The 72089-nt window shown below is 45.1% G+C and overlaps 2 protein-coding genes across 2 annotated transcripts in view; one reads left to right on the top strand and one right to left on the bottom strand.

The window, feature by feature from the left end:
• The window catches only part of SERPINE3 (serpin family E member 3), a 24612-nt gene extending 17659 nt beyond the window's left edge, over positions 1-6953 (top strand). Inside the window, 2 exon segments of the mRNA XM_054162922.1 lie at positions 2629-2712; positions 6910-6953. Of these exon segments, the coding sequence (XP_054018897.1) occupies positions 2629-2712; positions 6910-6953 (128 nt within the window).
• Positions 6954-10149: 3196 nt separating this feature from the next.
• On the bottom strand, positions 10150-55551 carry INTS6 (integrator complex subunit 6). The gene is made up of 18 exons (XM_054163131.1): positions 55106-55551; positions 54785-54862; positions 53882-54031; positions 35673-35762; positions 29205-29388; positions 27988-28113; positions 26314-26468; positions 22853-23005; positions 22581-22713; positions 21959-22053; positions 21006-21116; positions 19177-19392; positions 18942-19068; positions 17578-17720; positions 16711-16945; positions 15616-15987; positions 14740-14833; positions 10150-10258 (listed from the first exon to the last, which is right to left on the bottom strand). Exons 1-18 carry the CDS (start codon positions 55214-55216, stop codon positions 10165-10167), a joined length of 2667 nt encoding a protein of 888 aa, XP_054019106.1. The 5' UTR covers positions 55217-55551; the 3' UTR covers positions 10150-10164.
• Between the last annotated feature and the right edge of the window lie 16538 nt (positions 55552-72089).

Genomic DNA, 72089 nt, shown 5'->3' on the forward strand with positions numbered 1-72089 from the left:
GACAACTCTCATCTCCACTGGGGTATTAATATTTCCAGTAATCTTTCTGGCAATTCCCATGCAAAATAAGGGTTGAGCTGGCTTCAGTTACATACCAAAGACTAAGTAATAGCAGGCATCAGACCTTTAACCCATTGCAACCAATGCCAAAATCTTCCCTAACTGCAGTCAGACCAAGCTAAGCAGCTGATTTGAAAAGGTATTCCTCTGTTTGTTCACTTCACCTCAGCAAGGCCTTTGACACCGTCCCCCACAGCAAACTCCTGGCCAAGCTGTCAGCCCCTGGCTTGGACAGCAGCTCTCTGAGCCTGGTCAGGAACTGGCTGGAGGCTGAGCCCAGAGAGTGGTGGTGAATGGTGCCACATCCGGCACCAGTGGTGTGCCCCAGGGATCAGTGCTGGGCCCCATGCTCTTTAACATCTTTATTGATGATCTGGATGAGGGCACCGAGTCCATCAGCAGTAAATTTGCAGATGACACCAAGTTGGGGGCAGGAGTTGATCTGCTGGAGGGTAGAGAGGCTCTGCAGAGGGACCTCGACAGGCTGGGCAGATGGGCAGAGGCCAAGGGCAGGAGATTGAACACAGCCAAGTGCCGGGTTCTGCACATTGGCCACAGCAACCCCATGCAGAGCTACAGGCTGGGGTCAGAGTGGCTGAAAGCAGCCAGGCAGAGAGGGACCTGGGGGTGCTGGGTGATGGTAGGCTGAACATGAGCCTGCAGTGTGCCCAGGCAGCCAAGAGGGCCAATGGCATCCTGGCCTGCATGAGGAACAGTGTGGCCAGCAGGAGCAGGGAGGTCATTCTGCCCCTGTACACTGCACTGGTTAGGGCACACCTTGAGTCCTGTGTGCAGTTCTGGGCCCCTCAGTTTAGGAAGGAGGTTGACTTGCTGGAACGAGTCCAGAGAAGAGCAACAAAGTTGGTGAGGGGTTTGGAACATAAGCCCTACGAGGAGAGGCTGAGGGAGCTGGGGTTGCTTAGCCTGGAGAAGAGGAGGCTCAGGGGAGACCTTCTGGCTCTCTCCAACTCCCTGAAGGGAGGTTGTAGCCAGGTGGGGGTTGGTCTCTTCTCCCAGGCAACCAGCACCAGAACAAGAGGACATAGTCTCAAACTGCACCAGGGGAGGTTTAGGCTGGAGGTTGGGAAGAAGTTCTACACAGAGAGAGTGATTGCCCATTGGAATGGGCTGCCTGGGGAGGTGGTGGAGTCACCATCACTGGAGGTGTTGAGGAGGAGACTTGATGGGGTGCTTGGTGCCATGGGTTAGTTGTTTAGGTGGTGTTGGATTGGTTGATGGGTTGGAAGGGATGATCTTGAAGGTCTCTTCCAACCTGGTTTATTCTATTATATCCTATTTTAAAAGCTCTGGGTGTAGTGACATGGTGGCTTGCAAGCTGAAGCAGGCAGCCTTTACTAGGAGCACTGAAAGGCTCACTCAAAGCAGTTTCACTGACTCTTATTGAAATTCTTAATTGAGTTCCATTGTTTCCTTAGAAAAACATAACCCAAACGTGGGAGTTGCAGTATTTGCTTTACAATCTGCTCTTAATGCTGTATAGCCACAGCAAAGAAGATTTAAACAAGATGTGCTTTAATAATAGCTGAAACTTCATGTTTCTTAGAGACTTTCCATCCACAATGAGAGAGGAGACAATCGTACAGACAGGCATAAACTGAGACTGGGAAACTTACCTTTTGTTCAGAGCTCTGAGAGAGAACCTCCAGGATGATGCAGATATTTCTCTGCTGCTTCTCCCCCATTTGAAACAGGGACTTACAGTTGTGCCTAACCAAGGCTTAGCTAACTGGTTAGGCATGAGCATGGTATGGCTTCAGCAGAGTTAGGCCACACCTTGAGTCTTGTGTCCAGTTCTGGGCCCCTCAGTTTAGGAAAGCTGTTGAGGTGCTGGAAGGTGTCCAGAGAAGGGCAACAAAGCTGGGGAGGGGTTTGGAGCACAGCCCTGGGAGGAGAGGCTGAGGGAGCTGGGGTTGCTTAGCCTGGAGAAGAGGAGGCTCAGGGGAGACCTTCTTGCTCTCTCCAACTCCCTGAAGGGAGGCTGTAGACAGGCAGAGGTTGGTCTCTTCTCCCAGGCAACCAGCACCAGAACAAGAGGACACAGTCTCAAGCTGTGCCAGGGGAGGTTTAGGCTGGATGTTAGGAAGAAGTGCTTCCCAACAAGAGAGATTGGCCATTGGGATGTGCTGCCCAGGGAGGTGGTGGAGTCACCATCCCTGGAGGTGTTTAGGAAGAGCCTGGATGAGGCACTTGGTGCCATGGTTTAGTTGATCAGATGGTGTTGGGTGATAGGTTGGACTTGATCTCGAAGGTCTTTTCCAACCTGGTTAATTCTATCCTATTCTAACAAAAACCCAAACCCAAACCAAACCCCCAAAAAATACTTTTGAAATCCAAACCCAGATGGCCTCCAGTAACAGAACAGACACAAAACACCTGCATGGGGTCTCACAACACTTAACCTGCTCCTGCACTCAGGTAAGACTGGTGTTTTATTCACTAAGCAGAGGTGGCAAGCCAAGATGCCAAGCAGCAGGCCTTGAGGACGCTGTGTAAAAGAGGGAGTGGGAAAGGCCTCACTGTACTGATGTTTTCTTTCTTGCATTACAGCAATGGTATTGCTGAAAAGGTCTCGAACACCTCTGTTCAAAGCAGACAGACCCTTCACATTCTTCCTGAGACAAGCTACCACAGGTACACATGTGCTCTCCAGTTCAATAGCAGAATGGGTGTTAGGAAGAAGTTCTTCATAGCAAGAGAGATTGGCCATTGGGATGTGCTGCCCAGGGAGGTGGTGGAGTCACCGTCACTGGGGGTGTTTAGGAAGAGCCTGGATGAGGCACTTGGTGCCATGGCTTAGTTGATCAGATGGTGTTGGGTGATAGGTTGGACTTGATGATCTCAAAGGTCTCTTCCAACCTGGTTAATTCTATCCTATCCTATCCTATCCTATCCTATCCTATCCTATCCTATCCTATCCTATCCTATCCTATCCTATCCTATCCTATCTTATCCTCTCCTCTCCTCTCCTATCCCATCCTATCCTATCCTATCCTCTCGTCTCCTATCCCATCCTATCCTATCCTATCCTCTCCTCTCCTCTCCTATCCCATCCTATCCCATCCCATCCTATCCCTTCCCAAACAGCACTGAAATCAGGGAAATGTTTTGTAAACAATGTGCCATTCTTTAGCTTAGGAAATTCCAACCAGCACAAGCCCAGTGACTTTTGAAGGCACAAAGAAACACAGCTTAATTCCTCTTATAAGGATGTATGATGGTAATAGAAGCCAGGGAAGGCAGATTAGCCTCTTGTAGGTATACACAGTATGTGCTCAAAAGATAATTACAGGCACTAGAAAGATCTTGTAGCTCTGAAGTGCCCCAAGATTAGGGAGTGACCTCTGCAGAGCAATTCAAATTACAAATGGGCTGGATGAGCTCTGTTCATAATTCAGGTAGTTAAAACCTGAATCTTTCTCTATAAATGAACCTTTTTTCATGCCTACACAGGTGGCACCAGGCCTCTGGGGCCTGAGACCCTGTGTATTAACTCCTACATCACCAGTTGCTAGGGGACTAGCTCAGAAATTCTGAAGGCTCACAATCGTTTGCCCAAACACTGTGAGCTGAGAGTCTGCAGGAGCAAGTTTCTCTTCCTTTATATCTTGAATGCAAAGGCTTTAGAATAGAATAGGATAGGATAGGATAAGATAGGATAGGATAGGATAGAATAGAATAGAATAGAATAGAATAGAATAGAATAGAATAGAATAGAATAGAATAGGATAGGATAAGATAGGGTAGGGTAGGGTAGGATAGGATAGGATAGGATAGGATAGGATAGGATAGGATAGGATAGGATAGAATAGAATAGAATAGAATAGAATAAACCAGGTTGGAAGAGACCTTCAAGATCATCGCATCCAACCCATCAACCAATCCAACACCACCTAATCAACTAACCCATGGCACCAAGCACCCCATCAAGTCTCCTCCTAGTTTTACCCATTTGGTTTCCTCACTACTACCATACCCATGTGGACTCCTCATGAGCCATGCAGGCCATTGAAAGCCATGGATATTCACTGTATGCCCTTAGGTAACTTAGCTCTGCTGAAAAGCCTAACTTGCACCTTCCCTCTTGCAAGCCGCTGTCAAAAATGCACGTTCCTTTTCCAGCTGATCTCTCTTTCTTGCAAATGACCTCCCCTGGCCCCACAGGCAAATGAAATTGCATAGCATGGTTGAGAGTGAAGCACTGCAGCACTCCCCTGGCTTCAGAGCTGTGCTGTGTGTATCTCACTTTAGATGTCTAATCCCCTGAGTTACTCAAGACCACCTTACAGCCTGTGGGCAATAAGAACCAAGAATTGCCTCGGCACCATTTAGCTGGTGCTTGCTTCTCTGAAGCATCAGGCCACCCCCAACGACTTAGAATTCTTAGCAGAACCATAAATCTGTACCTTAAGTACTTTCTTAGAAGTCCTTCAGACCAGCAGGCTTCTCTCATGACCAGGGTCACATCTCTTCAGATTTCCTGGGCACATGCAGCCATTTACAGGGTCCAGTAAAACACTGAGGCCTGGCAAGACAACCAAAACCCACCAAGTCTTCCTTATCTGCTGCCAACCAACACACACTGACTGCTGCTTAGTGAACTCCTGCCTGTGTAACACTCTCCTTCATAAAGCTCTGCCTTATGCTTTGAACAAAAAGCAAACACACCTTTAAGAGAGAAGCACTGCCTTTGGGCTTGTGTTTGAAATGTGTGTTGGCCACCATTGGCATTCAGTCAGTAGAAGTATCTTTAGTTGTTAAATGAAGTTTTACCATCTACAACTCCCTGAAGGGAGGCTGTAGCCAGGTGGGGGTTGGTCTCTTCTCCCAGGCAACCAGCACCAGAACAAGAGGACACAGTCTCAAGCTGTGCCAGGGGCTGGATGTTAGGAAGAAGTTCTTCCCAGCAAGAGAGATTGGCCATTGGAATGTGCTGCCCAGGGAGGTGGTGGAGTCACCATCCCTGGGGGTGTTTAGGAGTAGAGTGGTGTTTGGTGCCATGGTTTAGTTGATTAGATATTGTTGGATAATAGGTTGGATTCAATGATCTCAAAGGTTTTTTCCAACCTGGTTAATTCTATCCTATTCTAACTAAAAATGGGGGTGGGGGAAGGCACTAACAGCTGACCTATGAAACCTGAGAATAGAATGGAATAGGATAGGATAGGATAGGATAGGATAGGATAGGATAGGATAGAATAGAATAGAATAGAATAGAATAGAATAGAATAGAATAGAATAGAATAGAATAGAATAGAATAGAATAAGGTAGGGTAGGGTAGGGTAGGGTAGGGTAGGGTAGGGTAGGGTAGGGTAGGGTAGGGTAGGGTAGGGTAGGGTAGGGTAGGGTAGGGTAGGATAGAATTAACCAGGTTGGAAGAGACCTTTGAGATCATGGAGTCCAACCTATCACCCAACACCTTCTAATCAACTAAACCATGGCACCAAGTGCCTCATCCAGGCTCTTCCTAAACACCAATTTCAGTGAATCAAACTGCTGTTTACAGGATATGAGAAATGCTATGAATAGGAAGGAAGTCAGGCTGCAAAGCAGGACATTTATGTGAAGCATAAAATACATACCTTCAACAAGCAGCTTAGATCCAGAAGTACCCTTCTGTAATGAAGGCTTTCTAATGCAAAACCTGAAACCATTCAGTCATTTTGGTTGCTCACCATTCAGTGAACAAAGTTATTCAGGTATGAAAAGGGTAAACAAGACCTACTTTTAATGCCCTTTGTTAACCTAACCAAAGGTACTTAAAACATACTATCCACAGAGCTCATAAGGAATCTTTATGCAAAGCAAGAAGTCTTCCTTGCATCAGGCTCCTAGGAATAGCAGGAATTGCATTTTCCATGTGTTACAACAGCAAGGTTCTGCCTGACATAGCTGAGAAAGCTTGTGGGTTTACAATCTGAACCTCAGCTTGAACACATTCCCCCTGAAGGACAGGCAAGGCAACAGCAGTACAAACAGCTGAACCACAAACTCCATCGACCCAAGGCAGGGATTTGATTCAAGGGGTTGGAAATGCTCTTTTCTGCTACCACCACCAACACAAGGGAGTGCACTTTGGCTCCACTTTGCTCAGTTTAAAAGAGATTCTTTAGCCAATGGCTTGGGCAAGTTCCAGGTTTTGGCAAACTTCTGGTTTGGTCAACCAAACATTTGGAAAGCTCTTTCTGTTCTTGAAGTCTTCAAGGCAAGCATGAAATTGTGTTTGATTTTTTCCACACAAGCAATGATCACTAATCTCCTGTCCCAGCTGCTGGAAGGTGGCCAGAGAAGGGCAGCAAAGCTGGGGAGGGGTCTGGAGCACAGCCCTGGGAGGAGAGGCTGAGGGAGCTGGGGTTGCTTAGCCTGCAGAAGAGGAGGCTCAGGGGAGACCTTCTTGCTCTCTACAACTCCCTGAAGGGAGGTTGTAGCCAGGTGGGGGTTGGTCTCTTCGCCCAGGCAACTAGCAGCAGAACAAGAGGACACAGTCTCAAGCTGTGCCAGGGGAGGTTTAGGCTGGATGTTAGGAGGAAGGTCTTCCAAGCAAGAGAGATTGGCCATGGGAATGTGCTGCCCAGGGAGGTGGTGGAGTCACCATCCCTGGAGGTGTTTAGGAAGAGCCTGGATGAGGCACTTGGTGCCATGGTTTAGTTGATCAGATGGTCTTGAGTGATAGGTTGGACTCATTGATCTCAAAGTCTCTTCCAACCTGGTTAATTCTATTCTATTCTATTCTATTCTATTCTATTCTATTCTATTCTATTCTATTCATGAATTTAAACTGTACCACTCTTTGAACACTGAAATAATGTTAATATTGTTCTCCTTTGCAGGTTCAGTGCTCTTTATAGGGAGAGTTACAAATCCTTCACAGTAAACATCAGCCAGCTACAGAGTCTTCAGCTTTCCTTCAGTGAAAGGCTACGTTGTGTGCATTCATTGAAACACTTCTGCAAGAGAGAGTCCACCACACCCTTCTTACTCATTTTCCATACTGTTGGAAACCTAGCAGCTGTCAAGGAATTATTCCCAGCACAACCACAGCAAGGATAACAAACATGTGAGGAAAAACTCAATAGATTTTGCCACCTAACTGTTGAAGAACCCGGGCCAGCAGCTCCAGATGAACAACATCATGGCTAAAGTCAGCCTGACTGCTGCCAAGCCTGGAGGTCATCTACAAAAAGGCACCCCACAAGAAAGTTTGTCATGTCATTTTTCCAGCACAACTTCATTGCCCTGTCCTGGAGTCTAAAACTTAAGAATGAACCCCAGATGGAATCTGGTGCCAGGGTTAGATCTGATCCACCCGAGAGAGCAGGGTAATGAGCAAATAGCAAGGTGCTATGGAAATGAAATCATTGGGAGGCTGTTTCAGAGCTGACAGAACACACAACAAGCAGAAATAGCCACTCAGTGACCATGCAAAGGTTGACACCAAAGCAGGCAGCAGTACCACCTTTACCAATTTTCAGGTGAATAAAACATATGATGGACACTCCTGCAGAACACTGAATGAGTCTAAAAACAGCCAGGAAAAAACCTTCTTGCAGCATCCTGACAGCAGCTGGGATACAGAGAGGATACTGGTACAGGATTCAGCAACTGCTGGCACAAACATTCCAGGCCTATGAAGAGTTTGGGTGAAGATTACCACCCACTGAATCCTAAGAAAAGCATCAGAGGGGAGCTGCTCCCCCTGGATCAAACAAAGTGTTTCAGAAGCTAGCAACATCACAGTCTGAAGCTGCACCAGGGGAGGCTGGATGTTAGGAAGTTCTTCCCAGAGATTGGCCATTGGGATGTGCTGCCCAGGGAGGTGGTGGAGTCACCATCCCTGGAGGTGTTTAAGAGGAGACTGGCTGAGGCACTTGGTGCCATGGTTTAGTTGATCAGATGGTGTGGGGTGGTAGGTTGGACTCGATGATCACAGAGGTCTTTTCCAACCTGGTTAATCCTATTCTACCTGGCACAGATGAAAGATGTGACCAATAAAGCATGTGATATTTGGTGTTCAAGCAGCATCAGCATCTTGAGTCTGTTTCCTGCGTTTGTAAACATGTGAAAACTTCTGACAAAACCTCTGTGCACTGCCCCTCAAAGGCTGCTGACCCCTGCTTTACTGCCTTGCATCCTCACAAACCTGGGGGCGTTGTCCTTGCTGGGGATGTGCAAACAGGACGTGGGTCTGCTAGGCTGGTCACCAAACAATGAAGTGCAAAGTGTACAAGGCCCCAGGGCATCGTCCTACCACAGCTGTGATTCAGCATTAGCTTCGCTTCCCTCCTCCTCTGGTATGAAAAACATCCAGTGATATAAAATGTGGGGCAGGCTGTGGATGGAGTCTACCTGGACCTCAGCAAGGCCCTTTGACACCGTCCCCCACAGCAAACTCCTGGCCAAGCTGTCAGCCCCTGGCTTGGACAGCAGCACTCTGAGCTGGGTTAGGAACTGGCTGGAGGCTGAGCCCAGAGAGTGGTGGTGAATGGTGCCACAGCCAGTGGGCAGCCAGGCACTGGTGTTGTGCCCCAAGGATCAGTGCTGGGCCCCATCCTGTTCCATACCTTTATTGATGATCTGGAGGAGAGGATTTGAGTCCATCACCAGTAAATTTGCAGATGAGACCAAGCTGGGGGCAGGAGTTGATCTGCTGGAGGGTAGAGAGGCTCTGCAGAGGGACCTGGACAGGCTGGGCAGATGGGCAGAGTCCAAGGGCAGGAGATTGAACACATCCAAGTGCCAGGAGCTGCACACTGGCCACAACAACCCCATGCAGAGCTACAGGCTGGGGGCAGAGTGGCTGAGAACAGTCAGGCAGAGAGGGACCTGGGGGTGCTGGTCGATGGTAGGTTGAACATGAGCCTGCAGAGTGCCCAGGAGGCCAAGAAGGCCAAGGGCATCCTGGCCTGCATCAGGAACAGTGTGGCCAGCAGGAGCAGGGAGGTCATTGTGCCCTGTGCTCAGCACTGGTTAGGCCACACCTTGAGTCCTGTGTCCAGTTCTGGGCCCCTCAGGTTAGGAAAGATGCTGAGGTGCTGGAAGGTGTCCAGAGAAGGGCAACAAAGCTGGGGAGGGGTCTGGAGCACAGCCCTGGGAGGAGAGGCTGAGGGAGCTGGGGTTGCATAGCCTGGAGGAGGCTCAGGGGAGACCTTCTTGCTCTCTACAACTCCCTGAAGGGACATTGTAGCCAGGTGGGGGTTGGTCTCTTCTGCCAGGCAACCAGCACCAGCACCAGTCTCAAGCTGTGCCAGGGGAGGTTTAGGCTGGAGGTTAGGAAGAAGTTCTTCCCAGAGAGAGTGATTGGCCATTGGAATGTGTTGCCCAGGGAGGTGGTGGAATCACCATCACTGGAGGTGTTCAGGAGACTTGATGGGGTGCTTGGTGCCATGGGTTAGTTGATCAGATGGTGTTGGGTGACAGGTTGGACTTGATGATCTCAAAGGCCTGGTTTATTCTATTCTAAAAACTGCTCCTGATTCTCTGGCACTGATCCTACAACACAGCAGCTGTGGAGAGGGAAGGCAGGGGGAAGCCCTCCCAATGAAAACTGCAGGCCATGCTACACAAAGATTAAAATAGAGCTTTTATTGATGGAATAACAAAAGTGCTTTTCTTAAATATTCTTCAAAATACATTTATACAACTTACAATAATATATCCAAAATAACTGTATATACAAAACATTGCCTTGTCTCAGCTATGTGCTTCTGCTTTTGGGTTGGGTTTGGATTCATCTGAAAACTACAAAGCAACTTTTTGGCAAAGTTCAACCTTAAGAGGTGAGAGTTTTGAAGGTTGGATCAGGAGAAATAGAACCTGAGGGCAAGTGGCACCGCAGTCCATGACAAGCAAGGGGTTCTCCATTGAGTTAAATAAAGATGGGTTGGTTGTATTCTTTTTTCACATTATAAAAATAACAGAAGGGAGGGGAAAAAAAAAAACCCAAAGCTGATGGATGCTTCCTCATCATTTGACAGAGCAGCTTCTCATTCCTTCAGGTACTTGATCTTGAGATAAGAGTGCATGTCCAAAACGAATGCAAGGGCGGGCGGCAGAGCCCTGCTGGGGCTCTCTGTGTGCAGGGCTCCTTAGCTGCTGTTGATGTGGTTGACCTGATTGGATCTGCGATGGATTTCCTCCAGGAAGCTCTCGAGCTGCTCTATCAGCATGCGCTTCTTGAACCTGCACGGGAGGGAAGGCACAGGGAGGGGGGCATTCAGTCATCATGCATCAGCCACAGCGCTGCCACTGGACCCTCGCACTTCCAGTACTGCTTAGAGGTCTAGTGCATGAGGATGTTACACATACACCTCCTGTGTATACATGTGGTCTACTAAAATCCTGCTAAACTACCAGGCTGTCCCAGTTGAGATGCTGGAAGGTGAGCAGAGAAGGGCAACAAAGCTGGGGAGGGGTCTGGAGCACAGCCCTGTGGGGAGAGGCTGAGGGAGCTGGGGTTGCTTAGCCTGCAGAAGAGGAGGCTCAGGGGAGACCTTCTTGCTCTCTCCAACTGCCTGAAAGGGAGGTTGTAGCCAGGTGGGGGTTGGTCTCTTCTGCCAGGCAACCAGCAGCAGAACAAGAGGACACAGTCTCAAGCTGTGCCAGGTGAGGTTTAGGCTGGAGGTGAGGAGAAAGTTCTTCCCAGCAAGAGAGATTGGCCGTTGGAATGTGCTGCCCAGGGAGGTGGAGTCACCATCCCTGGAGGTGTTTAAAAAGAGACTGGATGGGGTGCTTGGTGCCATGGTTGAGTTGATTAGATGGTGCTGGGTGACATATTGGACTTGACCTCGAAGGTCTCTTCCAACCTGGTTAATTCTATTCTATTCTAATACAGAACTATCCTTAGCATAGTCTGTTCTAGACTATTGCTAAAGATCACTCCTCCCTCACAAAGCCAGGAAGAAGGGAGTTGTTTGCCATTTCCAAAAGTAAAGGTCTGCAGTGCAAAAATAAAGTGTATGCCAGGAAAGCTGCAAGCCTAAAGCTGGAAATAGCTTTTGGGGATTATTTGGGTGGTGAAATCATAGGAGTGAAGTTTGTACTGGTGAAGGAATAACCACCACACAGTGCACATTTCCTGGCAAGCAAATGCAGATTAAAAAGCTTGAGACATTTAAGGAAGCATAGAGGTAATCCATACCTGGAGTCTCTGCAGTTCTATTCCATAGCAATTACAAATGTGAGCAGCAGACCACTTTGCTTACACTCCTGCCTCAAGACACACAGCTGCTCGCTGCTTCCACTCATCCCTGCTCCTCCTCACGACATTCATGCATCTGAGAAGCCACTTCTGACTGACGCTTCTGCAGCCATATGCATACTCAAAGGTAAGCAGCAGTGAAAAGATGACACTTTCTCAGCTCAGTACTACTCTGAACTCCACACTGAGATCAGTCATATCACCTCACTAACCCCCAGCAAGAGCCCCCAGCCACAGGCCTCCCAGTTGATGGTTTTGGGGCCCACAAAGACACGGCACGTGTCCCCGTTCCCAGAACACTGACCTTTGCACAATCATGGCTTGATTATGGGGAAACAAAGTCCCCTTCCCAACCATTAATTATCTTGTGACATACTGGTGCTGGAGGCCCTTACCCATGGACTTCCCAAAGTACTCCTCAGTAACCCCACAAAAGCCCCACGCTTCAAGTAGTGCTTCCCCTCCTCTCCTCCTCACTGCTTTCACAGCTGTTCCCTGCTTGTTGAAAACTTCCAGTCTGGGAAGCAAGTCATTATTCATTCTCATTCCCCCTGTTAAAAGTCAAATTACTTAAGCTAATAGCAATGTGCTTTACTATACACCATCCTCATGAAAATGTAACAGGTACATACTGTGTGTGCAAGTAACTGGGCACTGCTGCTTTCCAGAATACCTTCGAGCCCTTCTGAAGCAGCTGTACAAGTTAATAGCAGATGTTTCCTAGAAACTTAAAACCTGGTGGAAGGTGGAGAGAAAAACCACACTAACTATGCTCACATTACTGCTGGCACAAGAATGCAGGCTTACAGTGGACTATGTCAAGCCTTTCAGGACATCTCTCTGAAAGGCCTTTTTCAAGGCAACAGAAAGAGTTCACACGAACTCAGCTAATACTGTAATTAACAGAACTACACATCGACTTCAGTTCAACTGAGCTCTCTGCTGGGTATCAGTACCCTCAATAATGTAACTTCCTTGAGTAGTTCTAGCAGCTGAGCATAAAATGTCACTGTTTTGAAGCTGATTGCATTAATTGTTGCCAACACTTAGCCCACAAGTGCACACTGCTCAGCGTTGTGTCCAGGAACACGCTTTAACCCTTGCTATATGCATTAGTAGCTCAAAGCTCTTCCTTTAGAGATACAGTAGAAGGGAATTCTCCTCCTGAGAGGTTGGTTGATTGGGAGAATGTTGGTCTGTGGGGTTTTTCAGCTTTTGCTCTAGACTGTTTAGCTGAGAATAACAAAATAAATTGCCTAGTCTTAAAACCATCAATAGGTTGCTCTGCCCAGTCCAGAAGTGCTGAAGACACCCCACACACACACACTACATCTGCTCATTTCTTTTAGCTATTCCCTAAGGAACTTTTCCTTTTGTGGACCCCAAATTATAGCCATCTATTGGGAAGTCATGCCTCATGTTCAGTAAGAACCCATTATAAGCACTAATGCTGTCCACCCAGGCCAAGCCAAATGCATTTCACTAACTCTGAGTCTTTGACAGACTGGAAATAGCTAAGGGGTTCAGAGGTTGGTATGTGGTAGCTTCTCATCCTTAATATTTTCATGACTGACTGGAAAAGAAAAATCCATTATCTACCTCATCTTGATTTCTGCCTCTGAATAGTGATAGCTTCTCTGCTATCAGAAGATGAACTGTGGGGCAGTTGGTTTCCAAAGGAAGCTAAAGTCTGTGGACTGCAAGAAACTTCCTCTCCCCTCATGATCCTCTAGTGCATTAACCTCCAGAACTGAATGGGGACTGCCTTCAAATACACACTTCTGAAGTCTGTGTTCAGGGTCCCTGGAGCAGGAAAAGACAGCTGGCATCCCAAATCTGAATTACCTTCTATGTCACTTCAAAGGTCACCCATTAGTTAACAGAACCAGACTGTCTTGACAGCTCTGGAGAGCCTGGAGATGTTTCCTGCAGGGAGCAGGGGACTTTGGTTAGATGCAAGAGCTTGCCTGTGAAAGGCAAGAACAGGGACTCTGCACAGCTCAACAAAATGACCACACTATAAAACTCTAACCTATGTGAGGAGGGAGAGAGATTAAGATGTCCTGATACTCAAACCAATAAAAATGGAAGTTTAAGAATGGAAACAGAATTGCCAACCTTTTCCACCAGTGGCTACAGGAAACTGTTGACAAAGGTGGGGAACAACATTTGAGTCTGATGCATCCAGCAGCAATACTCAACCACTACTGAACTGCACAGGGAAAGGATCAACTCCAGATAAATGAAATGGGCTGTGCAACAGAAATGAGGATTACAGATGACCTGAAGAGCACTACTTTAGAGGCACAAATACTTCCATCCCAGTAAGGGCTGCCCCAGAGTTCAGGAGCAACAGTATTGTCTTCCTGTGCTGAGACAGAGAGGAAGGATGTACCATCTCTAGGCTATGGAACAACTCTAACCAGTAGCATAAAGACAGATGATGCAAAAGAGTAACAAACTAATCAGTGCTATAGGAAGAGCATTGTCTGTATGACTCTACATGCTCTGCTGACAGCAGAAGGCTAGAAGGGCTGTATGATACCCAGTGTTCAGTATACCCTCAAGGCTGAGCATGGCTTGATCCAAAAATTACTTTTTATGTAGTCATGAAGTGTGTTTAATAAAAGCCACAGCAGAAAAGCTGACTCCTGTAAACACAGATTCAAGAGCAAAAGCAACAACTATTCTTTGAGGCTTCTGAAGCAAGTCTTAGATGTTTATGATCCAAGTAGGAATTATTAGTGCAACACAAACACTACTGCTTCCAATCATAATTACATGATTCTCTCTTTCCTCTTAATAAAGATGTAGAGGGCTAAGCAAGAAGGCTCAGTCTAAGGCTTCTGTAAAGAACATTTTCTACCTAGACTACCAACATGGGGTTTAAATCCTAAGCAGACCCCCACTCTGGTGATAAATCAGCTCCCAGTTCCACAGCCTCAGACTGGACTGCAATACATCTGAAGGAAGTAACTCTGAAAAGCAGACATAGCTTTATGGAGCATACCTGGATCTTCAATTTTATGCCAAGATTTTGAGCTGATGTAGAGTAACAAATTTCAGCTTTTTCTGAAGGCTTCATGCACAGCAATGAATGTCAATTCAAACTTGCAGTGCATTCCACACCTCAACTGTGAAACCCCAATCATCTTCTAACATTACCTTCTTTCTCCACCCTTCTCCATCTGCATTTGTGGTGAGATGGCAGTCACAGCAGCTGACATTAGACAATCTCAGACAAAAAGGGAAGCTTGTGCAGATAACACCCTGAGGTTTATGGCTTTGTGTTTCTTCTAGGGAGGTGTTTGTTCTAGCTCTCTGTAATATTTACTATAAACATTGTGTGGCAGCTTCAAGAAAAGAACAAAAGCAACAAAACACAACCTGCATGAGTGCCAAGCAGTGAGGCACGGCAGCACATGCTGAAGCTTTCCAAGGTTAACTCATTGCAGTTACCAACCTTGTAGCTTCTTTAATGACGTTCTGCAGAAACATCAGCCGGGTTTGGAAGCTTCCTTGCACATGCTTCAGCAAAAAGAAGATTCTTTCATATTCTTGAAGATAAAGAGAAGAGCAAAGTCAGTTATTTCAGAAATGCCTACACAGATGCCTGTTGAATAGGTCTGAGGGAAATCCAGGTGAAATGCCATAGATCTCGTTCAGCATCTGTACAGAGCTGTAGCAATGACACACTGGTAATAAACACCAACATCCAAAACCCCACAGGGTAATACTGGAACACCTGACAAGTTAATTCAACTGGAGAACAGGAGGCTCAGGGGAGACCTTCTTGCTCTCTACAACTCCCTGAAGGGAGGTTGGAGCCAGGTGGGGGTTGGTCTCTTCACCCAGGAAGCCATGAACAGAACCAGAGCACACAGTCTCAAGCTGTGCCAGGGGAAGTTTAGGCTTGAGGTGAGGAGAAAGTTCTTCCCAGAAAGAGTAATTGGCCATTGGGATGTGCTGCCCAGGGAGGTGGTGGAGTCACCATCGCTGGAGGTGTTCAAGAGGGGACAGGATGTGGCACTTGAAACCATGGTTTAGCTGTCAGGATGTGGTGGGTGCTAGGGTGGACTTGATGATCTCAAAGGTCTTTTCCAACCTTATTGATTCCATGATAACAAAACCCATGACTGCCATGAACTTTGACAGGTATAACAATGTTTTAAGCCCTCATCCAGTATGCTTTTAGCAGAGCTTTTAAAACATCTTCTCAGCTTTAAATTCATTTTGCTTCAGTCTCATGGTTCAGTGTGTTTCTAACATAGTGATCCAATAACAACTTTTTACCCAGCTCTCACACCAACCACCTGAAAGAGAGGCTTGCTGTACTTACTCCTTCCTGGTTTCCGGATCTCCTTCATAATTTGTGCTCTCAGCTCTGTATTGATCTCTCTGGAACTTCTGCAGTGCACAGGTTTTTTCCTTTTGCTGGGTGAAGACACTGGCAAGTTCTCCTCAGTACTTTGTTCTTTGCTACCTGATTCCTCATGATTTTCTAGAAACCCATCAACATTCAGGTTGTTCCCTAAATGTTCATGGCCTGCACTGTCTGCGTGGGCTGCTGGCCGATCCAGTGAATTGAAAGGAGAAGAGAGCATGGAAAACTCTGAATCCACAGCATTTGGGAAACCATCTGCTGAAAGGGAGTCTGTAACATGATTCTCCACCACATCATCCCCTGGAACCTCATTATTTGTTTCTGATGCTGAAAAACACAGATTACACTTGCCAGTTCCACATTCATCAACTTCCAGAGGATAAGAGTCAGGTCAGGACTGACTTCAGTAAAAGCTGTGCTCCAGCTTGTACAGTCAGGTACAAGCCAGGCTTAAGAGAACATGTTCATGGATTGCAACACTGAGCACATTACTGTATCTGCTGGCAATGAATGGCTTAAAAAAAGTCACAGATATATTCCTTATATGAACAGGGAAACCACTGTATGGATTATCAACAAAAGAAAAGGCACCTGTAAAACATGCTTTTATGACATGCTTGTCTTTCCTCATTAAATTGAGCTGGCAGAGTTTCCTGCAGTGGTGAACAGGCTGTCACACAGCACTTGGGATCCTTGCTAAGGGAAGGGAATTCACTGCACTACAGCAAAATTCAAATCAACTTCATGTTGTGATACTTCTGGAGCATCTGAATGCCCAAAGGAAGAGCATCCTCCTAACTTTTTACAGGTCTCCTCATTTAATACAGGAAATACATGGTTTGTATTGGGGAATTCCTATGAAACATTTCTGTCTGATGGACTCCATTTAACTCTTTCCATAACTCACCTCAGATGCACACTACAATACTTCCCTTTCAAAAGTGAGATGTAAAACTGCTGCATTGGACAGCCAGTGGGACTGCTACATGAAGAAGCTTTTTTGGGCACAAATTAAAAAGCAAACTCTCTGAAGATGAAGATGCCACTTACTTTTGTGAATGGGAATAGGTTTAACAAGGTCAGGCTGTGCTTGTGTGGTTGGTGTGGGTGGCCCTTTCCCTCCAATGTGGTTATTCACGATGGGAGGAGTTTGAGGTCGGCCTCTGAGCAGGGGGGACATACAGCGGCGTCTCTTGGGAATCCCTTGCATATTTGGTTCTCCTGGTCTTTTGTGTTTATTTTGAGGTCCTGATACAAATTCATCTGCTTCATCTATCATCATTCCCTGTAATGAATGGGGAGAAAGCAAAAATTTCACCCCAACCACATAATATAAAATACCATGAATGCTTTGATGCTATGATGATGTTTACCACGTAGAAGGCAGCCATGCACCACATGCCATTGTGCACTGAATTCCCAAACATCAATCCTGCCTGGACTAAATCAACATGCTTAAGGCCCTTATCCTACAGGCTGCCAAGCAGGACAACTGAGTGTGCTGTCAAACTTCTTTTTCAGTTAAGCAACTCAACACCTTTCAAAGAAGAGCTCTAAAGGATATCGGTAGTTTGGTCAACTCCAAGACACATTTGGACAAAAGGGAGGGTACATAATGTGACAGGAAACCTTTTATAGGAGAAGTCAGGTAAAGGAAAGAGGACCAGGTATTAGCTGTACTACAGCAACAAAAGCATTTCATCTGTAATGCAACTCAGGGACATACTACTGGTTTTCTGCTAAAGAATACCCTTCATAGGATGCTAGTGACGGAAAACCAGCCCAGGTGCCTTTTTGTAAGCAATACTTTGCCAAATACTTGAAAGCTTCCCCAGCACATTGCTCTCTGAATGGTCTGATTAGCAGCACACACACTCTCAACATCACATTCTCCAAGGAGCTTTACAGGCAAGTCACCTTTTTGTCCAGTTTGAACGGATTGCCAAAAGTATGAAGCCTTCGGGGTTGATCAGGATCAAGCTCTCGGAGGGGAGAAGGGATTTGTTTAAGATACTCCTGGTAGTTTCCCATTTGTGCTATAGGTACACTGTGAACTTGATCTGCCATAACAGAAGGGTTTATTAATAAACAGTACTGCTCACTCTGAGCATTTAGTCACCAGCCACTTCACACCTTCAGTTTTCAGTCTTATCAAGGGCATTAACAAAACAGATGCACAAGACTCACCGTCACTGTTGCCTAACTGGTATTTATAACATCATGCATTGAGTACAGGAAACCTGCTTAAATGAATCAGTACATGGGTTTGTGTGCATTAGAAAAGGGAAATAAGCAGTAATTGTCATGCATGGATATTAGCTTTCAAATGTGGTCCATAACCTTTCAACAGGGCAGATGGGTGAAAAAAAACTGAGACTGGGGAAAAAAAGTAACTAAAACATAACTACAAACAAAAGATATTTCAATGAAAAGCTGTAATGCCACACTGCATACAGCTGTGACATCACCAGTCAGGATTTTAGCCACCCACACCTCAGTTCTTGAGACAAGCCTTTTCCCAGAGCAATGGTGATTTTTCATCACCAGAATCAACAAAATCTTAAAATTGGTAAGTCCTGGCTCTAAAGTCATTACTGATTTAGTTGAAGTTGCCAAGCCTTTGATCAAGCAAAATACACCTAGCAGAAATACAATAATCTAACATCTAGTTCCTATGAAGTTTAGCCCCCTCCCCAAAGAGCAACTTCTCTGCATTTTGGATTATATGGTCACTTGGTCACAGATGTTAACCTGACCTAAGTAGCAGGACTAATGCAACAGGAACGTTCACATCCATTGCCATTCTCATTTTCTCCACTTCATCATCATCTGATAAATGCCAAAAAGCAGTGCCAGAAGACACAGTAGCAAGCTACTTCTTGTTGACCTGAAGGGCAAAGGAATGACACTGCCAGCACCCAGTGAGTAAGCTTCATTCCCCACTGCTCACAACCCACTTCTATGGAGGCACATCACAGCATTCCGAGCTGCCCTGCGGTTTTCCCCAGACACATCGTGAAAAGGACCCAGTGAGCAAAGACTCTTATGTAAAATCCCAAGTCTCCTGCCAGAGGCTAAAGGCCAGAGCAGTCACCTGCAATCTCCTCTGCCCCCATCTCTTTTTTCTTCCAACACAATATTGAATTGAACAACAAAAATAAGCAACTTGAAAAGCACGTGGTCGAGCGGCAGCATCAGCCAGCCTCTACGGCTCACAGAGCTACAGCAGTCGCAGCATCAAACGCATGACGGGGGGTGGGAAAGACAAACGGTTCTCTAACCTTCATCTTGTCCTTTGAGGAACTTGCGAGTGCTCTTCAGCAAATTAGATCTCATTCGTGTTAACTGATCCAGAAGGTTTCTCCTGGGTATGTCATAAGCATTTCTAAAAGCCTGGGGTTTCAGATCCTGCGGTTGCAGTAAACAAAGCCCCGGTGAGCACCGTGCATGAAACACTATCCGGCGTTTCAATGGAGGTATATTGAAAATAACAACATTACACACAATGGTGCTTACCTTATTCAGCAAAGCTATTTGGAACCCAGCATACTCCTTCATATTGAGGTCTAGAGGTCTATGAGGAATTTCCCCAGTAATCCCCTGTAGCAGATGTTGAAAATCGTTCCTATGTGCCATAGACAGGTTGTGTGATCTGCTTCTGACCTTAATTCCAGTCTCTTGCGCTACCTTTTTGCCTACAGAGCCAATGACTCTATCGGACTCTATTTTGGCCTTAATTTGAAATAAATAAATAAATAAAATTGACAATATGCTCTTAAAAGGATTAGTCAGACTTATTCATTTTAAATTCCTAGCTAGAAGATTCAACAATGTGCTAATACACTATGACGACCATAACCAGGATGAGTAGTGCTTAAGGAGTGCTTAATACATAACCGCTTAACGCTTACTACAGTTTGCAATATAGCGAACAGTTTGTGCCCAGGTCTTCTGCATATTTCTCCTCTGCTGCCCATGATGGTATCTAAGCACCAATATGCATGCAATGCTTTTATTTTCATCAAATGCCATAATTTGACTAGCAAATCTCCAGTCTGGCTGTATTCACACAGACTGTTTTCTACAGTAACGACTAAACACTGCGACTCTCAACAGACTGATGCTCCCACAACTCTAGTTGGGATCAGTCACACAATAGCAGCAACTTCTTTTTTTTCTCCTCTAAAGCTCTATACAAATATTCATAACATGACTAAATATGAAGTACATAATAATATCCAATTCTGTTTGGCTAGACAGACCTAACCCCTGCTATTATGTTAGATTTGTACCGAAATTGAACACGTTCACAAGTGACAGCCCTTTGGCAGAATACCCTGGAACAGAGAGCCAAAAGCAATTTAGGAAATACACCTGCCAAGGCTGCTTTTGCAGTCTCACATAAATTTAGAGACTACTGAAAATTTGAAGATGTACTGAGAATACCAAGCCTTTACTGGCAGTGCCTTTCAGAACAGCTTTAAGTACAATTTGCAGTGTGTATCATTACATTTTAGAGGTCTAAGACATCTTAAGGTTGAGTGGCCAGTTCAGCACACCGAGCAATCTGACTGTGATTGAATAGGATCTACTGGAAACTTCAAGAGCTTTGCCTCCTCAAATAATAATTTACATTAATGTTTGTAGAAAAAGCTGGTCCATAAGAACTCATTAGCCAAGTTACAAGTATTTGTACTACTGTTTCTTGAAGTTTCAAGCCTACTTCATGATCTTAAGCATTACTTTATGATCTTATCAGGAAAGCTTAACATGCACAGTTCAACAAAATGAAGTGGAGGAGCAGGGTAGAAATGCTTTTAGCTGGTGCAGGAGACTAGTCAAAGACACAGGCACTATTCCAAACAGTCAATGAATTCAGGAAGTCCCTTGCCACATCTGTATCCTTATTAGAGATTCTGAGTTATGCTAGTTTATGTTAACTGAACTCTTTCATTCCTTTTCACAAGCCAAATAAAGGACACTCCCTGATTCAAAGGCACAAATCTCTGTTTTCTGAAACTATGCTACAACATCTTTAATACTGAAGGTAAGACAACATGTTTTCTTTTGGACAAAAGTATGTTACTGGCTGTACAAGTTAAAATGCTTCTTAAAAAACACCACCTCCATTTGTATCTCTGTATCTATCTTTATAGCACAGTCTATAAACTCTATATTTCAATGTTAAATTTTCTTTCAATTCAGAAAACCAAAATGCCTCTTTTGCTAATTGCATATGGGAAGGTATTAATTTGACCTTCCTGCTCTCTTTTTCTTCAAAGCTATTCAACTTGATCATCCTGATATTAGAATTAGTTTTTACTGCTCTTTTGCTTCAACATTACCTGCTGACTCAACTTTTTGAGATAGGAAATGACACTGTAACTAAGTCCATATTCCACATTGTCAGCTATAAGGTTTGGTGCTCCCATCATTCTCACAGCTTTCTTCAAAGGCTGAAACAAATTACAGTGTATAGTCAGAAGTGTTGTATACATACTTCAGCTAACTGTATCCATTTCAGATAGAACCCAAGGCCCTCAAAGTCAGAAAAGAAGAAAAACAAAGACTTTCAGGGCAACAGTTTTTTGTTCTTGCTTTAAAGCATTGTTCCATGCATACAGCATCAATTGTTAGCAGAGACAGCATTTCTACACACGTCACAGCTGATGAGATTTTCATACCATTTAGGTCTCAAGTCTCCCACAGCACTCCAGCAAAACCAGTAGGTATCATCATGCATGTACTTTAGCTATTCTTTCTCTAACTAATACATATTCCACTTGAAATGGGGAACAAACTATAATGGTTTAAATTGGAACAAAACTGGTCAAATTGGGTTAACCTGCCTATTTTCCCAACACAGATGTGAGGGAAAAGTAACACACAAAAGCCCTGGATTGACACACACACAAAGAGTGAGATAAGAATAGACTAGACAAACATAGTACAAAATGCATCATTGCCTTAGCCTTTTTCAGAAGCAGCACAGCACCAAGCAGCAGCAAGCAAGCCAAAAGCCCAAGCCAGAAAACTACCCCCCGATCCCAGCAGAAAAGACAACACCCAAAGAACCAGGCCCCCAGAAGCAGCAACCAGCACAGGAAGCCTCCCATGTTACAATCTGAACTGCAAGCCCCATGATAGTTTAGTGGATCCAGCCAGCGCTGTCATTTTTGAAGCTGGCATGACTGCAGCACAGTATGAATAGCAGCAGCACATTCAACCCATGACACACACCCACAGTGGAGAGATAACTAGTTAAACCAGAAATTTTAACACAGTTAAGTCATCTTACCCCAAGATAATAGGGAGGCATTGTCTTCAAATAGCTTTCAAACGATTGCCGCCATTTCAATGTAGGCTTTGCCTTGTGTACTTTAAACAAATCATCTGAGGGTTACAAAGAGATGCAACAAAACAAGAGGCATTACATCATTTTCCCTAATAGCAGACACTCTCAAAGAAATTCCTCAATGCTTACATTAATGTATGTATGTTAACATGCACATGACTGAACTAAATGCATGCACACGAGACCAATGGCGCAGCCTAGTGATGGAACCCAACCAATGATTTAGCAAACTAAATCAACAATTAAGACAACAGAGTAGGGAAAAATGGCTCCTACAATAATGAAAGTAAGACCAAAGCATATCTGAAAGAATTATGTTTAAGCCATCTTAAATGGTTAAGAGTGAGTTGTGAAGGTCAGTAAAGCAAGTTACAAGTAGACAAGTAAAGCAAGTTACAAGTAGACAAGTAAAGCAAGTTACAAGTAGACAAGCAAGTTACAAGTAGACAAGTAAAGCAAGTTACAGATGACAAATACCTCAGCATTCTACAGGTGTGATAACACTGGCATTAAGTGCAGTCATCTATTTAGGTGAGATCAGGTAATATTGACAAATAGTATTTACCTAGCAGTGGAAGGAGGACTGGATAATTGTAAGGCATCACAAATAAATTCACACAATTGAGCGCTGTACTCGCTTTCAAGTAACCAAAAGGATGACCAAGCTCACTGTATTTTGCACTATTGCTCACATACACCTGCAATAAAAGACATCACACTGTATGCAAAGCCCAAACACCCTGTGCTGACACCGTACATCCTGTTCTGGCGAGAGCGCCGAGTCTCGGGAAAGCAGCGCTCTATAAATAACCCCAGCGCAGCATGCGCTGTACTTGCCTGCCAGCAGGTCTGAGGGGATTTCCTTTCCAGGATAAACTGGGTCAGTGGTGAGGGCTCTAACTCGTATTTATCAAAGGGCAGTTTGTCAATGACCATCGGCTCACAGTCAGTACAGGAAAACTTCACCACGGGATGAGATGTGCGGGGTGGCTAAACAGAAGCAGTCCACCGTTAGTAACCTTGCACAGCAACCACAACTCAGTTGTGCTATAACAAATGAAAGTAACATAGGTTCTTTGAAAGCAGATATATTTAAAGGAGACTATTCAATACAGCTTCGATACTTATTGCTAAGGTGTCCTAAGCAATGAATGTTGTTAGAACCTGAAGTGTCTTGTTTCCTAAGTAAGTGTCAATTGTTTTACATAGCAAGTCTGAAACAGGGTGAAAGCAAAACTCTTTGCATACACACAAAATGCTCTGCAAATGGAAGTAAATCCCAGCAGAATAGAACAGAATTAACCAGGTTGGAAAAGACAGAGATCAAGTCCAACCTATCACCCAACAATAGCTAATCAACTAAACCATGGCACCAAGTGCCTCATCCAGGCTCTTCTTAAATACTTCAAGTGATGGTGACTCTACCACCTCCCTGGGCAGCACATTCCAAGGGCCAACTCAGCCTAAACCTCCCCTGGCACAGCTTGAGACTGTGTCCTCTTGTTCTGGTGCTGCTTGCCTGGGAGAAGAGACCAAGCCCCACCTGGCTACAACCTCCCTTCAGACAGTTGTTAATGTTGTTAGCACAGTCTTAAAACCTTCCTAAATAAGTGTCAATTGTTTTACCTAGTAAGTCTGGAACAGTATGAAAGTAAAGCTCTTTGCATATACACAAAACACTTTGCAAGTGGAAGTAAATCCCAGTAGGGGGGAAAAAAACAAACAACAAACTCTTCCATGCTGCTCTGGGGCCTGCCCATTTGAATTCCCCACAGGAGCAGGGACTGTAATTTTCCATTTGACTTCCCTCAGCACTTTTCCTTCGTGGCAAATTTCACAGTTGGAAAAGGCAAACTGAGTTGTGACCAAGAGCAGCATGAATTCAGAAAGCCCCCAAGCTTTAAAAGAACACACATGTTACCCAGGCCCATCTAAGATTATTTCAATTCAAGCAATTCAGATGTTCAGATTTTAATTTTCCAAGCACAGGGAAAAGGCCTTGAGTTTCAAACAAGTTAAAAACACCTGTGAACTCTGCTGAAAGGCAAGGCTGGTGGTGACAGTTGGACCTGCATTTCAGGAGAGGAATATAAACTTTTATACTTACCCTGAGCCTTCTCCGAGGCCACTAAAATATGGGAAAGAGCTCCAAAGGGAAGCTTCCCTTCATTTACTCTCTTTAGAAGAAGGTAAGTAACAAATGCATCATCTGAACTAGAGAAACACAGGGTCTCTTGGACTTGCCTACAGCTTCACCTTCAAAGTAATTTTTCTACTTATATAAGCTCCAGCTTCTTCCTTTTAGGATGAACCACCCACATGTTATCTGTCCATAGAGCTGGTCTTGCCTCAAGTGTCTCCACTCTGAGGAAGGCATACTGCCCAAGTGCACCCAAAACAGGAGGCCCAACCAATTGAAGGAAGCATGATTCTCTTCCAGGATGCCTCCAATCAGGAGCTGTGGTGGCATTTTTTAACACTTCCTACAGCAGTTATACTGGGGGGGGGGGGGAAGGCTGCAAAAGAAATTGGATGTTAAGTCTTGCAAAGTCAAACAACCCTTGGCTGGACAGCAGAACTATTTTTACCTCAGTGCAGTGGGAGCAGCCATTTACATGTTGAAATGCCAACATAATTAGCAGAATTTCATATGCACTTCAAGCCTTGATTACCTACCATTACCTACAGCACACTAAAAAGTTGCTGGGATAGGACCATCTGAGGCACTGCCACTATGGATCAGGTAACAGGGAGAAAGACAAAACAATCTAACTATGAACTCTCCAGTACAAGAGGGTTACAACAAATGCCAAGTTCTGACACTATTTTCAGAAGGAATACAAAACCTTGACACACTATCAGCAAGCTTAGCTCCCCAACATTGCACAGGAAGGCTCAGTGTGTGACAGGAATTTAGCTGCACAGGCAATAATCCAGAGCTTCATGCACTCATCAGAGCTATAAATGCTCCTGAGAGGAATTGTTTCTTCGTGCCATTTGGGCAAGTCAGCCTCATGTTTTTAGCAGATTTAGTTCAACAGCTCTACTTGGCATGAGCTGTTTCAGCAATCTCAATCAAGATCTGCAGGAGCAGACAAGCTGTACCCACTCCATACAGTGAATGAAAGCAGATATGCCACGGGCAGTTGTTAGAAGCAGCTTTGTAATATCCAGCACACAATAACATGTTGGGTATTAAATGGCTTTAGAACATCTACTTCTATCCATGTCCTTCAATGAATGGGATACCAGCAATATCAAGCTTGTAAATACAACTGAACTTTCATGCTTGTGCCACTCCTCAGCAACCTGTATTTCAAAGGACTTCACAGAGTTTGCAAAGGAGATAAAACTTATGAGAAGTGCAATAAGTTTGCCAGTCGGCACACTAGCAATAAAAACCATCATGAAATGCAGGGCAGTCATGTAACTGTCTTATTTCCTCTTTAATAATCTTTAAAGACTAGCAAAACTTAAAAACCATTTTATTATACTATGAATTAGCTCTCACACCAAAAAGGCAATGTCACATCCCAGTCACAGAATCACTCTGGGTGAAGACCTTTAGGATTGAGCCCAAACATTCTCTAACTCTACTGGTGGCTGAACCACATCTCTTAGCACCACACCTCTGCATCTTTGAAACACCTCCAGGGAAGGGGATTCAACCACCTCTGTGCAGAGCCTTTTCCAGTGCTTGAGAACCCTTTCAGTGAAGAGGTTTCTTCCAGTATCCTATCTTTTTCTCCAGGCTAAACAACAAAATGAATTCTGTGTGTAGCATTTAAAACAAGGTGAATCCCTCTGTGCCTGAGAAAGTGTGAAGGCATAGCTAAACTGAACAAGAACAGATGAAGTTACTTCCAGCTGCTAGAATGAAGACAGAACCATCACAAGAATTCAAACTTGGGATAATTATACTATCTTCTATTAGTACCATCTGCAAGGCAATAATGTTTACTAGTCTGTTATCCCAGTGTTACCTTATATCTGGTTTGATATTTTAGCAGCTCAAAAAGAACCACCACATGCATGGATTCAGACAACAAATAAACCTGTTACAGGCAGTGCTTCCAAGTTGCTGAAAAGCAAAACCCCTTAGTATTATTTGCTTATCAGTAATTTATGTGAGGTAACTGCAACCTGGGTTTATATATGTCACTCCTGCCTGAATCCCACTGCTTTTACAGCAGCTACAATGAGCATGTACCTGATGATATATATAAACCAGTGAATAGGAAACCCTGGAATATTCCCTCATGAACAAAACCTTTGCTTTATCAAATTCCAGTACATACCAGTGTGGGAGAATTTTGATCTGGCCAGAAGGACTCAGGAACAGGCCAATGACCTATAGGAACCCCAGTTTTAGGGTTTGGTCTGACATAAATAAGTTTGTGACAGCTGTGCCAAGGTTGGGGTCCAAAGGGTCTAGATATTTCCACCTGTCCATCTAGGGAAGAAAAAGGCTTTGAGTCAAAACAGGGTTGTAAGTCAAAAAAGTATTACACAGCTACTGTAAAGAGTTTAAGAACTACACCCCTAGGGAAGCTCTTCCTGCACTTCTTATTTCTAAGAATAGCAGATAGTTGTCAGTAAGCATTCCTGCAAAACCCCAGAAACTATGAGAAACTAACCAAGCACCGAGCATTCACAGGAGCAGAGCTGAGAAAGCCAACTATTGGGGGCTCTTAATCAGTTTTTCTCCTTCCATCCTTACTACCAAACAACCTTCAATTCTCCTTGCATTAAGAAGTAACAATAAGATTGATACAAACAGAACTAATGGAATGTGCTGCCCAGGGAGGTGCTGGAGTCCCCATCCCTGGAGGTGTTCAAGAGGGGACTGGATGTGGCACTTGGTGCCATGGTCTAGTCATGAGGTCTGTGGTTGGACTCGAACTTTGAGGTCTCTTCCAACCTTGGTGATACTGTGATACTGCTGGACTAACTTTTTGTTGTAGCAAAGCAGGATTAAAATCCCACCAATACCTCCCAGTAGCATCCTAAGAGGGGCCTGGTTAAGCCATGGAGAACAAGAAGTTAATGCTGCACAGCCGTATTTGCTGTCTGAGCACAGCCATTCTACTACCTTAAGCAGAAAGGGCTAAGAGTATAAACCCACAGTGTTTCCACACCAAGCTGTTAACATCTCCAGCTGGCTGAAAACTACTGCTTAAAACACATGAACACATTTAACTGTGCTCAACACCAGTAACTGCATTGCAGACTACCTGAGCAATGCAACCAAATGCAGAGGTTTTACACATCTTCTAGCAGCTACAGCCAGCATTTTGAAGTACAACAGCACTGCACACACAGCAGGTCCTTTAGGTGATAATGTCTTTTAAACTGAGGTGGCTTTCCTTGGGTTTTGGCAACTATTACATTATCGCAGAATCAAGAAGGTTGGAAAAGACCTCAGAGATCATCAAGTCCAACCTATCACCCAACACCTCATGACTTACTAAACCATAGCACCAAGTGCCACATCCAATCCCCTCTTGAATCCCTCCAGTGATGGGGACTCCACCACCTCCCTGGGCAGCACATTCCAAAGGCCAATCTCTCTTGCTGGGAGGAACTTCTTCCTAACATCCAGCCTAAACCTCCCCTGGCACAGCTTGAGACTGTGTCCTTTTGTTCTGGTGCTGGTTGCCTGGGAGAAGAGACCAACCCCCACCTGGCTACAACCTCCCTTCAGGGAGTTGTAGAGAGCAAGAAGGTCAATCCTGAGCCTCCTCTTCTGCAGGCTAAGCAACCCCAGCTCCCTCAGCCTCTCCTCACAGGGCTTGTGCTCAGGACCTCTCCCCAGCCTCGCTGCCCTTCTCTGGACACATTCAAGTGTCTCAATGTCCTTCTTAAGCTGAGGGGCCCAGCACTGGACACAGTACTCAAGGTGTGGCCTAACTTCATGGTATTGCTACTCCCATGCCTGTCATGATAGCAAGGTGAGAAGAACTCTCAAGTACCATCAATTGGTGAGGGATCTGGGCCGGCTTTTTCAAAATTGATGACCACTCCACTCTGCACTTTTTGCACCAATGACTCCAGACACTGATTCAGCATTCTTGGAGAGCACACACAGTATGATCGACCTAGAATGAAACGGTCAAGGTTAAGGGCGTTCCATGGTTATTTCAACTGGCATCATTCACAACTGTTCACCTGCCACAGGTCGATCTATGCCCAGAGCACTGCTTTAAAGCTTCCACAGAACACTTCCTCTCTGTTTCAGCAGCAACAGTTACACACACCCCTCATTGGAAACGTTTGGCTTTTAGCCCCTTCATCACTTTAACGCAAATTCTTCCTTGCATTCATGGAAAATGGGCTCCCCCTTGTGACAGACATCAACACTTAGCTGTCCACAAATTGCACTCCAAACCCTGTTGGTATAGCCTACACCAGTCAGAAAGCAGTGGAATCAAATCCTTTCAGATTTCTCAATCCCTTTGCTTGCTAGCACATCCCCTCCAAGGCTTCAGAATAATCTTTGAGTATGTGATGTAATCCAAAACTTTCACAAATGAATCACACAATCAGCTCCTGAGTTTGATCTGGAACAGATTTTCTAAGAGATTAGGAGTAGCAATTTTGATGGAGGGAAAAGTATCAGTGTTGCCAAACTCAGCATTCCCCACTGCAGAAATTCTGCATTGCCTTCTGCATGCTCTGGAGAGAAAAAGAGAAGAAAAACACACACACACCCCCCCACAAAACAAAACCAAACCCAAACCAAAACAACAGAAAACCAGAAACAAAATGAAAACAAAACACCACAACATAACCAAAAAAAACCCAACCAAACCAACCACCAAACCTCCACAACCCAACACATTTCCTTCAGTTTCAGCATCTCCTGCTCAGAGTCTGTCAGGTATGTAGCAAAACTGAACTGCAGAATAGATTTAGTTCTGAACATTTCTAACTGCAACACCAAGGTGCACAGAAGAAAGCTCTCTTCTAACAAACTGCTGGAGAAGGCAGACTCATACTCTCCCACAACTTGTCTGGAGTGGTAATGCCATAAGTGTCTACCAGCCAATTCCCCTGGCATTCTGAGCGACTGCAGATCATCTCAGAGCTCAGAAATACTCATGTAACCACATACCTGATTAATGGAGCTAAACTGAGTTAATTCTCACTTTCACATGTAGTGACCAATGCAGGCAAGCAGGGCACTCACCTCCTGTGACTTCACACATGGGTGTGATTGCAGAGTCATCCACCGGGACCCCCGTCATCTGCTCCGACTCCGGCGCTGTAATGCCAGGCAACCGCAGAACCAGAGCAAACAACCTCTGATCCCATCGAAAGGGCTCCTTGGTCAACTCACTTCCAGGGAGAGGGGAATTCAGGGGCAAATGGAGCTGAAAAGGAATTTCAGCCTGTGAATATGCATCTTTTTAAAGCAATAAAAGTCAGGTTACATAGTGGTGACAATTCACTCTATGTAAGCACTCTCTATAGATACTTAGGACTCAGTTCAGGTAGATTGCAAGCAAGACACCAATCTTTTAACCAAGCCTGCCAACATTTCAAGGCAACACAATGCAGGAGGTTGAGTTGCAAAGCCAAGTGGGAACAGCCAATTCTTAAAACTGAGCTAACCTTCAGAATCAATACAATATTTTTAGAACTTCAGCAGTAAAAACTGTTTCAGTGCAGCTGTGCTCCTTTGTTCAGGCAATGTTCTGCAGAGCAGGCCCACTTTCAGCTCACCCTGTTCCTTGCTTCTCCAGGAGAAAAAGCACAAGTGACTAAAAAAGTAATATTAATGTAAGACTCATACAAAAAAATCCATGGGTATACTTACAGAATAGAATAGACCAGGCTGGAAGAGACCTTCAAGATCATTGAGTCCAACCTAGCACCCAACACCACCTGATCAACCAAACCATGCAACCAAGCACCCCATCAAGTCTCCTCCTGAACACCTCCAGTGATGGTGACTCCACCACCTCCCTGGGCAGCCCATTCCAATGGGCAATCACTCTCTCTGTATAGAACTTCTTCAGTCCTGGGACCAGGCTTCTTTTAACATCTCTGTGGGTGCCATGGACAGTGGCACTGAGTGCACCCTCAGCAGGTTTGCTGATGACACCAAGCTGTGTGGTGCAGCAGACAGCTGGAGGGAAGGGATCCATCCAGAGGGACCTGGACAGGCTGCAGAGCTGAGCCCATGACAACCTCATGAGGTTCAACAAGACCAAGTGCAAGGTCCTGCAGCTGGGTCAGGGAAATCCCAGGCACTGATATAGGCTGGGCAGGGACTGGCTGGAGAGCAGCCCTGAGGAAAAGGCCTTGGGTGTGCTGGTGGATGAGAAGCTCCACAGGAGCCAGCAGTGAGCACTTGCAGCCCAGAAAGCCAATCACATCCTGGGCTGCATCAAGAGACGCATAGCCAGCAGGTCAAGGGAGGTGATTCTCCTCCTCTACTCTGCTGAGACCTCACCTGGAGTATTGCATCCAGTTCTGGAGCCCCTATTACAGGAAAGATCTGGAGGTGCTGGAACACCCCTTTGGATCCACTAAAATGTTCAGGAACTGAGGGGTGTCAAAGAACAACCTTTTACTGAAGGGATCTTTAAGCAGCCTGTTATTGGTGAGCCAGTCTTTTGTTTCATTCTGGGGCCTTTGTTCTACATCCATTCATGCAAATCAACAGCAGGAAGTCTTGAAAAGAACACAAACCCAAACAAAAGTCCCCAGAGGATCCTAGAGACCCTAGATAAACACTGGGGAACTCTGCAGTGGCACAGTAGCTGCTGAAAGAGTGATGCTCTTCTGGCAATGACTGCACATAGGTTACAATGGACAGCACTGGCAATGCTGAAGTTTCAGTGTCCAGGTAATTACAGGCAGCTTCATCTGGGGAAATCTCACAAAAGGTTGTTAAATGATTAAGTACCCTAAAGTATCTCTACAGAGAGAGTTAATTTCTCTTTCTTTGTGTATCTCAAACCTCCAACCAGCCTTCCTTGTAGGCTTTTCTGATACCTATGAAAAGCCAAGATATATCTAACACTCCAAACAAATGCAGCACCTCACTCTTAGAGGAGTGAAGGATGAAGTATGGGCAACAACATTCAAGCCCAGCTAGGAAAACAAACCCTTGACAGACTGAAATAAAAATCTATAGAGTTAACCACAGTGTTTCCCCAGCTTCCAACCAAGTCCAGGCAGTCACAGCAGAGATGGAAAGCCACAATTTTTCCCTCCATAGGAAATAACTTCAGATCATGGAAAGACACTAGGCCAACTGACACACCATGTCAGCAACATGACATACTTGGCCAGGTGGGGTCTGGTGAGAGGTGGAGGAGGTGGAGGTGCTGGAAGGTGTCCAGAGAAGGGCCACAAGGATGAGCAGAGGGCTGGAGCACCTCTCCTATGAGGACAGACTGAAGGAGTTGGGGCTGTTCAGTCTGCAGAAGAGAAGGCTCCCAGGTGACCTCATTGTGGCCTTCCAGGATCTGAAGGGGGCTACAAGAAGGCTGGGGAGGGACTGCTCAGGATCTCAGGGAGTGATAGGACTAGGGGGAATGGAATGAAGCTGGAGGTGGGGAGATTCAGGCTGGAGGTGAGGAGGAAGTTCTTCCCCAGGAGAGTGGTGAAGCCCTGGAATGGGTTGTCCAGGGAGGTGGTTGAGGCCCCGTCCCTGGAGGTGTTTAAGCCCAGGCTGGATGAGGCTCTGGCCAGGCTGATCTAGTGTGGGGTGTCCCTGCCCATGGCAGGGGAGTTGGAACTAGATGATCCTTGTGGTCCCTTCCAACCCTGACTGTTCTATGATTTTTGACACCAGCATTAACCATAAAGAAGTGCACACTAAGCTGACAGAGAATTCACATGTCAAGAGCTGTAGGGCTCAGTGCTGAATGCCAACATGAAAGACATGGATGAGAAAGGCTGGCAACATACATTTAATGAGATCTGCCTTATTTCTTACTGAGTTTGTTTTACAAATGAAGAATTTTAGCTCAAGCAACCAAATTCTCCATGGGTTTTTTTTAATCATACAGTTCCTGTTTGCTTTTTAAAGTAAGCAGGACCTTGCCACTTGTTACAGTTATTAGAGCAGGGATGTGTGATGATCAGCCATGGGAAAGATCAGTGTGATGACATCAAACAGTTCTGGGAATAGGAGTCAAGAACATCACTGGTAAGAGTCTCTCACAGGAGGAACAACTGAAAGATCAGAAGAATGGCAACACCCAGAAGCCAAGCAGCTCATTCCTTTTGTTTGCATGATCATTCATTAGGATGTATCAATAGGTCAATAACCAAATTTCAGTCTTGCAAACAGGATCTTAATGCTTCCTCTTGAAACGGAGGGCGAGTAAAAGGCAGACAAGGGAATGTAACTCAGCAGCTGCAGATCTGGAGAAGCAGGACATTATTTTTGAATAGGAAGAGGAACAGGATAAATCCCTTCAAGCAATTAAACACTTGATAAAGGAAAGAGGAAAAAAAGGCTGAGACCAAACATGAGGGATCAGGCCAGAAATGAAAACCCCTCCATGAGGAATCCATAGCACAAGAGCAATAATTAACAATGGTATTTCAACCCTACAAGCCCATCCCTCCCTTAGGCTATGACTGGGACAAGCAAATAGAATAGAATAAACCAGGTTGGAAGAGACCTTCAAGATCATCACATCCAACCTATCAACCAATCCAACACCACCTAAACAACTAACCCATGGCACCAAGCACCCCATCAAGTCTCTTCCTGAACACCTCCAATGATGGTGACTCCACCACCTCCCCAGGCAGGCCATTCCAATGGGCAATCACTCTTTCTGTATAGAACTTCTTCCTAACATCCAGCCTAAACCTCCCCTGGCACAGCTTCAGACTGTGTCTTCTTGTTCTGGTGCTGGCTGCCTGGGAGAAGAGACCAACCTCTGCCTGTCTACAGCCTCCCTTCAGGGAGTTGCAGAGAGCAAGAAGGTCTCTCCTGAGCCTCCTCTTCTGCAGGCTAAGCAACCCCAGCTCCCTCAGCCTCTCCTCACAGGGCTGTGCTCCAAACCTCTCCCCAGCTTTGTTGCCCTTCTCTGGACACCTTCCAGCAAGTCAACCTCCTTCCTAAACTGAGGGGCCCAGAACTGGACACAGGACTCGAGGTGTGGCCTAACCAGTGCAGTGTACAGGGGCAGATCCAGGGAAGAATCTGGTCTACATGCCATGTTGATCATAGAACTGATGCTGACACTCTTCAGTACACCAGCACTGGGGCAGGACTGAAAATCCTCCTAACTTGTCCTGGTGGAGATGATAATTGTGTACACTGCATCATTTCTGCCTTTAGTCTGAAGAACCACAGCTAGCAGAGACTGAATTACAGAAGTATTCCTGAATGGGTAAGGCTCTTTATCTGCAAAATGCATATGAAATTCCACAAAGAAAGAGGACAGCTGAAGAATTCAGCAAGAGCTCTGAAACAAGATTTAAGCTTGACTGCTTCACACTAGGGCAAATGACAGTGTTCCCATAGTGATAAAGCTGATTTCATTGGTAAGAATGCAAATGTTCATCTGAATGACAAAGCTTTAAGGAAACTTGCCTCCAGGTTCCATGCTGGCTTCACAAAAACCCGTAGTTCTGTCAGCTCTCCTCTACATAAGTTTTAAAAGAACTAAAAATATATTGCCTTAGTCCATAAAAACTTCACACAGGAAGTAAACCACTGTGGTCATAGCCAGTGGGATATGATCACTTCCAACACTAACTCTTAAAAGCCTCTCCAAAATCAAACCCAAAGAGTAAGAGGCATTTGAAAGTGACCAAAAAGTTTTCTTATTGAAAAGCAGCAACAGGCTCTTGCATCTCCAGGGCTGTGTTACTGTGTGAGCTCTCATTTTCACATGATAAAACTGTGAAGGGTGCTCCAGCTACACCAATTAAAAGTCCAAATAGGGGACATATTGACAAAAGCAAAAGATCACTCCTGAAACACAGAAGAACCCTTGGAAATGAAGGATGGAAGTAAAAACTGCTCCTTCCAGTACAGCTATAACAAAACACCTACAAAAATTGTTGCTGGGTATGAAATATATTACCCTGTAGATGCACATGGAAGAGCAGCTCAAGAAAGCTGCTTTTTGTCCTGCAGGAAGGAAGAGCAGTGGTCACTTTCAGTGCCTTCAGAAGGCAACACCTTCACAATGCCTTGATAAATGAGCAAGTACTGTAAGAATGCAATATAATAACAGAGTACTGGGGGCAATTCAAGGAACTAATGAACACTGATGCATGTCAACTTAACCTGTAGAGTCAAAGGCCATGTGCATGGAGAAGTCTGAATCCTCCCCATGAGCTCTAGGAGAGGCCTTTGGATAATAACCTTCTCCCTGAAAAGGGCATGAGCTTCAGGCCTTCTTCTTGGTATTGTTTGGAGTTTTATTACTACTACTGTGTGGAATGGGCACTGAGCTGGTTAGATCAATCCTACTTAGTGACCTCTTCCATCTTTTTAAGGGAAGAAATCCAAATGGCCAGCAAGTTAAAACAGTTCAGTACCTCAGCACTTGCTACAGCCCTAAGTGTGACAGATGTCTACTCCCCTCTACTCAGCTCTGGTGAGACCCCACCTGGAGTATCGCCTCCAGTTCTGGAGCCCCTATTCCAAGAGGGATCTGGAGGTGCTGGAAGGTGTCCAGAGAAGGGCCACAAGGATGAGCAGAGGGCTGGAGCACCTCTCCTGTGAGGACAGACTGAAGGAGTTGGGGCTGTTCAGTCTGCAGAAGAGAAGGCTCCCAGGTGACCTCATTGTGGCCTTCCAGGATCTGAAGGGGGCTACAAGAAGGCTGGGGAGGGACTACTCAGGATCTCAGGGAGTGATAGGACTAGGGGGAATGGAATGAAGCTGGAGGTGGGGAGATTGAGGCTGGAGGTGAGGAGGAAGTTCTTGCCCAGGAGAGTGGTGAAGCCCTGGAATGGGTTGTCCAGGGAGGTGGTTTGGGCCCCATCCCTGGAGGTGTTTAAGCCCAGGCTGGATGAGGCTCTGGCCAGGCTGATCTAGTGTGGGGTGTCCCTGCCCATGGCAGGGGGGTTGGAACTAGCTGATCCTTGTGGTCCCTTCCAACCCTGACTGATACCATGATACTATGTCTGTGCAAGTACTCCAGTCTATTAAGATCTGATGCTTTAAACTGCTCTACAGATTAGATTTGAAATACATTTCTTCAGCTCTTATCCTGCCTATAAGGACATTACTGATCTGGTTATAATTGACTTCAGAGCCCAGTGTGAAAGTAGGTACATCCTCCACATACTCCCCAGTAGCTATGGCCTTAGGGAAATCACTATAGTAATTTGGGTCTATAACATGAAACTTATATTGGGACCAGTTAAAGGCATAGAGACTTTACAACAATGAATTTCTTCATATTTGAAAAGCCATGAACCCTCTGGATAGAAACAGCAAAGTGACCAACAGTTGGAGTGCATGCTTCTGTCATCAGTGATATGCAAAAAGCAATCTGGACTTCTGTAGTACCAGTGCATAAAATCACTGCAAATTGAAAGGCAAACCATGCAAGTCTAAGCTATTAATGAACATTCTTCTGAGGAGTCATTTATGCTCCTACTGTAGGCAGTATCCTGACACAACATGTAGTGCAGATCAGTGTAAACAGAGGTCAGAGCTTACCTCTTCCTGTATCCCACTGGTAGTAGTTAATTTACTTCCATCAGTAACTGTGATGATTATTGCTGGCTCCAGGAAGAAAGGGTTTCGACCCTAAGGGGGGGAAAGCAATTGCATTTACAGTGTTGTCATAAATTTGTAAGCTTCTGTTCAGTCATTAAACTGATACTTACACCCACCAACAAAACACTGAGACTCAAGGTTCTCCTGTAGTGTACAGTACAGTGCTGGGGCTTTATGAGTCTTTTTGCAGGTAACCCATGTAAAGCCAGGCACTCAGCAGATCTCTATTCAGTAAATGTACACAGCAACGTGGCAGAAAGTTACTGTAGGACTTGGAGAATCATATACACTGCAAAAATAGCAGCTGTTCAGAGGAGCAACTGACTTGAAACCAGAGATACTGCCAATTCCCCCTCTCCCAAGGTTGGTGTTATGCATGATTTAACTACTGTGTGACCAACTAAAGCATTTGCATAGTTCTTTACCATGAGGGTGGTGGAACACTGGAATAGGTTGCCCAGGGAGGTGGTTGAGGCTCCATCCCTGGAAAGGTTCAAAGTGAGGCACGACAGGGCTCTGGGCAACCTGATCTAGTGGAGGGTGTCATTGGGGGTTGGACTAACTAGATGACCTTTGGAGGGCCCTTCCAATCCAAACCATCCTATGATTCTACCTTGTGACCACAAGCCCTGGGTTAAGAACTAACACTATGCATTAAGGAAAACTGACCTGAGCAGTACCAGTTACAGCCTAAGCAAAGCAGCTCAACCACACATGCAAGATTTCAGAAGCAAACAATTACAAGCTGAACTTTTTGATACAAACCATTTAAGACAGAAACACATGCAAGGCAAGACATTCTGTGATCCCACCTAGATAGTCAACTAGCCTCACTGTAACAAAAAAGCCCCTGGTTTCCTATTGGCAGTATGCTAGAAGCTTCTGCTCCTGAAAGAAAGGATCCAAAAGTAAGTCCATGAACCTGTCAAATCCAAATCCAGGAAGCACTAGCTGGGGTTCAAGATGGACTCAATATGCCAGCAGAAGATTTTGTTTAGTGGGTCCTGCTGTCCAACTGCCAAACTTAAGGCCTCCTTTTTCAACTTCAGGAAACAAAGTACTAGCCCTACAGCCCAGTTCTTTTAAAGGCAAGCTATCTCACAAAGGCTTACAATTGGCTCTAAGAACAAGGAGAGCTAAAGAGGTTTCAAACCCATTTTTAGAAGCCATTTAGTACAAAGGATCACCTCCTGATTGTGTGCTTTTCACAGAAACACCACCTAACAATTCAAAATGCTTGGGGAGGCTTGTCTAGTTTGAGGTGGCAACAGCACATTTACAGAGATCCATTTACTACAGAACAACAGAAAAACTGAAGTTACTTGCTCACTATTTTCCTCAAAAGACAGTGAAAACCCTAAAGCTTTCTTTTTTAAAAGCATGCCACTACTACAGACAAAAAAAATGCAAAAGCCAATTTAACAGTGGAACTCAAGCTGTCCCACAAAAGCAAAGCAAGCTTACCATCCAGTTCAAACTGTTACTCAAAAGAATTTCAGGACTCCTGAAATACACTTAAAATTGGAATTAAAAGCATTGCCTGAGACTCTTTAGCCTTATTTAATCTTGAAGGACAGTTACAGCATGCTGTTTTACCAGCTCATAGTTCCCAACAACTGCAAAAAAACCCAACCACTGGAAAATAATCAGGATGCACTAAAGTAACACTGAAAGCAGAGTTTCTAAGTAGAGGAAAAGGATATTGTTCTTATGAATCCTGAACATAAAAATAATCTCATCTTACTGCTAACAAATGATTCAGGAAAAAAATGATAACTGATAACAAGATTTTAGACTTACAATGTCAAAAGCAAAGCTCTTTAGGTCCAAATTGAAATGTAAGTATTAAAAGTATAGTCTGTTAACTCCTATTGTCCAGATATCTTCATTATTTTAAGCCCTTTTGTGTACCTCAACTATTCTCTTCCTCAGTTTTACCCCTCTAGAATGTAAGCCTTAAATGTAAACACCTGGGGCTCAGAGTGATTACAAAACAACAAGGAAGTAAACTAGAGATTCTAAGCTTGAGTTTCCACCTCCCCCCCCCAAGAAAAACGTCTGAGGGAGAAATTCATCCTCAGTTTATATGCTGTCATTTCACAAGCATTTTACTTGTACAATGGATGATCACCAACATGAGGCAAGTCATACAGCAACACAGTAAAGCAGGAATATCCTTTCATCAGAACAACATTCCTTTTCAAGCAGAGTAACAACTGATTTGAGACTCTCTGACCCCAAAGCCACATTTCCACCTATCTGCTATGGGGTAGCTGTGGAAACACCAGCAATGCACTGCTGCAGAAGACTTCACATCTAATAAGGGAAAGCTTTCCCTTCATACCCTTTTTCACTAGCTCAATGTGAAAATAAAACAGACTTAAATTCAGCTCATCAATACAGCTATAAACATTATCCTTGCCAGAAAGAATTATGAAATCAAGTCAGAGAGTATACAATTCACCACTCTATTTAAAGACAGGAGAACAGAGCTGAGTTCACTCAACTGCACTGAGGTTCACAGCTCTGTGCAATGTAGAAACTTGAATTGAGGATCTACAGTCCACCTACAGGAGCAGAGACAATTAGAATGTATCAAGGAAGAATGTCAGATACTATTACTAAGGTTCACTATTTGTACCTACCAATTTCCATGTCATTAACTCTTACAGAGCACCACTGACCCTCATTCCACTCCTCACTACATGAAGATATCCTGAACCAGTATTAAGCCAGGTATGGCTTTGAAAAAAATCCTTATTTATATAAGGCCTCAAAACTCAAGAGATGTTTTAGTCAGTTCAGCAACATTAAATTCCAGAAGACCTACACATATTGATTTTTAAACTAAACTACAGTTTTGTCAGTCACTGGTTTGGAACTTTATTTCCATCTAATGAATCTAAACCGAGGCTAATCCAATTATTGTCTCTTGCTATTCCTTTAGCAATATGCTACTCAAATAAACCACTGTGAATTTACACAGCTCAAAAATAGCCCATTCTTCAAAACACACAGCAACATCATTGTCTGTGAATGGCTAGGAAACCATTTCAGCACAGCCCAAAGATTTTAGTCATGCAGTGAACCAGTGAGGGACAGAGCACATGCCACGAGCTCTCTGGCAGCTTACAGGTATGTGCTGAAACGCACTGGAAATCAGCACAGCATGCCAAGGTGTAAAGAAAGAAGTCTGTTTACAACATACTCTGGCAACTAACTAATCACTGTGAGGTTTTGTTCCCTGCAAAAGCAAAAATAATCCAGCAGCTAATTTTAGTATCAGCTTACAGTCCCACAGGGGAAAGTGAAAGATAGAAAGTGTGAAATCCCAAGTTCTTAAAAGTAAGTAGGGAAAAGATCAACTTGGCCTCACCAACACCACCTTGGGAAACATACAGGCACTGCTCACAATTTAAGCTAGCATTATACAAGCCTAGTCTAACAAGCACACAATGATACTTCTGTTACCTGCTACAGAGAGTATTGAATAAACATGTTGGAGGCTAGTAACTCGACTGCTATATTTAAACTGTGGCAGTTTGTGTCCCAGTTTGCCAACCAGGCTACAGCACACTGAGAAGTAGCTTCAAATTTTCAAGTCTGATTGTCCAAAAGGTTTGCTTATGAAGTATTCTGGACAAACTACATACTACTTATTTTTATAGCTGGAAATTCAGTGGCAACTAGCTCCCATGAGGAGCTCAGCTAATTGCCTTATGTAGGCAAAGGGGCTCATTGGGTATCTCTTTTACTCTAAATAGCTGCTAGAGTAATTTGACTGTAAATTCTTTGCAATAACAGACTTTTCCCTCTGAAGGTTCCTAGCAGTGGTGAAAAAAGTACTAAGGAAGCAGCATCTAAGTTTTTAATAACTGATCATCCTGCTTGACTGCTAAGTATTATGACATGGTACAAGAGGGGTTTTTCATTCACCCCCAATTTGCAGTTCCAAGGATATATATGCACCAAGAAGGAAAAAAAGAGTCCCACATAACTATTTAGAAGATAATTAAAAATCAGCATTGATACCAGGGCAAGCTTGCAAGCTTGCTTGTCCCTCCTTTAGCTTAGCAAGAGATTCAAAGCCTTAAAACCAACTTAACTGTGACACAACATGCATTCTTTTTAATGCTTTGACAGCTTCATGACCATTTGTTCCAAGTCACAAAGCAACTCAGTTACAGTGGTTGCCATTTCTTGTCTCCAGCTGAAGTCCTTCTGTGCTCAGATAACACAAAACAAGCACGCTGTGAGCACCGCTGAGCTCTGCACTGCTCACACCAGGTCCCAGCAAGAGGCACAGCCGGTCCACCCCAGTTTGCATGATGCTCTCAGAGGCAGCCTGAGCTCAAGCCAGAAGACCATCCAATTAGCAAGACAAAGTGCTGCCTTTTTAAGGCTATCAAAACTAATGATTCACTTTTGTAAGAAACTAAGTTTAATAACGTTTCAGCATGATTGATCAATACACTCACACACCTTTTCCTTCTAAGTATAGAGGCAAAGCAATTTAAGAGCAACTGTGATCTTTAGAAGTGCAAGCACTCAGCATTACACATGCAGTAAGAGAAAATTGATTTAAAACTGCTGTTATCTCCACAGACATTTAAATATTGGTTCCAGGGGCAGAAGTCCTGAAAAATCAAGAAACAGCTGAGGCAAAAAAAGACCCCAAAAATTTGCCAAGTCAGAGACTAACAATGACAGCTTCAACGAGCAACCACTATAAGAAGTATTTGGTAGCACCAAAGCTTTGTACCCAAGAAAACCTAGGGATTAAGAATAAATGTCAACTGAAATAAAGTGTGTGTTTTTAACAGGACACATTACTAAGCATTGGGGCAAAAACCAATCACAATGAAGAGCCTCCAAGGTATGGAGTTGAGTAAACCATAACGTTTTAGCAGTTGCATTGCACATCCACCGTACATTATGTTAGCTCAGCAGAGCCTTTGCATTTTCAGAAGCATCAAACCTAACTGCCAGTAAATTTAGTCACCTGACCAAGTAATACAGAGGGGCACTACCACTTACTTTCATTTGGTCAGGGCTTTTTGGACTTTACAAGGTCAAGATTTTCACCAAGGGTCATGAGAATCTGTGAGGAACCATTGTTCAAAAACAATAGTTCAAAAGGAAATCTAAGCATCAGAATGATGGCAAAAATATTAGCTTTAAAGCTATTTCTTCAATAAACTGGTAACAGCTTAAATACCAGAACACTGAGCTGGAATTTCAACAAACTAAAACAGATAGTCCAAATCCATCAGAGTTTTCACTTACTTAGGAACATCAGTTATGCCTTAATAAAACCATTAAACGCCTGAAACATTAATTTAACATTTATAGGAGTCTTTCCCCTTCATTGCTCAAGGCAGAACAAGATCAGTCAAGTACACAGAGGTATTTAAGAGCTGCTCTGACAGCCAGCTACATCAGCGGAGCAACTTCTTGCTTGTCCCACTCGCCTTTCCAGCAACTGACTGTTTCCTATGACCCCTGCAGAAGGAATCAAGACAGCTGTGAAGACCTGCAGAATCAGTTGTATTTTATGCCTTTACACAATTGTTTGCTAGGTCAGAGAGCTGACTCTGCTGGCATCACAGTGGTATTTTAGTGAATTCATAATTGGCAATGTAACTCCTCACAAGAAGTACTTTACTTTGTAGACCCAGATAATCACGCAGGTATTACGTCCTCAGGAAGGAGCACTCAGGAATGAATATACTTTCCACTTCAGTAGAGTACTAAATTCTTCCCTCCTGCCTGATAAGAAGCAAAATGTCTTTGAGCAGGAACTCTCCCAGATGAAGCTATGCTGCATACATATCACCTAATTAATATTTTGCACAAGCATACTCTGAAACTCTGTGATCTACCAGAACACAGTGGGGGGGAGGAGGGGGGAAATAGCAAGAATGGCAATTGGACTCTGCCAGAACATTTGTTTTGCTAAGTCTGACTTCTCACAGGAGATGGTACACAAGAGCTCCATGATTCTGTGGCCAGACTATCAAGTATGGCACCTTCAAACTAATTCATGGTGTTATCCAAGAGATTGGACATACAGGATAAGAACTGCTCTGAAATGTTGCTTATTTGTTATGGTTGTTTTGGAATAGAAATGGACCCCACGAACAGGAACCACTTCAGTGGCAGAGAGGCTTCTATAATTTCAGCTTGAGGAAGAACTGAAGAACATACTGGAATTGTGTATGGGATTAAGATCTCTGACAAGTCAGGCTCCATGCACAAAGAAGGTTGCTAATGTGCCTGTTCTGCCGTCCCTGGGATATCGATGCATTCCCTCAGTGCTGTTGATTATTCAATAAGCAACACAGTTTTGCAGTGGTAGCAAATCTGTCTTAGCAGCAGATGATCAGATACATGTACAGCAGATACGTTTCAAGATCACTTTCAGAAGCCTCAGAAGACAGTTCAATGAAAGCTCTACTAACCAGTTTGAATTTTAAACAGGATGTAAGTGTTTTGAAGTCTGTTATGAAGATTAAGTCATAAAAGACATTTTAATATAAACCAGAACTCTCCCTTGATGCCAGATTAATGGCAAAGCCACATGCCAGATCGGTCACAGACTGGAATCTTATGGAACAAACAAAACACTACTCCAGAAATCACACTACCAGCAAACATTCTGAAAGGGCTGCAGGACAGTGGGAGGAATCTTGCTATTAACTCTAGTCCACAAACATCTGCAGTACAGACATACATTCTTTATCAAAACACTGAAAGCTTTTAGCTCTCCCTGCAGCATCCAAGATGGGAGGATTTATGCTCCACCTTCCCTTCCTTCATGCTAGGCAGCTAGGAATAGTACCTCAGTCACAGACAGGTTTCAGGGACAACACAGGTAAATTAATCACCTGTTAAAGGCAATTTGAGAGAGCCCCTTACTGCATCCAAAAGAAAGGAGTTCTACATCTTAAGGGGAAAACTACTGCTATCAGAAGTGTGGAGAATAAGAGCAGGTTTTTAGAAGCTCCAAGTCCATAGTCCCAGGTTCCACAAAGATCTGTATGTGAAACAATGCATACAAGCAGTGGGTAAAAGCAACAAAGCTCCTCAGCTGAGGTATGAGGGAAAGAAACAGGTTTGGCAAATTCTGAGCCCATAACCATGCACTATGAAAATGCTAATTCTTAACACCACCGGTGACTCTTGCAAAATGAGGACTCACCTATGTTCAGCTGGTTTTACCTGCATAAAGGAGGCTTATTTTGGATGCTTGGCCAAGAGAGGGTTGTCAGAGCACCTCACCCCCCGTAAACGTGCATCTTCATTTTGTAACGGGCAAAGCAGCCAGCAGAGGGGGCACAAGTTAGTAAAATCTATCCTTGTAGGAGGCGATTGAGTAACCAGGAGACAAAAGGCATGCTGCTTGAATGCTACCTCAGCTAGGTACAAACAGGTAAATGCTTTTCTAGAACTGTGTCTATCTAAAAGACCCTTAAATGATTGTATAAGTACAAATATGATCACGGAGCCTTAGGCCCTAGACCCAATTCTGTTCAATCCAACTGTTAGTTCATGGTTTCTGACACCAGGGACAGCACACACTGTCACTGCACTTTGCCCTTTGTTGCAGATTGCTCATCTTTTGGGAGGCTCCAGCCACAAGCATGCAGCTGTACTGCACACACTCCCTTTTGAAGCTACAGAACAGTATTCTCTCTCAAAATAGTTTGTCTTTTGGGAAAACGAAAGTCTTAAAACAGAGTTTGAAGAAAGTTTGTTAGAAATTATCAAGGTCTGAACCCATGCTTCCATTTCCACCACACTTTCTCCCAGGGAAATGGAAAATGCTGTTGAAGTGGTCATTATCTCCCCTGCACTCATTCACACTCTGAAAGTCAGAGTGTCAATAGCAGTGATTTTGCACTAAGGACAGCTACCAAAAAAAGACATTTCCTCCATGAGCTGACATTTCAAAGCCTATACTCAGCTAGGTACAGCTCTTCTTCCCTATAGGTTACAGCAAAGCAATTTCTCATATCCTGGACAATTCTTTAGATAAGCACATTACAAATGCCTGAGAGTTACCACAACATCCAAGACAAGCACCAATCACAGCTTCTTGTTTGAAATATCAATGGAGGGTTATAAAGTTAGGTAGGTTTTGCTTCATCCTTTACCAGCACTACAGAAGAGCAGTAGATGGAAATAGTTTTGCACATGTAGGTAGGACATGGACTTGGGGGTACAAGTGAAGCTTCCTGCATTACAGGTGACTAGGACAAGTGAGTTATGGATTTGAACAAAGCACACACAATGAAAGCAGCAGTCAGCAGAAGGGTTTCAAAATAGAACGGGGGCAACAGCAGTCTGTTTCTAAAGCTGAGTCAGAAATTAAACTGCTCAGCAAACCAACAACTCCTAAGAATGAAGGGAGCAAACAGTTGTTGTCTCCATAATATAGGCTACCTATGTTCCATTTCAGGAAAGGCAATGTGAAGTTTTTAGGAAAATGAATGGGATTTTAGAAGGCACTTGCTCCTCCTGAGCACTTTTTAAAGCAATCTTTTTAAAAAATAACCATTTGTGGCCTCAATTAACTATTTGAAGCCCCAAATATGTCATCTGACACTTGGCCTGCCCAGTCTGAAAGCCCTGCAGCAAAACTCAAAGATCCACTCGGATATTGCTTCGGTAATCAAGAATACTACAGAGACACAGCAGCTGAACTGTGCAAGGAAAGAGAAACTGCAACCTTTTCCCCCAAAATTCAGTAATAAAAATGCTAACTGGAGAGATACATTTAAGCATAGCTGTTGCTTGCTTTGCCTGAGCTTGCAACTGTGCATTCTGTAGGCAATGATTTCATTGCACGTGGAACATGCAACAAAAAAGTTCCCTGTGCCTCATACTGTTCTTACAGGTGCTCATAAATATACACATTCCATGCTTCCATGTCTTACACTGAATGCAGTGACTAAAGACTATTCAACTGCACAACTTCAGACATTTTGGAATTGTACTCAGGAAGTCTGTGCTAAGAACAAAACTAACAAAGAAAACTAAAAAAAAGTAACCCAAAGCAGGCTGGAAAAAAGCTTCAGTGCAAGAAATTACAACTTTGGAATACAAAAACCTCCTTATTGAATAGTGCACATGGGAAAAACAAAGGTAAGTTCATAATGCACAATAAAGGAATGATGAATACATGCTGTGATTTACTGAGATATCAAATTCAAAATCTCAGGATGCCACTGATGTCTGAATAGAATAGACCAGGCTGGAAAAGACCTTTGAGATCGAGTCCAACCTATCACCCAACACCATCTAATCAACTACACCATGGCCTCCAACATTACCAACTCAAGAGATTCCAAAATACCAGTTTAGTATAAATGTTTGTCCTGTTTCTTTCATCTAAGAACAGATTTAATTGAGTTCTAAATAACACATTATATAAGTGATAACTTCTTGATTAAATTTTAAGTGCTCCACTTTAGAATAGGTCCTTGGTAAGTAAGTTCTTGAATCTTGCACAATTCCATGGTTCTCTTGAGAGGGGAAAAAAAAACCCACAACCACAACACAAACAAGAAACTCCACACCAAAACAAACCAACCAAAAGCAATCCAAACACTGAGCCAGAAAACCCCTCCCTCTTCCCCAGATAATAAGAAGAGTGAAGATGCACCTTATCAGTTTGTTACAGATTAGTAAAACAATCACCACTGGAATCATATGAAATTGGATATCAAGCAACAAATCCTGGTTTCCAAAGTTAATTAACTGAATATAGTAACTGTAAGCTGCTAAAAATAGCTTATGTTTGAGCTTTTATACACTTAAAAGAACAAAGAAAAGCCAGGCAAACACTAAAATATGCAGTCACACCAAACCTGACTTCAAAGAGTCAGCCCCTAAGAACTTGGGTTTAAAGATGGTTTTGGTCATGTTTCCTAAAATTATTTCTGAACGTTTTATGCCAAAAATAAGTGACCTTGTCAAGCTTTGAGCAAGCTGGTAATTACTGCAGCCTTTCTGCTTCACAGCAATGACTTTACGTAGCTGGTCCTGGCTCAGACAGTGCAACTGACAGTGCTAAGCCAGGCCTCTGTTCTCCGTATACTGGAGAAGAGTAGAGAGTCTCACAGTTGCCAGGACCCTGAGTAGGGAAAACACACCAAAAAACAACCCCAGACAAACAAACACACTCCTACAATGGGAAAAGTCAAAGAGGGCTGTATACAAAATTATTCCCATCTTTTTTGGGGGGGGTATGAACCCAGAGTACTGACAAACTGACTGCAAGCAGCTGACTGACTGATGAACATAGGGCAATCCTTAACAACTGCCCCCAAACTCCCCCACAACTCCCTCCTGAGCTTTATCACCGGAACAGCAGCAACTTGGCTGTTTTAAAACAGATTCTTAACGATGTGGTCCACAGTCCAGCTTGCTAAGGATGTGAATCAAACATTCCTTGTACTACATTAAGTCATACTGACAACTTGAAGCAAGTTTGGCACAACTATGAGCACACGAGCAGCTGTAGATTCAGGAGGGCAAGCAGCTACACGGGGTATGTCTTGCATAGAGATGTATACAATGAAGTCAGCATTATCAGATTTAAAGCCCAAGGGGAGGGACAGAGGTGGAAGATGGCCACTGCTCACTCATATGATGAGTTCTGAGCACCACAAAAGAATGTCAGTACTCTAAATTGACCCCAATGACAAACATTCCAGGTTTGTTCAATGTAGCCTTTTGACTGAAGGAGACATGGACAAAATGCACAGGGTATTCAAGCAATGGATCTTCAAACAGCATTACTGGACAAAATCAGATGAACACCCTGCTCTCCACAAGCAGGAGCAGTTAGATATAGAAAAACAAAATATTCTATGTTAAAGGCAATGGGAATGGTTACACTGAGCAGGTAACAGATGTCATTATTGGGGTAAATGTTTCCTGGCTAAATCAACAAGACACTAAACATTATCTGCAAATCACTGTCAAAATTCCATACTGCAGACCTCACCTGCAGCACAGATCCTGCTAGACAGGGCTTCTAAAAGACTCCAAATGTTAAAGCAATGGAAGTATGTTAGACATCATCAACACTTATTTATCTTCTAGTTACCTACCATCACAGTGATGCAAGATCCACACTCACCACACACAGAGTAATTACAGTAGGATCATATTTTGACAAATCCTCTTGTCCTCTCATAAAGACCAGAAGTCTTTTCTATCCAGTGTCCTAACCACAGTCATTCAAGGCTCCTGACTACAGCAATTTCTTACCTATTTTAATTCAGCTGTAGGCACTAACCTAGTTTCCCCACTGAAAAAAAAAAATTCAGGCTTAAACCTATAGTGGACTGTAAATTCATGTAAGGTAGGGCAAATCAATTAAGTGAGCCAGAGACACTCTCTCTATAATGAAAACAACAGGTGCTTAGGTACCAGGCACTCCACTGCTCATTAATGTAAAACTGAAATTGCCTCAACAATATATTTTTGGGAAATCTAGTCCATTATAGGTCAGCTTTATGGTACTAGAGTGATTAAATACATCATAACAAATAGGAAATTCTATTTGCTGTCAATACTTAGAATTCCAACTAAAAAGTATGCTGATGCATAGCAAACACCTCATGAACACATTACATCCTTTGCAGACATCACAGCAATATACTACAGGATCATCAGAAAGGTGTTATGGCTCACAGGCTAGCCCACTTACAAAAAGAATCAAATAGATTTTTATCACAGAGGAAGTTTTTTTGTGCACAGTGCAAAGTGGACATTTCATAGGAGTCGTGCATTAGCTAGGTACTAACTCACATAAATGAGATGAAATACCAACCCGCTGCACGTACAGGTGAGAACACCCTCAAAGAAGGGCCAGATAAACCAGTGCTAAAAGGGGGGCACACTTAAGTTCTTGAAGTGGGAGATGCAGATAAATGAATATTCTACATTGTTAAAGGTACAGAATGGACAGGAAAAAGGCACCAGCAATTGCAATGCAACCACGATGAACTGAAATTCAGACATACACAAATAACAGATCTTCCAAGCTTCAGATGTGTCTACGAGAGACATTCAGTAAGAGAAGTAAAAACAAGCTTAAAGAAAATAGATGTTCACAGAGACACTGAGAAAAACCAAACCCACAACAATTTGTTCTTCACACCTAACTAAATTCCTGGTGCTTTATCCATACTTATTTGCTCTGCCTCCCAATTGGCTGTAAAGAAGTGCAAGTACTTTTCCAAAACACAGGAGTACTTCAACTATGGCACAGGCACCCTGAAGCACCCAAATAAGAAAGCTACTCCAAGGAGCCAATGATGACTTGAGGCAGTTTCAGATAGAAAGTCAAGCCAAGAGACAAAATTTGGATACTCCTAGCTCTCCTCAGACATTCTCCAATAACCTTTTAGTAAGTCCAAGAATACCAGCCAGAGACAAACATCTCTACTATCTGCTTAAGCTTTGGAACATGAATGTACTCACCTGACCCTTAAAAATCAAAGCCACAATGAACACACCCTGGCACTGCTCCCTCCACATCAAATGTGCTGAGATACTGAGCATTTAAGGATTCCAAGTGGTCAATGCATATTTGCTATTCAGAACATAAGGAAGTATCTCGCTTCTGCCAGTGAAACAGATTGACGAGATCATTTTCATCAGAACAAATCAAGTACTTGGTGTAAGCCTGTTTCAGCTTATAAACTCTCTAAAAATAAAGTGGATTAGAACTAGACACAGAATTTTAAGAACACTTAAGTTTGGTGTGAATACTGGGACTGGCAGTGAACTCTGGGAACACTGAAAACGGTGGATTTCCACCTCACAACACCTATACCCACTTGCAACAGTATCTGCTGTAGCTCTCATTAAAGGATACTACAAAACAAACTGGAAAGTTAGAAACATTATGAGCAGGCAAGAAGGCATGTTTAAAGATTACAGCCTAAAGTATAAATTAGAAGCAATATGCTTAATTTCATCATGTAGGAGGTGAGAAAGATTGACTTTCACAAGCACTGCACATACAGATCTTTGACATTAATAGGCACATAGGTTCAGATTAAAACCATTTCTATTCCACAGAAAAGAGGCAACTATAAATCCTTTCATACATTCACTTCTGTGATTACCATGCCTCAGCCTGCTATGCTGTTTTCTGCTGCCTGAAACTGTCCCATTTGGGGTTTTTTTGGGAAGTGGTAAAAAGACAGACTGGGAGAGCTGCTCCGGAGGTGCAAACCTCTGCTTTCTCCAAGAGGAGAAGAAAATGGCCTGTGCAACTGTGCCAGCATGACAAAGCAGGAAATGCTAACCCAAGCTTTGGTTCCAGATTTGGATAGACTCTCAACACTGGTCATTTCAGTACAGTGTTTATAACCTCAGAAAGCCAAGACAGAAGTCATGCTCAAAGGACTACAGTTTATGCAAGCAAGGAAATCCAGCGAGGCTCCTCAGAAAACCACTGGGAAACAAAGCTGCTCGACAACTTAAAAGCAAAACCAGAATGCCAAAAGCATATTAAACACAAGGTTAAGGGGCAGTAGTTCATGTGATTGTTGGGCTGTCTCTTTTTTTAAGCAGATCCCTGACACAGATAAGCAAGAAGTCAGTCTACAACATGTGACTTAAAATCAATACTGTTGTGTGCCTACAAGCACAATTAGACTTCTCTCTCAAGCATGCCTTTTACATGTATTGGGAATACTATAGTTATTTAAGCCATTATGGCCAAACATCATGATCTCTACAGATCAGTACTGAGTTTTACCATGTGAACACATCAGAGATACTGCTGTTGTACTTACAAATGGGTCTACCCATATATTCAGAGAGAGCTACAAAGCAGCAGTTAACTCCAGATGATCACACATGGGATGAATAAAACCCTTGGGGGGAAAAAAAATAACCTGTGGAGTTTAAAAACTATGTGGCACAACTTTCAACTTCCAGGTGAGGAATAGGTCCTTCCAGCCATCAGCATATTTGTGAATTCACAAAATATTCTTAATCAGCTGAATTGCATTTGGATTCTAGTTTGTCTCCAAAGTTCTGTTATGCCTGTGTACATGTGAAATGCACTGCAGAAAAAAAAGGCTTTTACCAAGGCCACACGCAGCACTGCAAGTCGTCAAAAGAGTTCCAGGTTTAGTACTTGTCTCAATGCAGAGAGCACCTCATTCATTGCTGTGAATGAAAAACACCAAGTCCACTTGGATTAGAGCAACATTACAGCTGACTTTGTTTCAAAACAACTCAGCGTGTGTTTTTGTTGCATCAAATTTGTTTGAAAGTCCAGCTCCTCTCTAATCCACTTTTACCATGTCAGTAATAATTACGATGCTGAACAACACATGCAAGATACTCTAGTGAGATAAAAAAGCTCATAAAAAGCTTCTGTTATTGCCAAGAATTGTTTCTAGCTGCAATATTAAAATACAATTTCACCCTGAAAAAAATACCTTGATATATCAGATCAATCACTTTGAAATTCCCTCAGATAAGGACATTTTATCCTCTCAAACCTCATCCTATGCAATACTGCTGAAAAAAAACAGTAGAGAGACTTTCATTACTCAAATAACAATAGGCAGGGGGAAACACAAGGTACGAGAGAATCGGAGCTCCAGCAATTTCAAACATCCATCAGATGCAGGTTTTGGCAGTGCTGTGTTGCTCCTTTGCACATGAAGTATCAAAACACCACTGATACATATTATACCTACCTTAGAGTCAGGGCTCAGTCCTAGAAACTTCACTACAAATAACTGAAGTACCTAGATTGTTCAACCATTTGTTTTCATTTTACACTCTTCTAACAGCAGCTACATTTCTCATGTTTTGGGTTTCTGCACAAACATCTATTAGTATTTAACCCTTCAATCAACTCCAAAAATCTGGACATCTACCTCACTTGAAACTACTCCATTAAACTGTGACTACACATGTACTGCTGGATTAGCCTTAGCCATAATATTTAAGAGAGTACTACAAGAGGCCATAAAAGCTGCTAGTAAAAGGCTTGGGATTTCAGACTACCTGAAACAACAGAGAAGCTGAATTGGGGGAAACATTACCAAGAGAATGAGCTAAGCACGAACTGGGCTAACGAAGCCTGGTTTGTGTGGTATGACATTGAGCCATTACTGAACTTCTCGAGTTCAAATCACTTTCTTCCTGAAGACATCCAAGTCCTGCATTTTTCCCTAAGCTTTTTATAAAAATGCAAGAGGTGAAGAGGACAACTATTTTTAGTGAAAGCAAAAAGCTGACACCCTATTTGAAGGCTCATTCGTCTGCTATCATGACCAGTACAAAGCACAAGGCAGCAGGGAAAAATACAACTATTGTTGGACTGAAGCAATGTAATACAGGATCTATCAACCTGAAAGTGATATAAAAATTAAAGGAATAGTCACCTTAAAAGGTGTACTTTTCAAACTCTTTTGTGGTTGACAACCTTCACAAAAATGTGACTCTAGCCACCCTAGGTAAGGCAAAGGGTTTACACAAAGCCATACAACAGTACTAACAACAACTTTCCAGGATCTCGACAATCTAAATGAACTGACAGAGACCCTTTGAGCCCTGAATGTGTGCAACTGTGGTCAGCTGATGCAGCTGTACACTTGGTAACTCAATCTTCATGCACAACTGAGTCAGTACTTCTCCACTGGAAAGGTAATATGAATAACACTCATATTAAAAACCCCAACATTGACACTGCAAGAAAATAGGAAGCAGGACATTCTCCTCCATTTCAGAATCACTCTTGTTTTGGAGGTCAGCTGATGGAGAACTCTGGTCTACTTTGAAAGAAATCAAGTACAGTGAGTCAGACTGCCATTTAAATACACAGTTCATACTCAGCAGAGGGACAAGACAGCATGCCTTTGGATGACACCACCAGACAAGCCCATCAAGCTTGTATGACGTGTTGCTGTTTGCACATCCCATAAAAACCTGTTTTACAGTTTGTACAGTTTGATCTTGGAAACTATCTTAGAAGCTTATCAATACACCAAAACAGCAAGTGTGATAGTCAAAAGATGTCAGGCCAGAGAGATTTTTTTCCCAGCAAAAAGCTCAGTAAGAGTTTAGATTTATTATCTGAAGTGTGGTGTTGCATGAAGTAATCTACAGGCTGCAGTTTAGTACAATTATCTTTTTCTCCCACTCTAGGATAATCACTCTTCAAACATGTGTCTGTTATAGTTTAGTTAGGTATTCCAATATTTGATGATCTCAATATCTGCAACTGCTTTTAAGAAGTGAATCAGCACTTTATGTCCTGAGTGAAAACTATGTCAAATGCAACTGAGCATCACAATGACTTTTATTATCCTGGTTTTGTACATTCCTCACACCATGTACATTTAAATACCCATTTGTCTTGAGAGTAGCCACGAATGACAGGAATCTGACAGGATATGACAGAGTACTGAAAGGCCAGTGTGTAGGTGAAGAAAGTTAACTGCCCTGGATCTCATCCTGGGAGTGCTGAAAGACCATTTAAGTGCTCCAGAATTTGATCTAATTTATGAAAAACCACTGCTTTGATTAGTAGAGCCCAAATGGGAACTTGTGACTTCAGCAGCAGATGACCTGGCACTTGAAATACATTAATCTATTTTTGCAGACACTAAAAAGAGTAAGAATTTGTCTTTAGTCACCTGACTGCATATGTGAGCACCTCTTCAGTAACCAGCTCCACATGTGGAACCAAGCAAACAATGTGCCAAAGCAAGGTGAGTTCAAGCCCAGACAGACTTGTAACCAGGTAAGATCGGAGCAAAAGTAATTGCTTCCTGGATAACAGAGCAACTATTTACAGTTATGCACAAAACTCTGATTCAAAACAGCCATGACAACTCAGCTGCCTGCTTGATTGAGTAGTTGAGCACCACTGGTTTACTTAGAGCAAAGTTTTTGACACAGGTTTCAGTGGAGTGCTAGAACTATCAGCAGCAATGGGAAAGAGCAAGTACTTCACATGTGCACCTAAGCCAGGAAGTGTTCAAAAGAGCTTCATAGAGCTCACGTAACTAAACATCAGAAAATGAGAGAGATCAGCACACAGATGTGTAAGAAGACAGCAGATGGTAACGGGGGGGGGGGCGGAAATTACCGTGTGCAAAACCAGCACTTTTTTTTCACCAAAAAGTTTCATCACTAAACTGGCATTTTCAAAATGTTTAGCCCCACTTGGTCACCTAGTGGCAAGGCCATACAATGCAACATGAGAAATTTCCTTCCCAAACCAACATGGCATGGCATCACACACTCTGCTTAGACTGGAAAGGGAGAAAGAGAACTTACTTCCACAGCCACCCTCCCCTGCTAAATACAAAGAGCAGTAACTAATCCTCAGGTCGTAGAGGGAGCAGAGATTCAAGTTAGTACACCCTATGTGAAAAGCACGGTATGCTTTGCCTAACATTCATGTCCTTCACATGAAACAAACCCAGGGCTTGATCCAGTGTCAGGAAGAACTGGGTATGCTTCCTAAGCACATGTTAAACCTAGAGTTTGTCAGCTAGAAACTCGTACCAATGAGCAAGAGAATGCTGGCCCATGCCCAAAGAAAAGAGTCCTGCTTTAAAGGGATAGCTGCAACATAGACATTAGAAAAGCACAGCTTCTCAAGACTGTGATGTAACCTGTAGGTTTATAAAAATGCAGGTACACTGAGAAAACTTGTAGCAAACTCATTGGAAAGAAAGGGTTTTGGCAAAGTTGTGCTCCATTTGGTACTTTGGAACATGCAGAGTCATGAGGAATATGGCTCATCTCCTACATGATTCTATAGCACTCTAGAGAGAAAGTCAAGTTCTCATGAACCCCACCAGGCTCACCAGTTACAGGTCTGAAACAGAGACTTGATACAAAAAAGCCAAAGTTTAACTGAGAAGGTCAACTTGGGGGCTACATGACAAGAGGAAAAGTGAGGAGTAACTGCAGCGTGGGGTTGGGTTTTAAAAAGGAAACGTTTGGTACCCAACTACAGTCAGTGACTGCACTTCTTCCTTTGAAGCCCCAACATGGAGCGTTACATGAAGATGCACACTTTGGACACTTCAGCCTCTGGGAAGTTTGTGTTTTAGGATTTTTCCACCTATTAATAGTCAACCTACCTGCCCATAGTTGTCTATGCCAGTTACTAATCTATTTAAGTTTAATAAATCAAAAGCTGTCCTGAGGGACTGGCCAAGAGTCGTAAGTCCTTCAGCTTGAAGGTTTTTCAGTTCATTCATAAACGTTGCATGGTTTTCCTTCCAGCCAGCCTGAAAAGAGAGATGTGAGAAGACTTATTCTCCATGTCTGTGCTTTGCTATCCTGTTAAATGAGGAAGTGCATTCCTTGGTGCATGCAGCTCACTAGAAATGCTAACAAAACACCACGTAAGTTACTCATATTTAGTGTCATTTCATAAATCCTGAAAAGATGTACTTCTCTCAAAGCTTGGAGCTCCCAATCTGTCAGGTTAGGATTTGGTTAGCTGTTCCACAGGACAAATTTCTGTGAAATCACCAATGCACAAACCTTGCAGCTATTTACACCGCTCTCCCACAGCCCTTTCTGGATGAAAGCCGACTGCACTGTGAAGCGACCTCCAACAGGTTCACGGTCTTGTGTCATGTGGACCCACCGGGGTACGTGTCCACCCCCCGTCCCGGCGGGGGTAAGGGAAAAGCCATCTCCTTCCGACTAAAGTCGGTCCTTCCCCTGTTCGCCCCTTCCAAGCTGAACTCTCCTTGGAGTTGCTGTCACTTCTCCCAACTTAAATAAATATCCCCCACAGTTCATTGCTGCTCACACACACCACACAGGGAAAAAATGTCGGCCATGTTGATGTCAGCGATGCCGCCGCCGCCGCCAGAGCCCCTGTGTGCCGAGCTCCCCCGGACCGCCGGCAGCCAGGGCGAGGCAGGCGGGGGGGCGGCCGCCAGCAGCGGCCCGCGGCGGCGCGGAGGGGCCGGAAGGAGGCCGGGGGGAGAGGGGGGGAGCGGCAGGAGGAGGGGTTGAGCGGGGGTTACCTTGATAGCGTAGGGAGGCTCCTCGAAAGTGACCAGCATGTACCTGTCTCCCCTGCTGGCCGGGTCCCGGGCTCGGAGCTGCAGCGCGGGGGACAAAGCGGAGAGTGAGCCAAGTGGTGGCGGTGCCGCCGGAGCCCCCGGACTTGGTTCGGCGCGGCCCGGCACGGCCCTTCCCTCCCTGCCCGCACACACACGCACTCCCGCCCGCCCTCGCCCCGCGCCCCCGGCCCAGGCAGCCCCCCGCGCCCTGCCTCCCCCCTCCCCTCCCCGCGCAGTCACTCTCGCTCTCTCTCGCCTCCTCTCGCAAGGCAGAGCCGGTACCTTCATGAAAGTCTCTACAGCGCCTTTGGCTATGTCCAGATAGGTGGTGCCCAGATGGGTGCGCTGGTTCATGGAGGCGGACGTGTCTATCAGGAAGAGTAAGATGGGCATAGTGCGGAGGGGCCGGCGGCCGGGCGGCTACATGGACAGCGGGTGGGGGGCTGAGGGGAGAACCGCGGGGCGGGTTGGAAGGAAGGGTAGGGGAAGAAGAGGGACAGCAGAGGAGTAAGTGGCTGTGAGTGCTCTGCACGGGGAAGGGCGCCTCCCCGCTGCCCCTCTGCCGAGGCGGGGGGGAAGGGGGGGCAGCCCTGCCTGCCCTGCCCTCCTTTGTGTGAGGGGCCTGCTCTAGCCCAACACAGGCTGGTTTACGAGGGAGAGGCGGATAGGGCTGCGCTGCTGGCTAACCTTCCCCCCCACCACCACCTTCCTCCTCCACCGCCGCCCGCCCTCCCCTCCCCCTGTTGATGTTACTCAGAAGTTTCAGGCGGAACAGCCGCAGCCCCGCCACCCCAGCACTTTCTCGCTCTGACTGAGGCGCTTCCTCGCTCGCCGCCCGCTTTTAAGGCAGCCTGGGCAGGTCGGGGCCCTCCTCCGAAGGACACGTCCCCGCCCCACGTGACCACCTATCAGCCGCACCATAGGGCTCTCGGCAAGCCCTTCATTAGCATATTCAAATCGCGGGGGGGGCAGCGGGGGAGCGGCCGAAGTCGCGGAGGGAGAGGGCGGCGGGGGAGCGGTTCTGCTGCGCAGGCGCAGTGGCGCGGATTAGGGGGTTGGCCGAGGTACGCGGGCAGGGCTGCGTCGCGCCGAGCCGAGCCGGCTTGCGTTGTGCTCCTCTTTAGGTGGTCGTTCACGGGGCGCGGATATGAGGAGGGGTGGAGGGAGAACGCGGCAGCGGGAGCCGGGGGAGGCCCAGCGCCGCCAGCACTTTCGCCGGGCTATTTGGAGAGCTCTGCGGTGACGCCTCCTGCGGGGGCAGTGCCTGGCCCGGCCCGCCCTCTCGGCGGCGCGGTGGCGTTGGGCGGGAGGCGGCCGCTGTGGAAGGGTGGCGAGGGAGGTCCCGGGGGCCGCGGGCTGCTACAGGCTGCCCCGCGGCGGCCGGGGCGGTGACTGTGGCGCTGTGGTTTGTCCCCGCCGGCAGCGGGCGGGTGAGTCACGGGGGGGAGGGGGAAGGCGCTGGCTCCCCCCTCAGTCTGACGAGTGTCGCGGCTCCCCTTGAGGCTGCGGGAAGGTCCTCCGAGGCGCTGGGCCGGGCCGCGGAGGGCCCCCACTTGCCCAGGCGTATCCTCTCTTTTCCCCTGCAGGAAAAGAACCCTTTAGAGACGGGCTTTACACAGCGCTCGGATGTCAGTGTGGCCCCCTAAGCTTAGAGGGGGCAGCCAGGGACCCCGAGGTCAGCCGGGAGCAGCGTGCCCTCTCCTCAAGGGAACTTAGGCGCTTGGCAGGGAATCCTTCAGCCGTCTGTCGCATCCACGAGGTTTAAGATGTGGAAAACGGTGGTTGGTACCACTCGAATGATTAATTCCCAGAGACGTGATCTGGCCTTCCACTCGATCCTCAGGGAAAAAAACAAACAATCATTTAAAAGCACTGGGTAGCGTTGCTGTGACCTTTCCCCTTATGTACAGGCACATACTAACACCCGTGTTTCTTTGATCCAGGCTGAGGATCTACTTCAGAGACGTCATGTAATTGTGCAGTGTTAATGGTAAAGTTCTCAGTTGTTATTTAATAGTTTGGGGTTGGGTTTGGTCTGTTTTTTTCAGCAGCAATTGAGTCTCTGTGCTTTCTGCTGACATAGCTTTGAAGCAGTAACTCCAGAGCCATTTCTTAGTATAATCTGTTCAGGGGATTGCTCTGCTTCCTATCTGTTATTTTATTTCTCCCCATCCAGCTGATGTGCTCCCACAGCCGCTGTACTGGAAGGTATGAAGCTACTGTGCTCCTGCCTTCTCCCAAAATAAAATTGGCCATGTCCTCGTTTGATTCTTCCAGGCAAGATGTCTCTCTTGTTAGGCCAGCCCTGGTTTGGCCTGTGTTCAGGTTGGTTTGTTTGGCTGGGTTTTTTTTTTAAGACTAATGGCAGATTGGCATCTAATTTCTAGGAAGAGAGGAGGATACAATCATTTTTCCATTACAAATTGGTATGCATTCTTATGCCTGTCAGCAGCTTATTTAGGCTTTCCAGTCAAGGCTGTGTCTATGGCTTGTACTGTTCTTACCATGCACTGGGGTGAAGTCAGGGACACTCACCTTCCAGCCCAATTTGCCATTCAAAGCCATTAAGGAATCTCCAATCTCAAGAACACTCTGAGAGCTGGGCAGGAATCTTTGAAGTTGATGCAGACCAATATGCAGCAACTGGTTTTCTTAGGAAGCAACATCTTAGAGTATCACTTAGTGTGGATCTTGCTGGTGGCAGTGAGAGTGGCCAACCTTGTGTACATCCAGCGGCTCTCAAGCTGATTGTACCTTTCCAGCAGTTCAATGTTAGAGCTCTGTCAGTGGTGCTGTGCCTCCTAACCAGCAGCAAGGTTATTCTGGTACTGGTTGTAGTGGTTAACCTGAATGCCTGCTGGCAGAGGAAGCAAGCCAGCAGGTGCTGCAGAGGCCATGTTGTTGGGTTGCACTGGAATCCAGCTGCATACTAGCCCCTTTCACACTAATAAATATTTAGGCTAGACTTGATTCACAGTCATTTTCTCTCTGTAGGGGTGTTTTGGGACACCCTCCCCTCAGCTCCTCACAGGAAGTCTCAGGTGTCTTCTGTGGCTCCGAAGGTCAGCAAGAGTAGCTGTTGCTAGAGTGGTAACTGTGATGGGTTACGCCCATCCTGGAAGCAGGAGGGGGAGGGCTTGTGAGAGCATTGCCCTCCCTGCAGGGGGTTTTCCCCCTAGGAAACTGAGTTAGTCTGTTCCATTCCCCCTCCCTGTCCAGCAAGCCTATAAAAAGGAGGACACTGCAGCCATTAGCTCTTGGCCCCTACCTTTACAGTATCACAGTATCACCAAGGTTGGAAGAGACCTAGAGGATTATCGAGTCCAACCTGCCACCCAACACCTCATGACTACTAAACCATGGCACCAAGTGCCACATCCAATCCCCTCTTGAACACCTCCAGGGATGGTGACTCCACTACCTCCCTGGGCACATTCCAATGACAAATGACTCTCTCAGTGAAGAACTTTCTCTTTGCCTGGATGAGGACTGCTGCTAGCTCCCTGCGTCTCTGCCACGTGGTCAGGCCTGATCCTTCTTCCTGCTACCTCCACACCTCTTCAAAGAGACTGGTTTTGTAGTCTTTTTTCCCATCCATCCTTGTTCCTTACCTTTGTGAACCCTACCTGTTATTATTACATATATATATATAGTTTAAAGAAAGTTCTTTACTGCTCTACTTCCAAGCCAACTCCACATTATTTCTTGGTGGATTTGCTCTTTCCCTTTCTTTTCCTCTCTATTGGGAAAGAGGAAAGGGGAGGGGGGGAGGGATTCTCAGCCTTGCCCCCATCTGAGCTCTTAAGTCCCAGTTAGGGCTCAAACCACTACACTAACTTGTCTCCATGAGGTGGTGGGATTCAAGTTGTTAAGGCCACAGTGCTGCCTTAACAAATCATGCCTTGAGATTAGTAACTGCATTTGGGAGGAAGTTGAGTGAGTGCATGATGTCAGCCTCTAATTGGCTTCTTCTCACATCCCTGAGACAGGCACATTCTTCAAAGAGGATCTTTTGTTTGGATGTAGCTGATGGTTTAGTGACCATCCTAATAAAAACAGCATCCTTTTATGTGTCAAGCACCAGGTATCTTCTTGGAGAACATCCCACAAATGGGAATTCTTCAATGATTCCTTCTTCTAAGTGCTGGGCAAAAGGCATTTGGGAGTCCTTGCCACACCAGGAAAATGTCATGGTGAGAACCAGCCTGGGTCATGGAGACTTTGAATCAGTCCTGGAGGGCCATTTGGAATTTAAAAATTGGGCTGCCAGGAAAAAACTAAACATCTTAACTCTTCATGGTTGAATGGGTCACAAACCAGCATGGATTCTGAATCACCTTGGAGAACTGCAAGCTGCAGGCATGCTGTAATTTTCTTATCAACACAAGAGGAAAGCAGAGCTGAAGCAGCTTGGCCCACTCTACCCCTAGTCCCCTCAGCCCCAATGATTCTGACTGATAGAGGAATCCCTCAGACAAAACTTGTACAGCATCCCAGTGGGGTTTATACAAGCAAAACCACTTTACTGTGCTTTTCTGTGTGTCCCTGCTTTTTGCTGTTACCTTTGAAACCATTTGGAGCATTCAGTTCTACCTGCTCCTGCACAGCTTCCATTAGGTCCATGTTAGATCCCCTGTAGGGCAGAATCCAGGCTGGCTGTGTGTCGCCTTTGGGAGAGCATCAGTTCTGCTCTGCTGGGAGCAGGCCAATTTGATTAATATTGAGGAAGATTCTTTCAAAGATGGATAATCAGCCCAAGCCTCTTGTGTATCAGCCTCTCGATGTGAGAGTCATAATGGCTAGCACTGCCAGCAGAGTCACAGTTCTGAATCTGGGAGACGTGCAGCCAAGGAACAAAACCCACTGATATTAGTGCTCATGCTCATTACTGGCAGAGCTGACACAGCTGAGCAGGGAGAGAGCTTGGGGCTGGCACTGGGAACAGATGCATCCCTCTTTGGTTTCAGGTTTTTCTAGATAGTGGGCAAAGCTATACCACATGAGTGCCCTATATGAGCTACTTCTGCCTTTTGGCCTAAATCTGGATGGATGATTTCAGCATGGTCTGTCTGGAGGAATGTTTAGAATGGAAATGAAAGGGAATGGAATGGGAGTGGAATGGAGTGGAATGGAATGGAATGGAATAGAATAGAATAGAATAGAATAGAATAGAATAGAATAGAATAGACCAGGTTGGAAAAGACCTTCAAGGTCATTGAGTCCAACCTCTCACCCAACACCATCTAATCAACTAAACCATGGCACCAAGCACCCCATCCAGTCTCCTCTTAAACACCTCCAGTGACAGAGACTCCACCACCTCCCTTCTTGCTGTCCTGATGATGCAAAAGATTCCAGCTGCTTTCCTCCAGCTTTTGTTTGTTGTGTATCCACAAGGAAGCATGAATGTGGATGTATGTCTAAGAATGCTAATCTTCTGATCTTCAGATGAATGTTGTCTATTTGGTTACAAATAAGACCATGTTAAAAATGCATATTTCACTTTACATTTGAATGCTGAGTCAGTGAACTGAAATGTAAATGCAAGTATCAATAGAATAGAGTGGAGTGGAATGGAATGGAATGGAATGGAATAGAATAGAATAGAATAGAATAGAATAGAATAGAATAGAATAGAATAGAATAGAATAGAATAGAATAGAATAGAACAGAATAGACCAGGTTGCAAAAGACCTTTGAGATCATCTACCTTAAAAAAAGGAGAACAATGAAAAGTGCTTTTGGTGTCCTTTGCTGTTTCTTCCTTAAATACCTTCTCCCAGCCAGTATTTTTGAGTGTTGTGTCACCACATTGTGTTAGTCTTATTTTGTTCTAAACTGCAGGCTTGAAAGGCAGATGTCATGCTAAAGACCTCCAAACAGGTCTGAGAACTATAATCAGCGGTGTAATTATTTTTTTGATGATTGGCTTTCTTCTTCTCACCACAGAATTGTTTCACAAAGAATATTGCAAGATCTTACTCAGTCCAGGGTTTAATTACATAGGTAAAATTTTCAGAGTTTCCTCTGGAATATCATAGAATCATAGAATCAATAAGGTTGGGAAAGACCTCAGAGATCATCAAGTCCAACCTGTCACCCAACACCTCAGGACTAACTAAACCATGGCTCCAAGTGCCACATCCAATCCCTTCTTGAACACCTCCAGGGATGGTGACTCCACCACCTCCCTGGGCAGCACACCCCACAGCCTTGATGAGTTTCACCATTAAACTCCTTTTCACTGCTCAAAAGTGTTGTATCTTCCATTGGCTAAGTTTATGCTGCTGCTTGTCATTAAAGTTTATATTTTACAAAGCATTCTGAGTTGAAATTTGTTGTCTTATGTGGCCTATTCCTTTTAGTCTTCCTTTAGGCAAGTTCTGTTCATTCAGCTGACTTGATTTGCTTCATCAATGAAGTGCCATGTTTCACTCCTGTTTCCCACACTGCAGCTTGTTCTGGTGTGGGGCTTTTTGGCGTGTTTCAGTACAGTGGGGCTGGACCCTATTTTGCTGAAACTTACCAAAAAGCAGCTCACTCAATATTCTAATTCAAGCAGCTTAAGGAAATGTGTGAAACTCATCCTAGACTGAGCAGCTAGTGTGAAGGCTGGGATCAGATAAGCTGTAACCCCAGACACTTTGCAGGAAGCTGCCATTAAGGTAACTGCATCTCAAGGTTGTTTTTTTCCTTTATTCTAGGACTCAGCCTGAGGTTGCCTACTTCTCTAAAATCTGCAGAGGCAGCTGCTGTCCTTTCAAACTGTCTAGCACCTTCTAGAAGTCTGCACTTTGGCTTTCCCTGCAGGAGCGCACAGTGAAGCTGCAGCCCTTTGCAGAACAATGACCTCTAAACGACGGCATTGCGCCCTGGCGTCTGCTGGCCCACCTTCAAAGGCAGCCTCCTTTTCATTGCCGAGCCATTGGGAAGCCCAGAGAACAGCCTTTGAACCTTCCTAGGGATATTCGTATTCCCCACCATCCTTCCAGCCATCCAAATCCCTTGCTGTTTCCTGGCCTGGGAGCTAGAGCCAGAGTGAACAGCAGAGTACCATCCAGGGGAAGAGCAGTTCATGTGGGAATGCAAGGAAAGGGCTCTTACAGTAGCTCGATAGATTTTGTTTTCTAGCTGTGCAGACCAAATGTAGGTGCTGGGAGACTAAGCTCATGGATATTTTTGAGGCACTTAGGTTATTCTAAAGGCAGTGTTGATAGAAGTGCACAGTAGGATTATTCTCAGAGGAAAAACTAGTCTCTTAGGGGACCATCTGTGCCGTGGCAGCAGGAGTCAGTCAATTAATCACACAGAATCACACAATGCTAGGGGTTAGAAGGGACCTCTGGAGATCATTGAGACCAACCCCTCTGCCAAAGCAGGATCACCTAGGGCAGGTCACACAGGAACACATCCAGGCAGGTTTTGAAAGGCTCCAGAGGAGACTCCACAACCTTTCTGGGGAGCCTGTTCCAGGGCTCTGTTAACCTCACTGTAAAGGGGTGTCTCCTCGTGTTGAGGTGAAACCTCTTCTGTTCTAGCTTGTACTTGTTCTTTGTCCTGTCACTGGGCACCTTCATCTTGACACCCACCCCTCAGATATTTACAGACTTTGATAAGATCCCTTCTCAGCCCTCTCAACACAAAACAGCCCCAGCTCTCTGGGTCTTTCTTCACAGGACAGATGTTCAGGTCCCTCAACCATCCTCATAGCTCTCTGTTGGTTTCTCTCCAGCAGATCCCTGCCTCTTGAATTGGGGAGCTCAAAAATGGGCACAGTATTCCAGGTGTGTTCTCACAGGGCAGAGTAGAGAGGGAGGAGAACCTCCCTAGACCTGCTGGACACACTTTTCTTAATGCACCCCAGGATGCCGTTTGCCCTCTCGGCCACCCGGGCACATTACTGTCCCATGGATAATTTGCTGTCCAATAGGACTCCCATGGAGTCTTTCTCCATGGAGCTGCTTTCCAGCAGGAGGACCTCTGGTCTTTACTGCTGGTCCTCAGATGCAGAATTCTGCACTTATTTAACTTGGTGGTGAGGTTTTAAGACACCAGAATAGAAGACAAGGAGGTTATTATCATTCAAATCAAACTGTATGTTTGGTACATGCTCTTGCTTTAGGAAGGGCCTTAGATTGAAAGGTCTCCCAGGCTATGAGTTGTCTTTATGGCCCTGGAGGTGCTCAAGAGGGGACCGGACGTGGCACTTGGTGCCATGGTTTAGTCATGAGGTCTGTGGTGAAAGGTTGGACTTGGTGATCTTTGAGGTCTCTCCCAACCTTGGTGATTGTGTGTTTGTCAGTGTTCATCAGGGCAGCACCTCTCCTATTCTGTGCCGGGGGGGAGTATTAAATCTAACATGGAGAAAGCTGCTTAACCATTTCAAAGTTACAGTTGTAATAAGGTAGTGTATGCAGGAATTCAAATAGATTTGCAACCCTTTGTATGTCTGTGCCCTTCCTGGGCTGTTACATTGCTGCTTTCACTTCAGGTAGGATCCTGTTCAAGAACAAAACCCTATCTCAGCTCTAGCCCTTTAAATTTATTCCATCTCTTTCATATCTCAGCTGGTCTGTCAAGACCCACCAAGAACAGAAAACACCCTGCAGCATACAAAAGCTAAGATATTTAAGGTATTTTTATATGTTTGGGGGTTTGTTTGGTTTGTTTTTTCCCCTTTCCCTTCCTCCCCTTTCCTCTTAAACTTATTTTCCATCCTTGAGATGCTGGTAGCAGCAGGCAGCAGCAGTCCAATATATTCCTGATAATACCAGTGTGCCTAGGGAAATACTGGTGCAGACTTCTCAGCTTCCCTGCAGGCCCCCTAGGCAGTGAAGACAGGAGGAGTCTTCTGCACTTGCTGAAACTACAGCTCTGAGGAGATTTTTGGTTATGTCAGGATGCCAGAGGTAATAGTCATGTCTATTGGATAGTTTGAGAAGGATCATTTGCAGTAGTTCACCCTGGTTGTGTTCAGCTTCCTCTTCTCATAACCCTGGTTGTAACTCCTGCATGTCTGTTCAGGGCTTAATACAGTCCCCCCCACAAATACCCCTACACAGGCAGTGTTGCCATGCAGCTTTTCCTCAGGATGACAGGAACAGAGCTAGGATGTTCATCCCCCACACCACCACTTTCAAACAGTCTTTCAGATGGTTGTTGCATCCCTCCTGGGGAAGCTTTCCTGGGATGCCAGTGCCCTTGCCCGCACCCGCTGACCTCAGCAGTCCCTTGTCACCATCCCAGCGGTTGCTTTTGTTCGTTCCTCCAAGCATTCCTCCTTGCTTCTACTACCAAGTTTCAGCAGCCACGGAAATCATAACCTTCCTGAAGCACTGGACCCTCCTGCACATTTCCTAGCATAGCAACACAGCTCCATTACCATGGATCCCAGACACAGGCGTGCAGAATTTATCTCAACTAATCAAGCAGCTAAGGGACCCCAATGCCAGCTCCAGCCAGCTCGGACTATAAAGCAGTTACAGCTCAAAAATACTCCACAAGCACTTCCCAGGGAGGCAAAACAACGAGGTGCAGTTCTCTTTCTCTTCTTCTTTTTTAATGGGAAATGTAATGGCTATGGTCTGGTAAACAAGGGGACAGAATTATTCCCTCTGAGGTATCACACCTGCATGTGGTATTTGAGAGCTGGGAGCTCTTTCTCTGATGTATTGCTACAGTGTAGAAGTTTATTATCCAGCTTCTCCTTTAAATGTGGTTGTTATGCATTGCCACCTTTTGCCCCAGATCAAAATACACTGCAAGAGAAAGATCTACTTGGTTTCTCTCTGCAAAGCAGCTGGCATGGCTGGCGTCAGGTTGGACTTGATGATCTTTGAGGTCTCTTCCAACCTTGGTGATGCTGTGTCAAGTTGCTCTTGACAGCAGTTGCTCTGTCTTTTGCCACTTAGTAGTTAACATACATTTATGGAATCTCACACACACAGAGAATCACCCAGGTTGGAAAAGATCTTCGAGGTCATCGAGTCCAACCTATCACCCAACACCATCCGATCAACTCAACCATGGCACCAAGTGCCTCAGCCAGGCTCTTCTTAAACACCTCCAGGGATGGGGACTCCACCAGATGCAGAACTGACCACACTGATTTGCAGCATGAACACAGGAGACAGTTAATGCTCTTACCATGCAAAGACATTAAACCACATCACCAAAAGGAAAAGGGGATTAATTTTCCAGGAGGTGTGAATCCCTTTGGATTAACACAATTAACAGTCCTTAATGATTGATAATTGCCTTGTGTTGTTGGGGTTTGGGGTTGATTTGTGTTTTGAAGAAGGGAAACAATACAGCTTCCTTTGCCACACATGATATGTTGCTCCCCAAAGCAACTCCTTGGAGGACAAGTGACACCTGAGGCTTGACAGGCAGCCCTCTTTTCCTTAACACAGGGACAGGAGGAGTCTGGGGGACACAAATCAAGAAGCTGCCTTCAGAACTCCCTCATTCTGGTGGCTGTAACAGCTCACAGCCCCAGCTATGTGCCAGCAGGAGCTAGCTGGAAATCACTACCAACACCACCTATAAGGGGCAGACATAGATCTTCCAGAGTAAAACAAGCCTGATAAAGTGTCCTTCAACAAGGGAAGACATATCTTCACCTGTATTCTGTAACTTCAGGCACCTCTGGCAAGGTGTTTGGGACTGTTTGCTGAGCATGTTATGCCAAAGATGCAGTTAAAGTGAAGTGAGAAGGGGTTTTTCCTGCTGCTATGCACACACTGAAGCCCTGGTAACAAGGCCTCCTTGTTAGAGAGCACTTGAATGGATGCCATGGGGGGCAGCTCTGTCTTGCACCACCTTGCAGGAGAATATTGCCTTGGTTTAGAAGCATTTCACATGGGAAGGAAGGACACTTTGAACATGGCTTTGAAAAGCACAGAAGGAGAATTCTTGCCAAGCTGACATTGCACAAGCTTTTCTCATTATGAAAGTTGTAGAACTGACTCGAGGTCAGCTCATAGCAAACCCTGAATTACAAGTGTTACCTTTTTTTCACCAGAGCCTTCACCAAGCAGAGCTCTTTTGGCCAACAATGAGTTCTTTTGGGTTTGGAGAGAGCTTTCCATTTCACCATCTTGCAGTTGGAAAGCCTCCAACATTTGGGGGCATCAGGTGTAGTATTTTCCTGGTGAGAAGCCACTTGTAAGGCAGTGTCCAATTGATGGATATCTTCCAATCATGTCCAGGAAAATCCATATCATAATTCAAGAGGACATGAAGGGTAGACTTCTGCAGGGTTGGCAGAGTGTGTTGTGTGCAATGGTTGTGTGGTGACTGTAATCTTTTCTCCTGCTCCTACCAGCCATTGAGGTGTTTCTATGGGGGTTTTTTGTTGTTATTTCTGTTTTGCTAGAGCCTTGACCCTGTCACAGGCATTCATGTTGGCTGGTTTATGTGAGTCTAACAGAAAGTTATACAACTAGATCTTGGTGAAAGAGTAAACTTAATGCAAAGGAGACAAAAAAATCAGGCTCTTCTCCCAGGCAGCCAGCACCAGAACAAGAGGACACAGTCTCAGGCTGCACCAGGGAAGGTTTAGGCTGGAGGTGAGGAAGAGATTCTACAGAGAGAGAGTGATTGCCCATTGGAATGTGCTGCCCTGGGAGGTGGTGGAGTCACCATCACTGGAGGTGTTTAGGAGGAGACTTGATGGGGTGCTTGGTGGCATGGTTTTCTTGATTAGATGGTGTTGGGTGATAGGTTGGACTTGATCATGAAGGTCTCTTCCAACCTGGTTTATTCTATCCTATCCTATCCTATCCTATCCTATCCTATCCTATCCTATCCTATCCTATCCTATCCTATCCTATCCTATCCTATCCTATCCTATCCAAAAGCCTGGGGTGGTGGGAGGGAGAGGGTTGTGTTTTATTTTCCTTGATCAATGGCTATTTTTTCCCTTCATGTCTTCCATTTCAGGTCCTTTTTATCTTGTCTCTTCCTTCAGAAAAAGTTACAGCATGTTTTACTTGACATTTCTACTTAGATATTCAGTATGGCTTTGCTCAGCTGGAGGAGGGAAGATGGCCAAAACTATTTATTTGGTCTGACAAGTGTTTTCACTCTCCATATTTTCAATGATTGGTTGTGCTGTGTGCTCAACTTCTGCAGCAGCTAATAAGTAACTCCTGATGGATTCCAAAGGCTGACAGATATCACTTAAGCTCTTGTTTTCAAGATAAGCTACAGCCCTGTAACCAAGTTATAGTCAAGTGCAGCATAACTGAACTCCTGTAAGCTCCTCTACCAACCAGCTACTGCAACTAACTTATGGGGAATGGGACAGTAGTCCATATTCCAGGGGAGTTAGGCTCTGTTATGCTTTCATTTATACATTGTTTGGAATGTTGCAGCCTCTTTCCACCCTAGCACCAATTTATCCATTGCTGCATTTGTTCATTGTTTTCCAGAGAAGGGCAACAAAGCTGGGGAGGGGTCTGGAGCACAGCCCTGGGAGGAGAGGCTGAGGGAGCTGGGGTTGCTTAGCCTGCAGAAGAGGAGGCTCAGGGGAGACCTTCTTGCTCTCTACAACTCCCTGAAGGGAGGTTGTAGTCAGGTGGGGGCTGGTCTCTTCTCCCAGGTAAGCAGCACCAGAACAAGAGGACACAGTCTCAAGCTGTGCCGGGGGAGGTTTACCCTGGATGTTAGGAGGAAGTTCTTCCCAGCAAGAGAGATTGGCCATTGGAATGTGCTGCCCAGGGTGGTGGTGGAGTGACCATCCCTGGAGGTGTTTAGGAAGAGCCTGGCTGAGGCACTCGGTGCCATGGTTTAGTTGATGAGATGGTGTGGGGTGATAGGTTGGACTTGATGATCTTAAAGGTCTTTTCCAACCTGGTTAATTCTATCCTATGCTATCCTATCCTATCCTATCCTATCCTATCCTATCCTATCCTATCCTATCCTATCCTATCCTATCCTATCCTTTCCTATCCTATTCTCTTTTATTTGTTAAGCACTGCTGCCTATCACTGTGGAGCAATCCTGCTTTACAGTAGTTTCCACTGAGGCATGTGGAGTTTTTACCTTTGTCTAGTTAGCTGCACACCTTTGCCACAGAGTCCCTCCAATGACTATGGCCAGTTTTACTGTGTCATTTACTTTGTGGAATACATGACTGTAATTGTGAATATCATCTACATTAGTTCTTTGTCACACTGGTAGCAATCCAGCAGACCACTGCCACTAGCACCAAACTTCCCTGCAGTTCTGACATCACTCCCTGAGAGTCAATACAAAGCTCTGACATGGCTTCTACTCTGCTTGATTTCTCTGTTTTCTGGATTGTGAAATTATCCTCTGCATAATTCAAGAACTGTTTCATAATCTGTGTTTAGCAGAATTTGTTACCCAACAGATGTCTGGACAGCTAATGACCTCTGCAAGCACAGCCCTCTGATTTTTTATACTACTGATGGTCCAAGAATTTTTAATCTCTTCTGCTACAAGTCAGCACCAGGGCAGCCTGTCACCTCTTGTTCAACAACAACAGCCTGAAAGGGGCACAGATTTCCCCTTCAGAACTTCTGTGCCTAATCAGAAGTGCTGTTTCTCCCTCCTTCTCTTTTGAGTCTCTGTTTGTGGATGTGTGCATACATAACCACACATAGTTCCATGTCTTTCTGGCTAAAACCAAAGGACAGGAACAAACCCCTCTGAAATGAATCAAAGCAGGATGTAAAAGGAGAAGTACTTCCATAAATACAAGTGAAAGCTGACACTGCCAGCCTTCAGGTTGGGGAAAAGATAGCTGCCTTAAAAAGCCCATGGTAGGGAGGTCTCTGTAGAATGGAATGGAATAGAATAGAATAGAGTAGGATAGGATAGGATAGGATAGGATAGGATAGGATAGGATAGGATAGGATAGGATAGGATAGGATAGGATAGGATAGGATAGGATAGGATAGGATAGAATTAAATAGAATAGAATAGAATAGACCAGACCAGGTTGGAAGAGACCTTCAAGATCATCAAGTCCAAGCTGTCATCCAACACCACCTAATCAACTAACCCATGGCACCAAGCACCCCATCAAGTCTCCTCCTAAACACCTCCAATGATGGTGACTCCACCACCTCCTCAGGCAGCCCATTCCAATGGGCAATCACTCTCTCTGTGTAGAACTTCTTCCTAACCTCCAGCCTAAACCTCCCCTGGCACAGCTTGAGACTGTGTCCTCTTGTTCTGGTGCTGCTTGCCTGGAAGAAGAGACCAACCCCCACCTGGCTGTCCACAACCTCCCTTCAGGGAGTTGCAGGCAGCAAGAAGGTCTCCCCTGAGCCTCCTCTTCTCCAGGCTAAGCAACCCCAGCTCCCTCAGCCTCTCCTCACAGGGCTGTGCTCCAAACCCCTCACCAACTTTGTTACCCTTCTCTGGACACCTTCCAGCAAGTCAACCTCCTTCCTAACCTGAGGGGCCCAGAACTGGACACAGTACTCAAGGTGTGGCCTAACCAGTGCAGTGTACAGGGGCACAATGACCTCCCTGCTCCTGCTGGCCACACTGTTCCTGATGCAGGCCAGGATGCCATTGGCCTTCTTGGCTGCCTGGGCACACTGCAGGCTCATGTTCAGCTGCTGTCAACCAGCACCCCCAGGTCCCTCTCTGCCTGGCTGCTCTCAGCCACTCTGCCCCCAGCCTGTAGCACTGCATGGGGTTGTTGTGGCCAATGTGCAGAACCTGGCACTTGGCTGTGTTCAATCTCCTGCCCTTGGCCTCTGCCCATCTGCCCAGCCTGTCCAGGTCCCTGTGCAGAGCCTCTCTACCCTCCAGCAGATCAACTCCTGCCCCCAGCTTGGTGTCATCTGCACATTTACTGATGCTGGACTCAATGCCCTTTGATGGTCACTTTCACACATATGGTAAATGAGGTCTTACAGGAGGTTTTGGAGGAGCTGGAGCCAGGTCATTACCTCTAGCCAGTGATGTGTTGTATGAAATCATGCTGCAGCTGCACAACCATTCCCTCTTTCCACCTCCCCATTCAGGTCAAGCTCAAGCCCATTCCTGCACAGAAAGCTTGTCCTGCTTTTGTTTTGTTTTTCCTCCCCTTTGAGTTACAGGTACTTGGGAGAGGAAAACTATGGTGCAGGATTGTATCAAATGAGAGGCAAGAGTCCTTAACATCTCACATTCCTCTCACAGGAGAGTCACAGAATCACAGAACTGCAAAATGCTGGGGGTTGGAAGGGGCCTCCAAAGATCATTGAGTCCATCCCCTCTTCAAAGCAGGATCACTTAGGGCAGGTCACACAGGGATGTGTCAGGACTTCAGAGAAGGAGACTCCACACCATCTCTGGGCAGCCTGCTCCTGGGCTCCATCACCCTCACAGGAAAGAGGTTTCTTCTATGCTGAGAAGGGATTTCCTGTGCTTGAGTTTACATCCATTGCCCCTTGATCAGTGTGAAAAGCAGTGTCTCCTAGATTGCAGGTCACACACTTGACACTGCAACTGCAGCTCTCTCCTCTGCACTACTGCAGACTGTGTTCCACGTCACTTGAAAATCCACCATCTGTAAATGCAGCTGGCTCTGGGGTTTTGAAGCACACCAGCTGATAAAGCCTTGGGTTCCAAGCAATAGCACCAGAAAGCTCCTATTCCTGACAGTTTGCTATGGATTGGGAACTCACCAAATCGATGGAAATACGTATGGAATTATTATCATATCATTGGCAGCCAGCCTCTAGTCACAGAGCAGAAAATCTGCAAGAGCACAGGGCAGCAGAAAAATCCATAATGGCCTCCCTATCCTTCCAGCTCCCACCACCACTCTTTGTGTCACCTCAGCCTCTTTTACTGATTTGTTGGAAGTTTCCCCAGGGACAGTTGAAGGAGCCTCAGTTAGCAGCTTTCACCATATAAATTGTGTTGAAAAGTACTCAGCACTGCTCAGGCCACTCCTTGAGTCCTGTGTCCAGTTCTGGGCTCCTCAGTTTAAGAAGGACATTGAGGCACTTGAAGGTGTCCAGAGAAGGGCAACGAGGCTGGGGAGGGGTCTGGAGCACAGCCCTGTGAGGAGAGGCTGAGGGAGCTGGGGTTGCTTAGCCTGGAGAAGAGGAGGCTCAGGGGAGACCTTCTTGCTCTCTACAACTCCCTGAAGGGAGGTTGGAGCCAGGTGGGGGTTGGTCTCTTCTCCCAGGCAAGCAGCACCAGAACAAGAGGACACAGTCTCAAGCTGTGCCAGGGAAAGCTTAGGCTGGAGGTGAGGAGAAAGTTCTTCCCAGAGAGAGTTGTTAGCCATTGGAATGTGCTGCCCAGGGAGGTGGTGGAGTCCCCATCCCTGGAGGTGTTCAAGAGGGGATTGGAGGTGGCACTTGGAGCCATGGTTTAGTAGCCATGAGGTCTGTGGTGACAGCTTGGACTTGATGATCTTTGAGGTCTTTTCCAACCTTATTGATTCTATCATTCTGATATTTGAGAAGCCCTGGCAGTCAGGTGAGGTCTGATTTAGAGCCTCTGTGGGAAAATTGTCCTGTCCATATATGTTAATCATACAATAGAGAGGCAGTTCTGGGACAGATAGCCTGAGTGTCAAGGGCTAATCAAAACTTCAGCCTGGTTTTCAGTCACTTCCAGATGGGCTGGCTCAGGGGTGTTCTTTGTCTTCCTATTTGGATTTTCCTCACCCACTTCCAGAGGTACAGGATGTAAACTCACCAGTTCCTCAGTCTTCATAGAGGTATTTCTTTGTCAGAGAATGTTTTTTACACAGGAGGTACAAAGACATGACAAATAATTGGTTTTCCCCTCCAAACATGTGGCCTCCTGTCTCCAGAGCATTTACTCTTTTACTGTGGTGGGGTGAAGTTTCCCCCCAGCATTAAGCTTTGCCAGACCAACTCAGTTAGAAGCAAATGGAGCTGTGTTTACAAGCAAGAGCTACACTCTGCAATGGAGTGCAATGAAGATGTACAAAACACACAGAAGTTATAATATTGTGCAGGTATTTACAATCAGCAAACAACATGAAAACCCCACTGGTCAGAAGCCAAGGAAGCTGCTCCCCTGCCCCCTGCTACCTCCCTGTCCCAAGAGAGAAATGGAGTGGAGAGGGCAGCAGTGGGTTAGAGTTAACAGCTCAGCCTGGGCCAGCCAACAAGCAGGTTAATCTCTCCCAAGCAAAGCAGCAACAGCAGGGATCAGAAGAGAAGAGAGGAAATTGTTATGGTACAGCCTGTCTTATTCCAGATATTTACCCAAAGAATGTCTTTAGAATGATCTTTTGTTTTCCTTTTGTCACCCA

The sequence above is a fragment of the Dryobates pubescens genome, chromosome 7 (genome assembly GCF_014839835.1).
Source record: "Dryobates pubescens isolate bDryPub1 chromosome 7, bDryPub1.pri, whole genome shotgun sequence".
Lineage (NCBI taxonomy): Eukaryota > Metazoa > Chordata > Aves > Piciformes > Picidae > Dryobates > Dryobates pubescens.

What these genes read in the sequence shown, in the direction of transcription:
- INTS6 (XM_054163131.1), bottom strand. Translation starts at nt 55,216, where the DNA reads ATGCCCATCTTACTCTTCCTGATAGACACGTCCGCCTCCATGAACCAG. An exon ending in AAATAGCTTTGCTGAATAAG is followed by an intron (nt 19,069 to 19,176) that starts GTAAGCACCATT and finishes CTGCAACCGCAG; the next exon opens with GATCTGAAACCCCAGGCTTT. An exon ending in ACCTATTCCCATTCACAAAA is followed by an intron (nt 15,988 to 16,710) that starts GTAAGTGGCATC and finishes TGTGTTTTTCAG; the next exon opens with CATCAGAAACAAATAATGAG.